Here is a 72,089-nt window from a genome sequence, read left to right as displayed (position 1 = left end):
CTCTCTTTTACATAAATATTCGTCTGTCTGCCTTCGTCTCTATCGGTTTCTGTCTTGGTATTTTTATCACAGTCTTTCTTCCTGTCTATTCTTTTGGTCTCCCCTGTGCTTTCCTGTCCTTTACTTTGTCTCTCTCCTATATCCTTGCACGTCTCTCTTAGCTGTGCTAATGAAAGGATGACTGATCTTGGTGTTGGCTAGGAGATCATCATTTGTCATTTATTTTTTTATGTTACCATGACAGATTTCAGTCCATGCTGAAATAGCACACGCATACTGTACAATATACTGCATCCATACATACGCTATATGCACAAACGGACTACACACACATACTGCTCCCACCTTGCTGTTGCCACTGACACACTGATGTTTGCTGGAGTCCCAGTGAGTAGGAGTCAAAACAAAACCTTGTAATTCAATCCCTGTTTCCACTGTGTACCTCACTCCCTCTCTCTCATTGTGGCAACAATCTCTCATAGTCAATCTCTCTCTCTCTTGAAGAGTGTTCATTCTATTTGTCTCTTTACTTGGCCCTGTGCCTTTTCCCACCCTTTCTTCTCCATCTCCTTCCAATTTTGTGTCCTTCCAGAGGCTACATTTTTCAACATTCCTTTCATTATTTGCATGAGTGAATGTTATGGCACACATGGATGAGTTGGGTACTTATTTAAATGTAATGTAATTATTTAAATATGTGTGTCCATTTTGCTGCAGGGAGTTATGCACACCACTTGTGCAAATGCATTTGTTGGTGCAAATATACACATTTCCAACTGCGTGCATCTGTGTCTTGGATATGTTGTTGTCCTATGTGCGCTGAATGACACCAGAACCAGTCAGTCTCCTCCATGCCTCATCGCTCTACATTGTTTTCCTGTTCTTTTGACTGACATGTCATCCTCTAAAGATGTTTGCATCGCCTAGGCACTCTAGATTGGACACGCTTGCGCGATCCCTTCCTGGGCTGTGTGTTTGAAGAAAGACAGGCAGTTTGGTTCTGGTTTATTTATAGTCTCCCACACTTGTTCACACTCTGGAGACTATGTTTTAATTAGACGTCTCACACTGGGATATCAGGGCCTCAGTAGTTACACATTATCTAGTATTTGTTTTAATGTTTTCGTAATGGTGAGGTGAGTCAAATCAGGATAAGTCAGATCTCTTCTAGAATGTTTGCCATTATAGGGAGACAGTCCAAATTCTGAAGTTTAATGTTTTTTGTTCATATTTGTTCTTAAACACAACCACAGCATGTACAACATGCACAAAAAAGTAAAATATTGACTATATATAGCTTCCGATTTGCAAGTAGGTCACTTAAAACTAACAAAAGAAAGGATATCTTGTTCATCAGCATCACTCACTTCAAGTTAAAATGTAAAATAATCCAGATCATGGTCCTAAAATGCTGAAAGGCACAACTGAGCTTTATTAAAGGTCTTGGCAAGTGTACTCAAATAGAACTTTATCCCAGTGATGAAAAAAATGAATTCCATGATAGTATTTTGTTAGGTTTTTAACCACTCTATCAGCATCCTTTGAGAGATGGATCTCCAGAGATTTCGGTATAATTATTGGACGGATTACCATGAAATTATGTACAGACATTCAGGGTCCCCAGGGGTTAAACTTCCTAATATGGTGATCCCCTGACTTTTCCTCTATTGCCCCCAAGAGGTTCATATTTGTGGTTTTGAGTGAAATGTCTAAACAACAATTGGATGGATTGCAGTGAAATCCGATACACACATTAATTTCCTTGTTAGGATTATAATCACTTTCATCATCTCTTCACTTTTCACCTGGTCAACATTTCAATTTGTTAAATACTTAAATTTATGACTAAATACCTGCAGAACGAATGACATTACCATCAGCCTCAGCTGTACTTTGTGTTTAGTGCCAATTAATAAACAGTAGCATGCTAAAGCAACACATTCTCACTCTCAATAACACAACAGCCTGCTCTTCTCCCAGTGTGACACAGTTGAAAACAACAAATCAAAGAATTCACCCATGCAGAATCATCTTTGCATAGTACAACATCTCCATTGCTTCTCTCCTGGCATCCCCCAGGTGTGCTGCATCAGTGGCTAACAATGAGTCAGACCCCACCATCTGTGCTGACCCTCCAATCTCTTAACACTCTAATTTACAGAAGAAAGAAAGTGCATACTTTTAAATTTAATACTGACACAGTGATTATGTATGTAAATGTTAAGCTAATAGCCGTTGGAGCTATCAACTAAAACAGTGAACCAACCTTTAAAAAAATGTTTCACTGTTTTTTTCACCGTTATTACCTTTTTCTCTGTTATAATCCAAAGCAAAATTCCTCGTATGTGTCCTCATACCTGGCAAATAAAGCTGATTCTGATTCTGATTCTGATTCTGAAGAATATGACAACATATCCTCATATAATAAACAACATTATAGATCAATTTCCAAAGACTTCTAAAAAGACATATACAACTGTTCTTTTTAATGCTGAATGGTGTCGGGAAATCATGTGACGGTGGTATTTAACGTAACAGGCACAGTTTTAAACACAATACTAAACATTGTGAAACTGGATTAGTTAAGTTTAGGCAACAAAAAAAACTTAGTTATGGTTAGGGCTAGTGGTAGAACATCAGGGATTGACTTAAAATGAGTCACATAAAACTACTAAAACAAGGACATAATGTGATGTCACGGACGTCATTGCGTCACAGACTAAAACTCGGTTAATTTCAAAATGACACTTGACCTTTGGTTTTACACGGGACACGAACCCTCTCCTGAGTGAAAGTCCTGTATTTGTTTGAATTTCGTGCTCTTATATTTTGTCACCTCACTTTTCTCGTTTGCCGTTGCGATAATTACTACAGCCACGAGAGTTCACCTCATATCAAGAAACCTAATTGAGGGTTGTTATAAGCTGTTTACGGTACGGTTGTTTTCTGGGTGAGGATGGCTGTACAGTATATAATGTGTGATCATTTTGAGGCACATGGTGAAAAAGAGCAGTACCCCTCCAACCTGAATAATTCTCTGGTCATATCTCTAAGTGACAACTGTGAAAAGCGCACACACACACACACACACACACACACACACACACACACACACACACACACACACACACACACACACACACACACACACACTCAGGGAGAGGTCTGTGATAAGGTACTGTAATCCATTTACTGGTGGGGGCTACTATCCTGCTATCATGCTGAATGATGGAAACCAGCTTTCATCTTTCAACTTTCTCTCCCCCTGTATATAACTCTCTCACACACACACACACACACACACACACATTATCATTTTCAAGGATTAATCAGCTTATGAATGTATGTAGGTGGTGAGAAGAAAACTCAACCCCACAAAGATAAGCAGTTGAATGTTTTTAGCTTGAGCCAGTAGGCAGGTGTAATGTAATTAAATCACAGGTTCCTTGGTTTGAGACATTCTGTTCAAATGTAATTCTGTGCATGATTCTGTAGAGGTTAACATTATTAAAGGACATTTTAAAATAAAGCAGATTACTGTAATGGTGTGCAGGCAGACAGGATACTTCTGAAAATGTGTCAGACGCGCACACACGGACACTCACGCACCTTCCACAGAAGAGGGGCTTCTGACATTTAGCGTATTGTTGGAAGTCTTTGAATTGTCTGTCTGTCTGTCTGTCTGTCTTAATGAGCTCCATAGAGATGTTCTGATCGTTTTTATTGAAATCTAGTGCATTTGGCACCATGCACATTTCTTCTTTTTTTGTGTTGTATGTGTGTATCTACGTCTGTAATTGTGTTTGTTTGTTTTTGTATCTGCATGTGTGTGTGTGTGTGTGTGTGTGTGTGTGTGTGTGTGTGTGTGTGTGTGTAAAAACATGCACGAATGCATGCATTGGCACTTTATTTGTTGCGTATTTATTTATATGATGTTTTGGACATGCAAGCCACAATGGAAATAAGTCTTTGGGCTTTATTGTGTCATCTCTGACTATTTATGTATTTTTAGTGTATGACGCAGAGTGCTGTTTCATATATGTTTTTTATATTTAAGTGGTCAAATCAATCAAGCCGATTGACTAATGTTCCAGTTATAGTCCAAGAGGATAATCAAATCAACAAACAAGGACCTTATTCTGAAAAACACAGAAAAGGCAGCCTGCAGCTTGATCTAATGGTAAGTCTTAGAAAATCCTTTAAATTAATCATTCAATCTGGTTTTATCACTCTGTGTGAATATGTGATTGGAAAAACCCAAATCAGCAAAAAAAAAGCAATGGTTGAATGGTCCACATGAACATTGACTGTCAGCACTGAGGGTGAACGTAAGGTAATGTCACGCACGGAAGGAGCAGGAGTCAGAGTGGAGTAAGTGCAGTGAGCTTTATTCACAAAGATCCAACAGAGAGTACTATGAACAGGCAGGATACCGGCAGGAGACGAGGTAATGCTCAGAGCAGCAGCAGACAACAGGATGCTAAACAACAGGTAAGTAAGTACTTGAAATAAACTAGGAATGCAAGAGCAAGTCAGAGTGTCGTGAACAAACGTAAGACTCGACAAAGAGTGAGTGTGTCTGTGCTGCTTATGAAGGTGGTCACTGATGAGATGCAGGTGGTGAACTGATGATCTGGCGTAATGCAGTGCAGGTGCGTGTGATCAGTAGTGAACGCCTGAGGCCTAGTCCACACGGACACGGGTATTTTTATAACCATGACTTTTTTTTACGCGGTTCGGCCTTCCGTCCACACGAAAACGCAGTTTCAGGGCCCTGTAACCGAACATTTTTGAAAACTCCGGCCAGGGTGAGCATTTTCAGGAACGCCGGTTACAGTGTTGACGTGTGGACAGTATAACCGGGTTTTTTGCCTTGTGACGTCAGAGTGTGCGCCGTTATCCGCTGTGTTTGACGTCATATTGTGCGCCGCTAACTGCTTTGTTGATGATTCTTTGCAATGGCGTGACAGTGTGTTTTTGCGTTTTCATGTGGACGGAGATTTATTTTAAACCGAGCATGTGTGGACGGGGTTTTTTTTTTTAAACGGAGGAAAAAAAACTCTGGTTATAAAAATACCCATGTCCGTGTGGACTAGGCCTGAGAGGAGTGAGTGCTGGGGAATGTGAATGGGAAACACAAACTGAAAGTCCATGAAAACCTTGAAAGTCCATGAAAACCAACAGAAAAGTCCATGTAAACCTGTCAGGTAAGACGTTATTTAGCCATTATGTAGAACTATCAGATACATCACAGCTGGCAGACAGTGTGCTAAAGATGTATTGAGTGGGAAATGACTCCTCATTACTCATTGGGTTCAGATTGGCACCCTTCCACATCCATGGAACAGGCATACTACGCACAGATAAGAGGCCCAAGGGGTCAGGGGCCACTATAAGCAAGATATTCTGTGTACAGTGACTGATATTAACATTTCATATTCCACAGTGACATGTCAAAAAGACCTTCTAGCAAACTGAAGGAACCTAAACATTCGCTTTGAAGTTGCTACAAGCAAGAAGCCGTTATGACACCTTTAAAGGGAGTGTTTATCCCTTCAGGTTTTCTGTTGAATGTTTATGACTAGTGCGCCGTACTGACAATATTGGTCCTCCAAGCCTGCATTGAGAAATAAAAAGGGGCCTTATTCTGAGAAACACAGAACAGGAAGCCTGCAGCTTGATCTCATGGTAATTCTTATATCTTTGAAGAAGCAGTGAATCTGGTTCCATCACTCTGTGTTAATATGCGATTAGGAAATTCCACATGAGCAAATATAAAGCAATGATTGAATCTGGTGCTTGAAAATTAACAAGCATTGTCAGAATGTAGTTAATAAATAAAGGGTACTTTAAGCAAATAATTAATTTGGAATATAATGCAAAACAATGTTATAATAATCTGTTCGCTAGGGCAGTTCACAGTGTTTGTTTAGGAACCCTGTGTTCTTTCAATGGGGCTATGTGCCATTGAACAAGTGATGGTCTTTCTCTAAAAAGACATCTTTGTACATGTCCCACTATGTTGAAGCTGCTGCTAAAAGGAACTGCTCAATATTCATGAATGTAGCCACATGGTTATACCACTGTGGCATCATGGGAGAAACAGAGAGAGACGTGACATTTTAACATGACGTGCAGGACGTGTCCTAAGCCATTAATCACAGTCTGTAGCATGGAAACCGGACTAATGAAATGGAACAACACATGCAAACATCCTAATAAGTAATGCCTTATGATTATTGGCCATTATCTGATTATTATGTGCATGTAAACATAGCCATTGTCTAGTTCCACTTCCTCTCATTTATTTTGCAATACATGCCATGTGTAATTAAATCTTTAAATTTGGCTTGAAATGAAGTCATGTGCCAGCTAACAATGATGCTCCAAATACACAGACAAGTGTGAGCCACAAGCAGAAACCACCACAGCTAAATGTTGACGTTCAGTTAGAAATGCTTTCTCTGATGACCGCTAGAAGCTGATTTAAAAACAAAAACAAAACAAATCTGAAACCCCCAAATTCCATCTAAAAGTAAACTAAGGAAAAAATGCTGTAAAATTGTGACATAACTCCACTTGTTGCCAGGACAGTTCTTAAATTTTGTATTAAAATAAGCTGAAATAAGAGATTTTGGAGTTCAATATTAAACAAAGTTATATTTTTTGCATTTACACATTTACTGAAAACAAGCTTAAATTTAGATATAACATGTTAATTAGTAAGCTTCAAATTGAATTGACAAATATGAGATGTTCTCATCTAACTACCATAAAGTGAATAAGCTTTTTTTCCCAAAATTTCAAACTACTTCTTAGATGAAAGAGACAGACTATTAGCATAATATAATAGTGTAATTAGCGTAGCTTATCACAAATACAAGTTGTCTCTGCTGTTTTGTCGACACCATGATGTGAGAAGTGCTGGGTGTGCATACACTGTTGTTCATCAAGAAATAGTTTCAGATCTAAACCAAAGAATTGTCATTGTTATATTTCTGATTGTGTACAGATTAAACAAACTAGATATAAAGTGTATTGAGCTTTAGAGTTGCCAGTAGGTCTATTTTTGAACTATGGACAGAGCCAGGCTAGCTGTTTCCCTCTGCTTCCAGTCTTTATGCTAAGCTAGGCTAATCACCCCACATGCATGAGAGTAGCATTAATATTCTCATCTGACTCTCAGCAAGACACTGAATATTTCCCAAAATGCTGAACTATTCCTTATTGGCTATTCACACTGACATTGTGGAAATAATCACACCAAAGGGCCCATTTGAAATGACTAAAAAGCCACATTTTTCATGTGACACAAGTAACCTAATATAAGAATATAAAATAAAGTCCCCCCACATATTTTGTATATGAATAGGCTTTCTTTATAGACACATTTAGTCAGTTTGCTGACTAGCTTTTATAGTTTAATCGTTAGTATTCTCCAGCTGATATGTTTGTAGCTACAATGACAAATGTCTCTGGACCACATCTGAAGGTGCTACACATTTCTAGTATGGGAGGAATAAGGAGAAGAGGATGGAGAAGACTTTGCATCAGTCGTTCTCACACTGACTCTCTTTTCCTCTCCACACCATTGCAACTGCCTTCACAACGCACACCTACACATTTTCACACACTTACTAAGGCATTGCATACTTTTGACATGTAGTAATCACACACGCACACACACTTTTAAGGGTGCCAGATGAAAGAACACCTACATCAATGGCAGGACTGTGGAAGTATGTGTGTCGTAGAGATAAAAGCATTATGCAACACATTCCAGCCTGCAACAACCCTTCATGTCAGCTATGGGACACACACACACACACACACACACACACACACACACACACACACACACACACACACACACACACACACACACACACACACACACTTATAGGTCACATCATATGGAAATGCACATAGAAGGTGCAGTAAGGGAAAACTAATGTGACAGGACTGACAGATTGAAAAAGGCCTGTGGGAGTTTCCTGACATGATGGGCAGAAATATAATTATTGACTTAGACTACATCAAGTGTGACTAATGGAGAATGTGGACTAAATATTAGCATGTTTGTTCACCATGCAAAACCAAAGGTACATAAACATGTAGCATAGCATAAATAAGCAGCGTGTGAGACTGACAGGTAGGCAGACATGAAACCAGGCAGGAAGTACAATAGATTATTACTGTTTTTATCAGGGAAAATCAATCACATGCAAAATTCATGATGGTACGCTGACATGCTTGTCAAACAAGTAAGATGCCACTATGTCCTGGCCTACATGTTGACTGACAGAGTTGCTTTTTAAACCTTTATTTCTTCTATTCAATGCAACACATTTGACCTTTTCCAGCAAGCAGTCTTGCACTGTTGCCCACTGACTGTACAGATATATTACAGGATACAAGCCCTAGAGCTTACAGTTGAAGCATCATTCTGTCAGAGCTGCATGCCATCTTCCTATGTCACATCAGCTAGCAGTAAATAGAGAGGATAATGAGAAGTAAATCTCCTGGGACAACATTAGGTCTTATCTGCAATGACAGTTTCTAGCACTCTGTGCTGAGCAACAAAATATTTGGAGTCATATTAGATCATTTGCTTTTTTTAGGCAGGGTGTGTTCTTGGTTCTGTTTCCTATGCAAATGTGAAAAATACATAAAATGTGAAAATAATTATGACAAGTAATTTGCAAAAACTGCAGCATTCTTTTATATTAACTTCATTCTGATAGCAACAAAGAGGTTCTTTGAAAATAGTGTTTTGTTGTTATTTGCTGACTTTCACATTTGCATTAATGAGTAAACAAAATCTAAAATAATCTAGTGCACAATTATAATTTCTTTTTAAATATGTTAAGTTTAAAGCTTATATAAATGCATGATATTCCTTTACACGTTTGTACGTTACATTCATAAATTATGTATAATGTGCAATGAAATTAGGAGGATCAAAAAGTAGACAAAATGTACAAAACAAGCAAAAGTTATGGGACATTTTGGAAATTCTTTTCGAGGGTACGCTGTGTGTTAAAAATGGAGAGTGAGCCAGGAAGTGATTAGCTTAGCTTAGCATAAAGACTTAAACCATACATAAACAGAATTGTAAAATGATAAGCTGATGTTTTACACACAGACTCCAGGAAGTCACTCCCACTGTTCGCCAAGGAACTCCAGCTCTCTGTTAGAGCAAATACACTTATTTCCCAAAATGAACTATTCTTTAAAAAAAAGATGAGTATGAGACAAAATGGATCGAAATGAGTCGGGCCTGCATTTGCCTCAAGGACAACTTCAGTCCACTTGGAGTTACAGTACGTCAAACAAATCCTCATCTGTGTGTGGGCTATTCAACTATCTTCATAGGGCAAAAAAGACTTGGTCTTTGAGGACTGAAGGAGGAAGAAATCTAGTTAACGGATTTTAAAAAGAAATTATGTTTACATCTGTTGACCTGGGAGGCATGAAGGACAGCCAACATCACTCTTGTGATTATAAAACCACATTTCATATTTGAATTGTTTAGCAGTGTGTGTGGGAATATTGTCAGCTAAGAGTATGCAAACATCTACCTGGTTCCCTACAATGGTTTAAAGTTATTTAGCCCTTATGCAGAACAATCAGATACATCACAGCTGGCAGACAGTGTGCTGAAGATGTGTCGAGTGGGAAAAAGATGACTCATCAGATCACATTTCCGTTTTTTATTGCTCATGGTTTGCATGCCTCACATCCTTGGATGGATTTTTTGAACGGGTCTACCAGGCACAGACCAGAGGCCCTGGGGGTCAAGGGGCCCTATCAGCAAGACTCTGTGTGAAGTGACGGTTATTCAAATTTCTCATTGCACAGTGAAATGCCAAAAAGTCCTTTTGGCCTAAACATTCACTTTGAAGTTGTCACAGGAAAGAAGCCATCATGATACCTTCAAAGGGAGTGTTTATCCCCTCAGGTTTTCTGCTGGTTGTTTAGGGCTAGTGCTTCGTACTGACATCATGCAATATGGTCCTCCAGGCCTGCGAGGAGAAATCAAGACCCGTCCTTTCATAATCTATGCTCACATCAAAATATGCATGCTTTTGCAAGAGGAAGATTTAAAAAGCCAGTGGTAGTATGAGCATTTGGGTTTCTGTATTCGAACTCCACAGGGGCTCAAAGAAATGGTGGGAAATTAAACCTCTCGCAACTGTAAGTATTGAAAGAATATATGCAGGAGGGCAAAAAAAAACATGATTTTGCATCTGCCATCTTAGGGGCATTAACAAGAATGAGTGACGTTTTCTTGACATTCAACAGCGAGGCATTTCTGTTTTTGTATTTTTACACAGGTTTTTAATAATCACAGTTGGGCTAGGAGGCCCTGGATTGTCTTGCAGTCTGCATTTTGTTTTTTATATTTCTCCAATTTCCTTAAGCACCAGTTAGAGAAACTGAGTAATTTTTTAGCGGTTAGCTTCGAGATTATCTTTATCTTTTTCTTATCCTTGTGGATTATTTCCAACTTGATCCTGCTTGTAAATGTGTTTTTCTGAATGTGTTCAATTGTTTTTGAGACTGCACTCTTTACACATTAAAGATGTTTTTTATTTTCCTCCAAGAAACCTAATAAATAATTTTACATCTATTTCTTTTCTCATAATGCTTCAACTCACTTATAAATGTGGTCACATCATAACTCCTTTGACTTTGACACGTACCTCTAATTGAAATTTAACTTTGGAGCCACATTTGGTGGTGAACTGTTTCTACATTACGATGTACAAATTGATTCTTCACGTGTCCAAATGCAACCAATACTTGATGTATTATTGTTGCTGAATTCATCATCAACTGGTTTAATGTTTTCAGAACATTCATTTTTCTAAAATACAACCACATAAATCAGTATATGATCCATGACAAGATTGTAAACATTACCAATATTTGTTTATTTTAATTAATGCTTGAGGAAAAGAAAGCCATCTGCCATGTTTTCTAGTTCTGGCAACTATCACGTTTTAATGACCTCAAAGGACACACAGCTTATCAAGTGGAAAAAATGAGCCTCCCTTTTCTTGTCATCCAAGGAATTTGAGGATAAATTCTTTAGCAGAGAGGAATATAGTCCTTCCGAGGAACAAAAACTACAAAAGCAGGCAAATCTCTAGTATTATTATCCCTGTGTATGACAGTGGTTTTTGAAGTCCAATCGTTCCTACAATGAAATCCTCCTCCCGTCTGTCTTCGGGAAGAAAAATCTATAAAACCACCTGCTAAGTCTGAGGAGCGGTGGCAACTAATTCCAAGCTTCCACCATCACACGCAAACACACAACCCAAAACAAGGCAACTTCGCTCAGAGCGCAGAGACTCCCATACAAACTGCCAAGGCTTCTAGCTGCAGGCTAACCAGCAGCTCAATGCCCTCCACCCCCCTCCACTATGATGATGAAGATGTGTGTGAGAGAAAGACAGAATGGAAAACAGACAGAGACATAGGGAGGGAAACGAAGATACAAAAAGAGTATCAGAGAGAAAGGGATGTGAAGAGAGAGAGTGCGAGGAAGTGTGTGTTATGTAAACCCCAGGTGGTGCTTGTTGTCCTGGATAGAAGTATCACCTGGGGGACGACTGCATCAGCTCAGGTCTCTCCACACCTCCCCTCTCTTCTCCCTTTTTTTCCACAAATGCACACACATTAGTCAAGAAGAAGAGAAATAAATAAGGCAAGGTTAAGGGAGAAGACGTGAGATTATTGAGGGGAAGGGAGGGTTGGGGGTGGAGGAAAGGCAAGAATGAAAAGACGATGGAGAGGAAATACATGCAGGAGGTAGAGATGAAGGACAAGGGAAGGAAAAGAGAGAAGTGAAATGCATTAAAAAAACATTTCAGAAATGTCAGCGTGCAGTTTGGAAAAAGCACAAACACTCCACCTTCATCTGGTTGTTGTTCAGTCACGTGTGCCCCGGGAGGGTATGATCTATTTTCACCTTGTGCTATGTTTTGTATTTTATCTGTTTACTGCTGGTTTCTCTGTACTGGTTCACAACAGTTCACAATGAGCACAATCACGGGAAGAGCCTTTCTGGATACATCTGCATATATCACACACACATTTCCACACCCACACAAACAGCTCCCCGAGGGGCTGTTGTCGATAACAGCCTGTACTCTACACCTGATGCATCTGTGGGGATAGTGGTCTTTATGCTGAAACAGCAGGAAAGAAAATCAGCAGAGTTTATTTTATGGTCCCTGTCCGACTGCTGACTTAGGATGGGCTTCACTGTTCCAAATCTTGACCTCTACGACTGCTGTGGAAATCCCAACGCTGACCCCAGATCAGCACTTAAGACTGTTAAAAGGGAAAAAAAACCTGTGGTCCAGATCCGGGCCAACACTGCCCTCTAATGGTTCAGGCGTGGAGGTGTATCTGGTTGAGATGACGTAAGGCCAGGCAGGTTAGTGTGTGGTGATACAGTAAACCTACACGGTGTAAATGGGTTTGGGGTTTACATACAAGTGTTCATTCATTCATTTATTTGACATTTTAGGTTTTGTTCCATGAAACAGCAGTGAATCCCACATAAGTAATTTAAAGGGTCAGTTCACCCCAAGTTAAAATGTTTTATGAACTGACCCTTTAAAAGTAGAACTGTTTTGCTTACTTTGGACACTGGCCATTAGTCATGCATTATGTATTGCTTAGGCATGGAAAAACAGACGTGTATGGGGGCTTTGGAGAATAGTTAAATGTCCCTTGTAATGGCAGCCACTACTTTGGGAGAGGTATAAAAAAAAAGGTCTGTATACAATTAGATACAAAGTTTAAAAGAGCATGTAGGACATTTAAAGCAAATAGATTTTCAATTTACCAACCAAAGTTAAAGCTATTGATGCTGAAGCAATAACATTTGGTCATCGCACAGGGAGGGAAAGATGTTACCACAGTGCCTGAAGGCAGCTCTGCTCAAGGCGGTCCTGCTCACTAACAATCCCCAGTAGGCAGAGAGCAGTGGAGCTGCAGCAAGATTAATCCATCCAGGGCTGCTCAGGAAACACCGGAGCCTAATGCAGCCATAAGTAAGATATCACTGACCTTATTACCGCTGTGGCCATCTGGAACTTGCAGTATGTCACATCTGTCATGAAACTTACATAAAAGTATTTTTACTTCAACACGCAAGTAAAAGCAACTATACAATCTTGTACTGTTGTAGCTGATGTAGCTTATACTGGATAGTTACTGAGTTACTGATACTGATCTGTGCCAGTATGCTATATTTTAGTCTACCAAAATGTGAACACATTATTTTCACCATAATTTTTAGCTTGGTATTTATGAATTGCTAAATGTTTTCTGTTTTTTTTTTTTTTTTTTTTTTTTTTTAGATAGGTACACAGCAGGGGCTGTTGTTTGTCCTCTGTGCAGAGTGTGAATCAAAAATGTCCACAGTGGGACATTAACTGCTAGGTGAAATCCCCTGTAATTCAAGGCAATGTGGTATATTTGCACCAAAGCAGCAATTATAGGCAGAAATAGAACGCACAGCGCTGCGTTTGATTGTATAGTGCAAAGACTATAACCTGAAATAATTTGTTATTACGGAATGTGAATCAGCTTTGCATAAGAGTCATTATTCTGTCATTCTGACACTTCATCCATCTTCAATTGAGTAACACTGTTGGTTGAGGACTGCTATACTGAAAACCAATAACAAAATAATCAAATATGAGATGTACACTTGTGAAAAATTGCAATGCAATTTATCTTCTGCAATCAATATATGTATTTTCATGAAAAAGTGCAGATATAGGGTACAGTATGTAAAATATGATTATATTGTATATTCACATCTCTTGACAAACCCATTTCATCTGAAGCAGCTGCCAGGTAGGGGACCACATCCGTAAGAGTTAACAAATTACATAGTTGCCCTTTGAGGACCCATCTGCTTTGTGTAGAAATAACATTTTCCACATCTGTTCTCACTGGTTGGCATTTGGGGTTCAGGGAACCACAGCAATCAGGACTGGATTAATAAAATGATTGGATGCCTGAGGTGAACTAAGGAACAGGATAGGATAAAATTATATCAGCAATATGGAAATGGGCTTTATTATCATCAAACTGTACTTGAACTGACCGACTGTAAGCTTTGCTGCAGCCTGTTTGCTGGGTAATCAGACAAGTAGTTCTGCATACTAAATAGACAGTCACAAGTTGTCCCTCAAGGTCTAGAAAGTTTTAGGCTTCCTCATTTCATCTTCCCTTCATGTCTGAGAGAGACTGTATGTTGTCTGGTGACCTTTGGAATACGAGACAAAACTCAAGGGTTGGTTCACCCAATTCACCGTTTATCACTTCATTTGGACCACTTTCTGTTGAAAAAATTGCCCCTGAGAACTGTTGACAGTGAGCTACATTGAATATCCAGGGCACAGGGCTCATTGTTTTTGGAATTATAATTTGCTCCTGAGTATTTGAAATCACAATTTTCATTGTTTTTGAGTAGCATTAACAAACATTTACCTCCATTACATTGTGGCTGCAGAGGTTTTTATAGAAATACATCAATGATGATTTTATGCCTCAAAAAATTCAACACTATCTATATGTGTTCAACTGGGTTTAATGACTTTAATTATGGCTGTATCTTGAATAAAATTGCCTAAAAAGCTACTTCAGTTTCAATAGTTAGAGTACTGCCTTTTCAGGGATATAATGAAGTGTGAGCACATAAAGATATTCAGAATTAAAGAAAGTTGGCTGGTTTTTGAAAGTTTCTGATGTCTGACAGAGTGGTAGCAGATGTTTAGTGCAGTTTACTGACATTGACAGCTACTGAAACCAAAAAAGCGTGTCTTGCCACCTGCTTTTCTCTCAACTCGATGTACAATGTAGCTGTGAATGATGAATGTGCTGTGTACCAATAAATATTGGTACCAAGTTTATTCATAATATCCTCTCTAAATAGAAGTCCACCAGCAATTTTAAGTTTCAGTTACAATCTTAAAACCTCAGAGGCAGTTTTAAGCTCATACTGACTCAGACTTTCGGATTCTTTATGCTGTTTAAAAAAGTTATTTCCAGTCTTCTTCAAATGTTGTAGGACAGCTTTGATTCATTGTCATCCCCAGGGGCATTTAAAACCTTATAGTAATGATTCTTTGTGGTATACATACACCAGTACTCTCAGTTGGACCCTCAAAAGTCTCATTGTAAAAGGCCAGGCCTCATTGACTGTCTTGAGTTTCTTCAGGAGCATTCGAGGGCAGTGGACACATGATAGGTCTGTGTCTTCATCCTCCACTTCATCTCTCTTATCATCTGACATACAGCCAGAGGGTAACAGCAACACACTGTGGTCCAGTCCTCACACACACTTCCCTGTGGATAAACATGCGGACAGGCACACACATACATGCAGAGACATACAGTATAGAAGCAGCACACGTGCACAACCATGAGGTTCATGAAACCATTAAACCATTAAAATTCACTCGCTCCACTTAAAGTGAACCTATGAGTGCATTTAGTAATGCTATTGAATTAGTTTTGGTGGAGACCTAAAACCATTTTGTAAAGTCCATCTTTTGGTTTGTCCAAGGACGTTCTTACAACAAATCTTCATTTGCTATGGACAAATATGTTTTTGCATTCAAGTACACACGCACTCACCCGAATCTTATACCGCTCCCTGATCCCAACACGCATGGCAAAAGTAGATCCTGGCAGCAGAGGCATGCACAGACACTCACCATACTGGTGAGCTAAACTCAGGTCCAAACAGCACGGCACCATAGCCCCGAGAACACCTGAAAACACAGGGTAAGCACAATGTGTGTGGGTGAGTGATGTGCGTTTGCTTGTGACAGCCAAAAATCCCTTTTAAATGTTTCTGTCAGATGCAAGACTAAATGAAGATGTGTTGGTTCTTCATTTTTAAGAGGTAAAATCATCATACAAAGGATAAGAGAGACAATACAGTTCTGAGTGCTGTGTGAGAACCCTGCGTTTATGAGAATACAGTTTATGCCTGTGTTTTCATGTTACATGTAGTCTTGTCTCTGCAGATGTCAAACAGGCCAGTGCTCCAGTCTCCTCCCGTCTGTGTGATGGTGGTAATGGTTGTCGTGGTGACGCCGAGGCCGGGCTGTGTGAGTACGGGGTCTGTCACTGCAGGGACATTGTTTGACCTCAAGTCATCTTTATTTCCAGTGGTGAAGCCCCCTACTTCCTCCTCTAGAAACGCTGATGCTGAGGCTTTGGTGTCTGACATCCTCGGTCTGAAATTAGATTTTGTCACGTATCTGTCTTTAGATAGTTGATAAATTCACCACGGATTGTCAAGCCTCCAACAGATACTCAACTGCAAGCTTAATATTAAAGCTATAGTGCGTAGTTTCTGTCTCCCCCATGAGGAATTCTAAGTAATGACAACAAAACTGTTGGCGCGTACACGTGATACAAGCCTTCCGTGACCGCGCACCGCCCCCACGCCCCCTTCACACAGTTGCCTGCAGCCAAGGAAGATTAAAAAAAAACATGATGGATTCTTCAGAAGAGGTAGTGATGGCCTAAAGGTTAAAGCCGACCAGATAAAATCAGGGTGAAAAAGCAGCCCTTGCCCTCCCTCATTACCACCACTGAGGTGCCTTTGAGCAAGGCCCTTAACCCCCAACTGATTGTACTTCCAGGAATGTGTAACTGTGTGAATGTGACAGGTTGACGTTGCAAATGAGAATTTGTTCTCAATCGGCTTACCTGGGTAAATAAAGGCAAAAATATCTTATCTTCACTTGAGTTTCTGCGCGGGAAAGTCACCGGACGCCACAATCTTCTGAACATAGCCATACTGAGAAATACAGAGAGAGTTGTGTGGAGCTGATAGTCTTAATTAGCTTTGGAGCAACTCATTTGGCAATGGCTTGAACCTAACCGATGTTCATTAACATCAAAAAGTTACCCACTAAAGCTTTAAAAGTCTCAAATTAGAAGATGAGTCTTCTTTTTTGCTTTTCTGTAAGCAGAAATTTGATTAATTTTATTTTCCTAAAGCAGCATGTTTTGTACTCAGCTGGCCTATGACATTTTAGCAGCACGCCACTACAATTACCCAGTTACAATTATCCCAAGCTTACCACTGATACAGCATTTATTCATGCATTCAAGTGATTGAGGCCTTCAGCAACACTTTAATTACCGCATATTTTAATGAAAGCTAAATCAAGTACACATTTAGCAGGAAGAATAGATTTAAGAAATGTTCCTGATAATCATGTATCCTAGAGACATAAAAGAAAAAACACAATAAGATAAGTTAGCTGTTTGATGTAATTCCATTGTGCTCAGTGGTGAGAACACTGTGTGCTGGTAGGGACCCAAAAAACTAAATACAAAACAAAGACTTACTGGTCTGTGACTGTTGTCTGCTCCATGAATAGAAGCTACTGGCACCCAGAGAGGGGTGAGGCAAGAGAGGAGAGGGTGAGCAGGGAGTCAGCAGGAATGAGGAGGTGGAAGGGGGTGCGGAGTGACACTTCCCCAGTGAGAGGGTGTGTGTTGGAGAAGATAAACCAGCAGTCGGATGGCTCGGCCAGAAGCTGTGTAACAGAGATAAGTCTTGTAGTTGTCTTCTGTCTGTGACTTCACTGCGCCCCCCCACCCCCGTGCTAATACAGCAAATGCAGAGAGGGCAGATACACATCAGGGTTCATGGACATGAATGTCTGGCATAAATTAATCAGATGTGAATGCATGCATACACAAACATACCAGCAGGTCAAAACAGGCTGAAATCTTGTTTAAAAAAAAAAAAAAAAAAAAAGAAAAAAAAGTCATTATATATTTACATGATTACTTGTAAAGCAGAACAGAGATAGTCTATCTAAAACTTAGATAAAACTCAGCACAGATGTGAGTAAAGATAAATGTAATTCACATGTATGTCAAAATTATATATACACTCAAAAACATTCAATCTATTTTAACATCAGTTTGTTTGACCTATGACATTCAAAGACATTCATTGTTTCTAGTCGTTTCTATTAAACTGATTACACTTACCTCTTAAGGCAGAAACACAGACTCAGACAGCGAAGCGCTGGGAAACGAAAGATGTGTTTTAGAACCCAAGAAATACCTGGTTCATGTTTAGAGGGGATTGCATGCATTTCCTGTGCTCTGACATTAACCTTTAAATTTAGACTCATTTATAGTGTGTGTGTAACAGAAAGCGAGAAGTGAGGGGAGCTTTACGCGGTGGAAGGACATGTAGTGAAACTATCGTGGGTTTGGGTGCTCAGGCTACTCACTTACATGCACATTGGTTCTTAACCCAAAATTAGGAGAAATATGTCTATATGAAAAGTAGATGATTTTTCACTGGCTTTAGCTCCTAAGGATCATTAATCATTGCAGAAAGTCATATCAAAAAGGATTACAGGTGTATGAGATCTTTGAAACAAAAATGAACGCTTCTCTGAAAATGTAGCTGATTTGCATTTGATTATTGCCAATTGTTTGACTAATAGTGATGCCTGAACGGAAAGTCGTTCTCCCAAAAGCCCTTTGAAGCAGAGAACCACAGACCAACTGGCAGAGCCAAACCGCTGTAACAGTTTGGCTCTGCCAATTGGTCAACTCAAGCTGAGATATGAATGCAAAGTCTATTTTGTGCTACAATTAAAACAATAGTCAAATTTATAGTCATGAACCATCATTTTTAAACACACAGGTAGTGCCATTTGTGCAGTATGCGATCAAACCATACTGAAACGTGATTCCTGGATTCACATACTTTAAAATTTAGCACCAACAAGCATCCTTTCCTCCCCCCCCCACCATGTACCATGTCAGTTTTCAATATCTGGTTTCAGCTTTTTCTTCAAGTTAAAGAAAAAGCTAAACATTTTGGGCAATAGATTATTTCCTGACCGGGACCAGTTGCCAGGCAACTTCGGTTTTGCCAAGGCAAAGATCCAATGGCTCTACCAAAACCATGACACAAGTCTTATTCTCGTGGTTACAGTCGTATTTATGTCCTTAGAAAAAATAAAACAGCAAGGAGAGGATAGCGAGAAACCATATACAAGATTGCTAAATCTTTCATAGGTTTTATTATTTCTCTGGAGAGCACAAGTCAGACAAGCACCATCCACTGCTAAAAAATAAGAAAGCTGTCTGACAGGCTTACAAAACATGAGGGAATGATATGCCTCACCTTTGATGTATAAAACAACACAGCAGACACATTACCATCTATATGAAAACAACAGGCATTTAGAGGATGCAGGGGCAGTCTCACAATGTTAGAACATAAAATAAGTAGTTGGCCAGTGACAAAATAGGACATGGTGGTGAATATTTGTTCGCAGCCAGAACAAAAACTTTATTGAAAAGCTTAATAATACAGATAGTTGATTTATTGCGCATGACATTATACAGGAAAAATGGCCCATAGAGAAAGTTACGAGCTTAAATTTAGACGTTGAAAAGACAACAGAATACATATTCGGTTATTCTCCGATATCAAACCCTTAAGAGAATGTTCACGATATTTTCAAAATTGTATTCTTAACACCATTAAAAGAACCTAATCTAAGTACCAAAGACCCAATAGTCCAATAGAATTTTGAGTTATGATTGAGTTATAAAGATCTGAACCATCTCTGTTCTGTGCAGATCAAACCCAGATCTGAATCAACTGTATGGTTTTGTGAAAAGGACATCCTTTAATGTCCAATTAGTTTAATATATTCCCTTAGGTTGCATTCAGCAGTGAAAAGGTGCAAAACAATGAGAACCTGTGTATCTGTCAAATTTAACACCATATGCAGTAGCAAATGGTGCAGTACAGAAAGATGAATTATAAAAAGAAATATATGCTTGAGTCAGTGTTATACGGCTTTGAGTCAAAATTACCCATGTTGTTGCAACATTTCATGATGCATTCGAACCTTTCACAAATAACTCACTGCTGAATGTGCCCACATGTGTCTGTGTGTGTGTGAGAGAGAGAGAGAGAGAGAAAATGTTACTCTAATTAACCAGATAAACCAGAGAGTCCCCAATGTCCACAGTGAGGCCGTTGTCTGCCACAGTGACCCTCTTCTCCTCAAGATTGATGTTGAACACAGATTTGTTGGAGATGGTCAGTTTGCCCTGTTCCTCATGTCCCAAGACCGGCACCCGGCGAGGCCCCAGCACAGGGTCCTCGTACCTCATCAACTTGACTCTGGACAGATCTGGTTGAGGGGAGGCCGGCAGGAGGAGAGGAGAGGAGACGAGGCACACCCTTATATAAACTTTGAATCAATGGTTCAGATACATTTTCATCTGTATATATGTACCTCCTCTTTAGATTATAACATTTATTTATGTATATTAAAAGGCCTATTTTGGGTTCCTAACCATTGTTTATGAATTTCTGCTGTATATCCTTTTATCTTACCAACCTTTAATGAGTCTGTTGACCTTGGCTAGCCTACGGATGATGCTGTCTCCGTTGTCCCCCTGTCGAATGTCAACCTTTGTAGAAAACAGGCCATTGAACGGCTGAGGGTTGACCAGGTTCACACACACTCCAGGCTGGGGAAGCAGATGCACGACACAAAACACACAATTTAATTTGATTTGAGTGCACAAACAAACATTTTGTTCATCAGGGACGCACAAACACTACTGCAGATGGGACGCACACGGTTAAAAAAGCACCTAGAGAAACAAATGCACAAAAACATGAACATATTATGAATGAGAAAAACAGAAAAAAAAATGTGTAAAAGCTGAAAAGCTAAATAGGTGACTGAAAAAAAGTGTACACCTGTCTTCTCACACAGCAGCCAACACACAGCCCAATACATTTACCTCTGATCTGAAAACACTGAATGGTTTCCCTGGGCAACAGTCTTCCTTCACTTTTTCGTCAGCCTCAGATGCAAACAAGACATCAATTTTTTCCAACTGTAGAGGATGTGATAAAGATCCATTATTAGCAGCTCAGACCAGATAGTGTGTATACAGGTGTGTTTGGTATGCACACTGGCAAATGCTGATGGTGTTAACCAGGCTCCTGCAGAGATCAGAGACGTAACATCTGGCTTTACGCTAATCTGTCACACATTCCAAATCAGGGATGGTTTTTCAGTTTGAGATTGCATAGAGTAACAAAGAACAAGTAAGAAAAGGTTTTGCCTGCAGTGTTTGTTTCTCCAAAAAAAAAAGATTTAAGGTGGAGTATCATTCAAATCAGTTGAAGCCCATTCAAAAGAAGCTTATCTTTAGCGATGATCTATCCGAAACATGGGAATTGGGAGTCAGGGTATAGTTTGATGCAGATTATGTACAGTTTTCTTTCGGTGGTTAAATCTGTATTAGTTTCACAAAAGCTAGCTTGGGTATTAGATTTTGACTAGGCTAAGCTTCTGTGCAGACACAAGTACTAAGGGCTTTCATGACTGACTACAGGGCTCAGGATTGTCTCAAATGACTTTCACAGAAGTGGCGAAACTCAGCTTTAAAGCGGAGGTGTTTTTGAGGAAACCAAAATGCTGCAACTGCATGTTACAGCTCAACAGTGTAAAGCCAAACAGATAGTAACCAAGTGAACCTGTTCTGTTTATTGCTCACATTTAAGAGGATACTGAATTATAATATACTACTAAAGCTGAAATGTTCGTTTTTGTTTTTTTACTGTTGGGAGTTTAATTTAGTGTAAGATCACTAGTTTTTTACTCTGGACTCACAAAAATGTAGACACATCAGGGGTTTTCTTTCTGGCTGGGACAGACACTTTTGTTTGTGGGGTCATCCTTAAAAGCCATTTAAGGATTTTAGGAGCGCTGGATCACAAAACATACCTCTAGAGAATTGGTTAAGTAGACCAGATTTTCCATCACAACTGTCCGCTCATCAAACTCCAGCTCCAGATCCAAGACTCTGGGCCCATTCTTCTCCAGGCTCTCCTACAGAACACAAAGCAGAACTCAAATAGTCAGAAGCAATCACACAATACAAGCATGAATGATGGACATGAACTGTACTGAGGAATAAACAGGAAGTTAACATGTTTGGATTTCATTTTTTAAATGAAAAAAACAAGCAGCAGAAGAATATGAGGAAAAGAAATATTTAAGTCACCTATCGAAGAAATAAGGTTTTAGTTTATTTTTCAGCATTATGAAGAAAGTTCATTGTAATGCTAATGCTGCCACCATGACATTATTGGAGGAAAAAAGCAGTTATTCCTTCCAAATTGTGAAAGGTGAGAATAAGAATTTTGGACAAAGACATATGGATGTGCAGCCAAGCTGTTGATGGGGGGGAAAAATAACTTGGCAAACAAACATAAGAACAAGCTGAGACAGCTTGTAAAAAGTGTGTTTTGTAGTCTTTCAATCAATAAAAGTATTCCAGACATTTCTTTGGAATTTTAATGTAACACTGTTGTTCAGTTTTGGCTACAGTTTGTCATTATTCACCACAAAGAAGAATAAAAAAAATAATACAAAAAACAGCTTTTGAAGATGCAGACTCCAATCTTTTAACAGAATAACCAGGGAAGACTTTGGACCAATCAGAAGCAGAGCTGTGCACAGAACAAAAGATAAGCTACGCAGAGCTTGTCCAGTTCTTAGGCGGTAAACAAACTCAACTTGAACAAACACAAAAAACACAGAAAGAACTATGAGGGCAAATATGTGTAGAATGGTGGCATTAATAAATTAAATATTTATATTATTTATTTTTAAATCTCATAAAAATGACAATTATGCATTGATTGATTGCCCATGTTAGAGGTATAGAAGGATGGCGAACGGTCAGGATGTGCCTTTACATTGATGCTACTACACTATCACCCTTACTTTCTCCAGATTTACCTTGATCATGGCTACAAAGGGCATGACTCTCTTCATGTATTTCTTCAGTTCAGGCAGGGCTCCCAACTCGCTTGCTATCACTTTGTTGTCTGGAAGGGCCCCGTTGTTGCTCTGGATAGAAATTAAGAAATAAAAAAAGACAGATAACTACGGTGGCCGACAGGTGCAAACGCCCTGCAACTTCAGAAAACACATGCAAATAGACAAAACACAAGCAAATTAAGAAAACAACTTCATTAATTTGACAACACATGTGCAGGATTCAGCAAACACGCTGCATATACACACACAACACAACCAAATATACAAACGCGCTGCAATTAAAAAAGAAAAGCAAAAAGAAAAGCAAACCCCGAAAAAAGAAGCGATGCAAAAAGAAAAACCACTTCATTAATTTGACAACACATGCGCAGCATTCAGCAAACACGATGCAAATACACACAACACAACCAAATACATAAACGCGATGCGAATAAAAAACAATGCAAAAAGAAAAGCACACAAACCCCGAAAACAAATGGAACAAAAAAACGCTGCATCCAGATTCCACAACGAAAGTTCCAGACCTCTAGAGGGAGCAGCTAATCAGCTGGATTTTCGACCCCTTTTCGGGCTTTTTATTAGAGTCGGGTATGGCTGCATAGTAAAAAGAGAACTCCTGTCTCATGCCCTTATTAATAATATAATATATTAGTAATATACAGTCTATGCTCCGGTCTCAGCCAGGAGGCTGGTGCCGTGCTCGAGCTTCGACATTTCAAAATAAAAGCTTGCGTTTGGTCGGCTCATCTTCCTTTGGTGTTTTGGATGTTTTTGAACTAAACAGTACGGCAATCATGCTAATGAATACAATAACTTTTTCAGCAGATGTCTTACTTACAACACAATGGAGCAAGCAAAGCAGTTTTGTCTTTATGTGCAGGCTGGATTTAGGCTATTCAGTTTGATAAATCCCACAGTACATTGGCTGGTTAACTAAACAGGGAGGGACTATTTTAAATAGTCTATTTTTTGTATTTCAAGAGCGTATTGCTCCACAATATGAACACAGATTGGTAACTTATTTTGTTGTATAATCACAATATTACACTTAACAGTGGAACAGCTGATTTTTTTGGGCTGGAGGGAGAGCATAACAGTCTATGAGAGAGAGAGAGAGCTAGAGAGAGAGAGAGAGAGAGAGAGAGAGAGAGAGAGAGACAGACGTTTAATCTCAGAACGGTGTGCAACGGTGAGATCATAGACTGTAAATATTTAGTCTATGTTTGAGATATGTTTTCTCTCGTTTGGTGGTTGTGTCTCGGCTCGGGTCACAGGTGAAAAGCTAAGAGAGACGTGTCTGTAAACTCTTGGTAATAAAAAACATTTAAAACTGTCTGCATCAGTGTTTAACGTTGACGTTTGTTTAAGCCACATTAAATAAGAGGGTTTAATTTCTAGGTCCGAAAGCGCATCACTGAAGTGTAGACCTCCCTCAAGTGTAATATTGTGATTATACATCAAAATAAGTGACCAATCTGTATTCATATTGTGGAGCAATTCGCTTTTGAAATACAAAAAACAGACTATTTATAATCCCTCCCTGTTTAGTTAACCAGCCAATTTACCGTGGGATTTATCAAACTGAATAAATCCAGCCTGCACATAAAAGTTATTGTATTCATTAGCATGATTGCCGTACTGTTTAGTTCAAAAACATCCAAAACACCAAAGGAAGACGAGCCGACCAAACGCAAGCTTTTATTTTGAAAAGTCGAAGCTCGAGCATGGCACCAGCCTCCCGGCGGAGACGGGAGCATAGACTGTATATTACTAATATATTATATTATTAATAAGGGCATGAGACAGGAGTTCTCTTTTTACTATGCAGCCGTACCCGACTCTAATAAAAAGGCAGAAAAGGGGTCGAAAATCCAGCTGATTAGCTGTTCCCTCTAGAGGTCTGGAACTTTCATTGTGGAATCTGGATGCAGCGTTTTTTTGTTGCATTTGTTTTCGGGGTTTGTGTGCTTTTTTTTTTGCATTGTTTTTTATTCGCATCGCGTTTATGTATTTGGTTGTGTTGTGTGTATTTGCATTGTGTTTGCTGAATGCTGCGCATGTGTTGTCAAATTAATGAAGTTGTTTTTCTTTTTGCATCGCTTCTTTTTTCGGAGTTTGCTTTTCTTTTTGCATAATTTTTTAATTGCAGCGCGTTTGTATATTTGGTTGTGTTGTGTGTATATGCAGCGCGTTTGCTGAATGCTGCACATGTGTTGTCAAATTAATGAAGTTGTTTTCTTAATTTGCTTGTGTTTTGTCTATTTGCATGTGTTTTCTGAAGTTACAGGGCGTTTGCCCCCCCGTTCGGCCACCGTAGATAACACACACAAACAAACAAGAACACAGTCTGAGATGTACTGGGTAACTGCACAGCATTAATGCACAGCACTTAAACAACCATTTAAGCCTTAAATTCATATAATATGCCAAGAATTCACCTGAACACACCTCCCTTTAAGACCAGCCCGCCCAGGGGCGCGCAGGTGCAGAAATTGACAACTGCGTCGGTCTTAAACTAGCGAAGACACTCGTGTCAGGCTGTGCGCTGCGCCAGTTGCAAGATAGGGAAGGTATTTCAGTCCATCACTACGCTATAGACCCCTGTGCTTTTGCATTATGTAAAAGACGACCGCTGTGTATGAATGTTTTGTATTAGTTGCTTACTTTGTAGTGCTTGCCGAGCAGGGATAAGGCACTGTGCTGCCATGGTGGGTAGCTCTTGGCAACGTAGATGGTGCAGTGAGAGGGCTTGGCTGGGGGCTTTGATTCAACCTTCTGTTGGAGGAAAATGGTATAAAAAAAAGAAGCATTTCAGACTCATCTAATATATCCATATAGTCAGGTACAAAAGACTTCTGTCTGACATTGATATCATTTACAAATTCCCCACACATGTACTTATCTGGTGTTTTTTGCAATGACCTCAGCGACCACTGTTTCATTGCGTGTGTCAAACAGCCTGCCATAATCAATACTAAACTATTATTATTTAGAAAATTTTTGATGAGCAACCGTTCTTACATGAACTGGCCAATGTAAGCTGGTACAGAGTTAGCCTGATCCCCACCGTCAACGATGTATGGTTGTTGTTCAGATATCATCTTACTGCTGTGATAAAAAATTATGTCCCCAATAAAAAACTGCGCATAAAAAAATCCGTCCACGGATTAAACGTGATCTAGCAGTTCTGCTTTAGCTAAAAAAATGCAGCCTGGTGCAAAGCACAGAAATCATGCTCTGCTATTGACAATCTTTCATTTTGCCAAATCAGGAACAAGGCCACACAAGCAGTGAGGTAGGCAAAACCGGGTACTTTAAAGAGCAGTTCACACTTCGTGATGCCAATCCTAAAGCATTTTGGAACACGGTAAGAAAACTCGAAGAAAAAAAAAAAAAAAAAAAAAAAAAAAAAAAACGTCCTGTACCACTGTCCCTGACGATATAGTGGACAATATAGTGGTTACCAACAAGAACTCTATGGCTGATGCTTTCAATCTCCCCTTAATAAATTCTGGCTTTGCTTTGGAGTCTTTAAATCCCACCGTTACAGCACCTGAAGCCCTTCCAGCCCTTGTGCACCTTCTCACGGTTTCTCTTTGGCCCATCCTTGCTGGGGAAGTTCTAAAGGAATTGATCGCTCTGGATCCCAATAAACAGCTAGGTCAGATGATATTGCTGCTTGCTTCATAAAATTAACAGACCTCTTTAATCTCTCCCTCAGTACAGCTAAAATTCCAGCTGCTTTGAAAGAAGCGATGGTGCTTCCTCTGTTTAAGGGCAGTGATCAGGCTGACCCAAACAATTACAGGCCATCTTGCCATGGGTGTCTAAGATACTGGAAAAACAACTACAACAAACAACTAATCAAACATCTTAATGTGAACGGTATAATCCCCGGGGCACAGTCTGGCATTCGTTCTGGGTATGGTTGTGTTACAGCTACTACAAAGGTACTCAATGACATTACATCTGCATTAGATGCCAAACATCACTGTGCTGTTTTATTCATTAACCTTGCCAAAGCTTTTAACTCTGTTGACCACTCATACAGACATTGGTGTCACTGATCAGTCACGGGTTTGGTTTTCCAATTATCTCTCTCACCAGGTGCAACGTGTAAGATTTGAATACCTTTTCTCCCATTCTCTCCCGGTCACCAGAGGTGCCCCCAAGGCTCCATACTTGGTCCTTCGCAATTCTCCATATACACTCACCTAAAAGATTATTAGGAACACCCTACTAAGACCATGTTTGACCCCCTTTCGCCTTAGGAACTGCCTTAATTCTTCGTGGCATTGATTCAACAAGGTGCTGGAAGCATTCTTTAGAAATGTTGGCCCATATTGATAGGATAGCATCTTGCAGTTGGAGATTTGTGGGATACACGTCCAGGGCACAAAGCTCCAGTTCCACCTAGAGATGATCAGATACCAATTTTTGCTTCCCGATACCGATTCCGATACCTGAACATGCGTATCGGCCGATACCAAGTACCGATCCGATACCAGTGTGTCATATATTTTATTATGTTTTAACAGCTGTATACTACTATCCCTGTATGGATGTGATATGATTTCTATCTTTGTTGTCGGTCTGGCTCAGGTTAAACTCTTTGTAAAACATGAACAAACAAAGAACTTTCTTTTATTCTCCAGTTTGACAGTCAGTTATAACGGAAAAAGAACATAAATAAACTACTTTAACGTAGATTTTCTTTAGGGCTTTATTACGTGGTATCGGATCGGTGCATAAACTCCAGTACTTCCCGATACCGATACCATCGTTTTAAGCAGTATCGGAGCCGATACCGATACTGGTATCGGTCCATCTCTAGTTCCACCACATCCCAAAGATGTTCTATTGGGTTGAGATCTGGTGACTATGGGGGCCATTTTTGTACAGTGAACTCATTGTCATGTTCAAGAAACCAATTTGAAATGATTCGAGCTTTGTGACATGGTGCATTATCCTGCTGGAAGTAGCCATCAGATGATGGGTACATGGTGGTCATAAAAGGATGGACATGGTCAAAAACAATGCTCAGGTAGGCTGTGGCATTTAAACAATGCCCAATTGGTACTAAGGGGCCTAAAGTGTGCGAAGAAAACATTCCCCACTCCATTACACCACCACCACCAGCCTGCCTAGTGGTAACAAGGCATGACGGATCCATGTTCTCATTCTGTTTACGCCAAATTCTGACTCTACGATCTGACTGTCTCAACAGAAATCGAGACTCATCAGACCAGGCAACATTTTTACAGTCTTCAACTGTCCAATTTTGGTGAGCTTGTGCAAACTGTAGCCTCATTTTCCTATTTTTAGTGGAGAGGAGTGATACCCGGTGGGGTCTTCTGCTGGTGTAGCCCATCCGCCTCAAGGTTGTGCGTGTTGTGGCTTCACAAATGCTTTGCTGCATACCTCGGTTGTAACGAGTGGTTATTTGAGTCAAAGTTGATCTTCTATCAGCTGGAATCAGTCGGCCCATTCTCCTCTGACCTCTAGCATCAACAAGGCATTTTTGCCCCCCAGGACTGCAGCATACTGGATGTTTTTCCTTTTTCAGACAATTCTTTGTCAACCCTAGAAATGGTTGTGCATGAAAATCCCATCAACTGAGCAGATTGGGAAATACTCAGACCAGCCCGTCTGGCACCAACAACCATACCACGCTCAAAGTTGCTTAGATCACCTTTCTTTCCCATTCTGACATTCAGTTTGGAGTTCAGGAGATTGTCTAGACCTGGACCACACCCCTAAATGCATTGAAGCAGCTGCCATGTGATTGGTTGATTAGATAATTGCATTAACGAGAAATCTTACAGGTGTTCCTAATAATCTTTAAGGTGAGTGTATATTATTAACATTCCTCAGGATTCTGGCAATTCACTCATTCACTTATATGCTGATGATACAATTCTTAATGCCACTGGTCCTTATTGTTCAAGTTAAACTTCAAGATAGAGTCTTTAAATTACAGTTGTCTTTTTCCCCAACTCAAACTCACTCTCAATACCTCCAAAACCAAAGTCATGTGGTTTTGCCGTAAGGGTACCACGCCTCGTTCCGCCCTTACCAATAACACCTGCAAGGAGTTTAGCCATGGAACAAGTCACTTCATATAAATACCTGGGCATCTGGCTGGAAACTACACTTTCATTCTCCATCCACATCTCAAAGCTGCAATCTAAGGTCAAGGCCAAACTCAGCTTCCTTTACAGAAACCGCTCCACCTTCACCACTTCACCAACTCACTCTCATTCAAATGACCATTCTTCCCATGTTAGATTATGGTGACAATATATAGAGGTTGCGCTTGCAATAGCACTCCATCAAAACAACACTTTCTACCACTCTACAGTATCCGATCACCACCTTACTTATGTCACCTACTGCAGCTAAAGTCCGTCACATTCAATACCCGGTCATCACTTTATATTCAATTAAGCATTCGCAAATCCAACTCTGCCTCTGGTCTCACATATTTTCAATCTGCTGCCGCTCGCCACTGGAATGCTCTGCAAAAGATTCCTAAACTGGACACACTCATTTCCATTTCATCTTTTAAAAACGCCATCTCATCCTTGTTCACCGACATATGCAGTTGTTTTTCCATATAATTTCCCAGCTAAACACATGTATAGGAAACTATTTTTTTTTATTTATTGCATTTTGCACCGTGGGTCCGAGAGGACTGAAATTTCATTTGTGCCGTACGTCATGCATGTATAGCACATCTGACAATAAAGCTGACGATGAAGCTCTCCCTTTCTTATTCACCCATGTACCTGTGCACTTATCTCATTATACGTGTTGAATGCTGTCCGTGTTATATTTTAAATTGTATTTTATGTCATTTCAAACTGTGTGTATGTCTAATGTTCTTTATTTCCTTGCCCGCCTTCCCTTCCCCTAAGTGGTTTTGTCACTTGTCAGGCTGCCATTGTAAATAAAAACCTGTTCTTAATGACTTGCCTGTAAAAATAAAGGTGAAATTAATAAACTTTGTTGTTTTTGCTTTTATTCTGTGCAGTGACAGCAATTATGTGTGCATGTGCGTGTATGTATGGTCTTCTACAATGAAGGCAATCCGTGAACTTATAAGATGTGACACCTGTCAAGACTACTCTATTCCTGCACTCTATGCACGCCTATTCAACCTTTACAATGCTGTTGCAGAACACTACGTTTTTTGGTGTCATTCACGTTACTGAGGGGTTCATTGTATTGTGTTGGTGAAGGAAGATTTTTACCCACAGGTCGCATAAAGCACATCACACCACCACCACCACTACTACTACTACTACTACTACTACTACTACTACTACTACTACTACTACTACTACTACTACTACTACTACTACTACTACTACTACTACTACTACTACTTAAAATCAATCACCACATGTATTTGATCATCAATTAATTCTAATAGGACATTCACAAAACCATACGCGTCTTGTAAATTAAAAAATAAAAAGTAAAATTATGGTAGCATGTCCTCTGATGGTGCCATCCAGACTCTTCCGTCTTTCCCGGTCTTCTTTTACCCCATCTTGCCTCCATGGCAACAAAACATTTAAAGCAAATCGTGGAGTGTGGAAGCCTGAGATATTGGCTGTCTCAAGTCTTGTCAATACTTTTTGCCTTTCTCCCAGTTGCCTACAGCCACTTATCGAAGTGCCAAACTGTTACCAAACAATACACTTACTAACCTACTGTTAACACAACACAGACTTAAGTCGTCAAGTGCATTTAAAGGGATAGACACGTCAATTGTATTCATATAGTCCAATATCACAAAATACTAATTCCTATAAAACTTAGAGCAGGATTCAAGTAGACCTCATTTTTTGTTCAAAACATAATCTTTCTGCATTGTCCTCAAATGGAAGGTATATGACAATCAGTAACAAGGTAACTCTTTATACTTTTTTTTTTTTTTTACAATTCCAAGCACATAAAATGTATAGATTTAGTAAAGTAAATACCTCCTTGATCTTTTTAATTCGCAAAGAACAAATAAATCTGGTAATCGTTTCTAAACAGCTAATATTATAGATTGTAAAGATTGTATACTGGATTCTGACATGATAAAATGCTATTCAACAATAACTCTACTTTAGGCATGCCTCGTGATATTTTCCCTCTTCTTATTGTGTTGTTTTTATAATTTTCTGCCTCATTGTGCTCCTCATCAAAGAACCATAAAACAGTTAAACAACACCTGAGGGAGAAAAGACTCAACTCTGCCTCAGATTCAATTACCAAACTTAATGCACTTTGAAATAAGTGTTAATGTTGGATTTAATAAAACAATAAAAAGAAAGCAATCAATTCTGAAATCAATATTCATTTTCAGAATTACTTTAAAATGCTATTACAGTAGTGAAGTGCAGTGGCAGTGAAGCATGTGAAACAACACAGACACATTTCTTACTTTGTTTTTGGGGGGCTGCATGTACGCTTTGAGTCTCAGTCGGAGGTCATGTGCGGTTTCCATCAGGTACTGAGAGGAACGAATCAGAATCTCGTCTACCGGACCCGCCACAGGCCATGATGCCTTCATCAGAGAACTGGTCTATAAGGAAAAGAGAGATAGGAAAGAAGTGATTGTGGATGAGTGAAGAGGAAAGACTTTGAAACAGTTTGAGGTCCACCGGAGCTTTAGAATCCAAACTACACAGCAAGGTCACACCACCTTCATAACAAAACAAGACACATGCCATATTTACTATGTGTCAGAATGCCAGACTGATGTGTGGAACACTGAGTGCCTCTTTACTGTAGCTCTTTAGCTAGCAGTGCCAAACACATTGAAAAAAAAAAAAAAACACTAGTTGTTAGGCTTTTGTTGTTGCTAAGCGACAACCGGAAAAAACATCTCCAGAGCAGCAGCACTCTTTCATATTCATAAATTTAAGTGTTAAAAATATTCTTGGCTCTCTGTGCAGTTGGGAGTGTGCAACAGTGAGTGAATTATTTTCATACTGATGAGAAAAAGAAGCCCATAGTGTGAAGATAGGCTCCTGGTGGACATGTACACCAACAGAGGGAATGTGTGTGTTAGTAGCCATTTCACACAAGTAAATGAGCACTGGGAAAAGCACTACTGCAGACCTACATGAAGTAGGTTATCTCAGCTTGTTGATCCCAGGTGTATTTATGAATGTAAATGAACACAGGAAGAATACATGTTTCTTTCACAGTATTTCTCTTTTACTCGCAAGATAAACACAATAGACAGAAGGAACTAGGGCGAAAGTCACATTTGAACTCACAGTCAGAAGGCACATGCAACTCAGAACATGAAACCCACGTTATGATGACAAATTTGTGTTTTCTTTTCAAAATCTTCTTATTGATAAATCCATATTTTCTTACCTTGCCAAGCAGACCCCAAGTGTATTCACAAAGGTGTGGGCAGATGGGGGCCAGCAGCAGAGTTTGTCTCTCTATGAACTGGAAGACAAGGTCTCTGTGCATGCCCTCAATAGCCAGCTCACGATACTTATCTTTGGCTGCCTGCATACATAGACAACAACAGTTTAAAAGGTCATCAACATATGTGATTTCTACATTATCCCAGACACCATCTTCAGGCCAGCGAATTCACCACCTCAGTCATGTTATGCTCCATCTACTGCAGTATTCATAATAATATCATCATAAAATGCTTATGGAGGATGAAAAGCATGCTTGTCTTGGAAGACATAAAAATGATTAAGTGTAAATTATAGTGTGGTTTTTATAATGGACATTTTACTTACCTGGAACTCAAAGAAGCCACTCTTCAGAGCCTCCTTGTACATCATCCTGTCATAGTGCTGCTCTGTCTTCAAGATGCCTGCGTTCATCTCGCTAGACAGACAGGACACAAAATCCTTGCAATCACTCTGCAAGCCAGTTTATCATGAACTTTTCAGCACTGAGAGTCTAAATGGAAGGGGAATAGGGCTGCACAATTTGGAGAAAAAGTTATATAGCAATTTACAATACTGTGATTACGATATAATGTTATCACGGGTCTACTTGCTTGATTATCAAGGAAATGCACCAAATACTAATATTTTGAAATGTGTATTTCTCAACTTGAACATACAAAGTTAAACGAAAAATACATACATAAATAAAATAAAATTTTTTTTTTAAATAACTTACTATTTTACTAAATTAAATAACAAAAAGCTATCTTTTCAAAATAGACATTTTTGCTTTGCTCAACAGTACACATAAAATGTATTGTTATTATTATTAAAATAATACATTTTTATGCCCTTATAAACAATGACATTTAAGATGGGTGTAATAAAATAACTAGTGATAACTATGTTAATTAAAATATAATTTGTACAACCTCTTAAAGTCTGCATGCTCTGAAATCCTCTACACTTCCGATACTCATGTGACACACACACACTACTGTCTAAACAGACTGACTGGTCATATCTTTTGTTGTTGTTGTTACGAGGGTTGCGCAATTCAGAGGGCAGATTAACGCGCATAGCACACCTTTTTGTTTATTCAAATCGCACAATTTTTGCAGTTATGTAATTGCACATAGTGACATCGTGATTGGGATTAGATAAATTGTTACACCCTAAAGCGTGATTTATGTTCCTGCAGAGGCTCCACGCAGAGCTTTCGCCGTAGCCTACGTTAAGTGGCCTGAAGTTTATACTTGTGCGTTGGTGTGTGCGTCAATCTCTTTATGAGAATAGCAAGGCCGGTGTGTGTGTGTGTGTGTGTGTGGAGTGTGTGGTAGAGCGAGTGAGAGAGTGACTGTGATTAGCTTCAGAGCGAGTAGCGACTCTAGCGGTATAGTGAGAGAAACAAAGTGTCTCCCCTGTGCTTTCTGACCAAGGTGGGAAATCTGTAGCAGGAAGTTAACCCTGTCCTTGATTTCATGTTTATGGAGAAGGAGAACCAGGAAATGAGTAGGGGGAAATGCAACACTACCAAGCCACAGCTGAAAGACGTGCGTCACTGCGACGTGTAGTTAAATTTTTTCGAGAGGTGCACGTCAGCCTACAGCGTAGGGTCCGGCTTAGGGGCCGTGTCTCCATGTACCTACGTACGTAGCCACAGCGTCGATTAAACACAGAAGCATAAATCACACTTAAGGGGAACCATACAAACTCTGAAGGACTGGCTTACTTCTACTCGTCTAGTTTTCTTGCCTTTGAGTGCCAACTGGCCACACAGAATATCCTATTTTTTACCTTAAAAAAAACTCAATTCACCTAAGGTCACAAAATACACTGTAATAGAACATCTTAATCAAATGAATCTCTCTCCACTTTACGACCTTGTACGTAAACCGATTTTTCTGACCAGTGCTAAACAGGGAACCAACATTTTATTTCTGCTCAATATAGACTAGAGTTGAAATGATTTGTAGACCCACTGAGTAGTTGATTAAAAAATAAAAACAATTTTAATAATAGATGAATCTCTTAATTGATATTTTGAATTCCAAACATTTGTATGTTTCAGTTTCACCAATGTGGGCAATTGCAGCATTTCCCCACCTCATTTCAATAGTAAATAAACAGCTTTGGGTTTTTCACTTCAAAGACTTAATAATTGATCGATTAATAATAAAAATAAAAACACTATTTCTGGCTCAAAATCCTCTATCAATTTAACTACAAATTCATGCTCCTCATATCTATTCCTACATCCACTGACAACACTCCGTTGTTCAAGGATGGGGAGTTATCACAAATAAAATTCAGCTTTGTATTCCCTGTCTCCCATGTACAGGGCCTTGTTTAATGTGGTATCCTAAATAATTTATGAGAGCTATACTGTATATCTTGGTACCAGCAATACCACCCTGTCTTAGATGAATTCCTGCATCTACCTGGCAAAGACCCGATCGTTGAAAGTGTCTGCAGGTCCTGTCCTCAGATTGTTCTGGTTGGCAATCATCTCCTTCACCCACTCCACCCAGGTGTAGAGGCGTAGGATGCCAGCGTCAGCCATAGTCTCTACAAAGTTGGCGTCCTCCACTGTGTCCCCAGCATCGGCGAGAGCCAGACGCATACCTGGGAGAGGAAATTTATAGGTGTGTTAAAACAGCAGGAAGACAGAACAGGTGTAATATAACACGTGGGAAGGTGATTTGTAGTTAATTTGTCAGAGCAAAAACATCCAAATATCAAACTATACCCTCAATCGGTAAACACTAAACCTAGCACTTCATTTCTCTTCTTCAAAATATTTAGACAACCAGGTCAAGTTCTGAGGCTTTGTGGAAATCTCCAGTCTAGAAAACTTTAAATACCCAGCAGACATTCCCCACAAGCTCTTAGACAGGAATTCAACTTTCCTTCATCTATCGGCTGTCATTTCATCCCACAGCAGGACAGCTTCTACAGATACACCAGACACATCTATGCATTATTCAGCTCGTTCAGAACATAAAGAAAACAGAGGGTAGATATAATAACCAACAACAAACAAAAAGGATGGATCGGCTAATCCTGAGGTATACTGAGGGCAGGAGGGATACAAGGGTTAACCTACCAGGTATAGATGAAAAAGATCAGAAAACAATAGTTGGAAAACACAGACAGAAAAACAAATAAACATGTATGTATGTATGTATGTATGTATGTATGTATGTATGTATGTATGTATGTATGTATGTATGTATGTATATATATATATATATATATATATATATATATATATACATACATACATATACTTAAATTCTCCAAAATGGATTATATATATTAATTATGCCTCACAGTACCCCCCGAACATATGGCTTTTGTTTTAAATTACACTTTCAGAAACACATTCTGGCACTGTACATCAAGTCATTCTTGGTCTCACTACTCCTTAGTGAAAATCTTCCTCTCAAGTTCCTATAAATATTTAATTTAGAGTCTATACTTTTCTTCTTTCCTCAGTATCTTGTTGCCCTGTGGAGAGACCAAAAGGCGGTAGTGCTTTTTTGGAAAGGCAATCATGCAAATCTGGCACAAGTGATAAGAACACTTCTATTGCAATGATATCATGAAGCTGCTGTACCTCAAATTAGTTGTTTCTGACAGAGAGATCATGGTGAATATACACTGCATTGCTGGTTACACTTTGATTTAAGCATACATTATTATACAGAAACTAATTACTTACAGAGCAGTATAAGTGATCCATCCAGTGTATACCCAATAGCTCATAGCACCCAATATCAACACCTCAGCTATCTTATGAAGATGGGGCGTTTTCTAATTATCTTCAGCACAGGATAAAGGATGTATAATTATTCCATTATGTATAATAAGTGTAATGGCCCATTTACTATGAAAAGACTTTGTAATCTGTTCGAAACATACACCTGATGAGTTTTGTCTCCCACGTTTAAATAAAACATGACCGAGATAAGAGCGAAAAGGATCAGAAACATAATGCAGAAGGGAGATAAATCAAGAAGAAATTGAGTGTACCGTCTGCTGAGAACTTGTCAATGGCTTGGCAGAGAGTGAGGAAGTTTCCAGTTGATTTGGACATCTGGTGAATAGAAAAAACAGATGTTAGCAGCCTGACTCTTTCAAGCATGCCCACCCACACAAGTTCATTATAAAGCTTAGTGAAATAAAACCATTGAATAGCAGACTGTGTTTTAAAAAAAAAAAAAAAAGGAAAAAAGAAAAACAAGTCAACAGCACAGAGTAATTAAAATTCTTAACAGCATCAAACACTTTATCTAATTACTGGCACATACAAAGAGAAGTGTTTAAATACAAAAGGTTTTCTGTCAAATATAACAAGGTTAATATTGTTATTTAATGTTCAAATAAACCAGACAAACGACCACATCAGATGGAACCAGACCTTTTCTCCTGAGATTATAACCTTACTATCAATATAAGAGATTCATTGAAATGTATTCAGAATAGTATTTGACACACCTTTTCAGAGTTAAGGAGCAGATGTCCGTTGGCTCGAACGGCTTGTGGCCACTTCCCACTGTAGACGAAAGAGAATGTTCTCATTAGTGTCGTCTTCATCATCATCATCATTATCAAGTAAACGCTAATATAAAATCAAATGTAACACTGTAAAACCTTTTAAATCCATTACTATTTCCACAGCAGAAAAAATTTAGGCTGGGGGATATGTTTAAAATCATTATCATCAATCACATATCAATTAATCACATTAATGGTTAATGCAATAACTTGATCTTAAATCACCTGGATGCTATGAATTAAAACACCTGCCTTTTAATCCTCATTCATTCGCTCCTACTCTTTGTACTGGTCAATAAAGCAGGCACACTCACTTGTCTTTGGGCCACATAGCCACATGGTTGTAGAGGAAGTAAGATAGGTGGTTGGGCACCAGGTCTTTGCCAGACACACGAACGTCCACAGGGTACCAGTACTCAAACTCCCTCCTCAGCCTCTGTAGACGCTCTTTAGGGATGTCTGTCTTGGGGAAGGGAGACGTCTTAAAGAAGATGAAGTCCCACACCTCTTTGGTCATTTGCTCCGGCCTGTGGGAAAAAAAAAAAAAAAGACAAGAATGGTCAAGGGTAGAACGATGGATGTATTGGGTTGAAGCAAGGTAAAGAGAAGTAATTAAATGCAGCATATGAGAGTGTGTTTCACTTCTCTTTGCCATTTTATCTTAGTCCTGGGGAAGAGATTTGAGGATACTTACTGTAAATGAATATTGAGCTATGAATTGATTTTTCTAAACTGTTTCTGAAATGCATCATTTGTCATTGAGTAGATGTTTAATTTATTTGTTTAATTTCCCAAGCAACAAATTGACTTTGTCTGAAAAGCAACACCTCTCATTTGAAATGATTACATTTTGTTTTTAAATTGGAGTCTTTTCTCCCTCAGGTGAACCACGTCTATGGTTGTTTGAAGGCAGAAAGACAAGGACGAGAGAAGGAGAGGAGACAGAGTGAATCAGTTAGGGTTTAATCCTTGTTTATTCTAGTGTGCGTGTGTGTATTGTGTCCATACTTAATGCCCAGTGGTGAGGCTCCCTGTCCGTTGAGCACACCTCCTTGGAGGAGGTGGGCTACAGTGTAGTAAGCCATGTAGATTGTGGAGTCCGATAGTGACTCAATCAGCCACTGCTCGTCCCAAGGCAGCCGTGTTCCTATAGTAACCAGGACACACACACACACACACACACACACACACACACACACACACACACACACACACACACACACACACACACACACACACACACACACACACACACACACACACACACACACACACACACACACACACACACACACACACACACACACACACACACACACACACACACACACACACACACACTAAGAAAGACAATTGTTGTCTCCTCTGAGCTGACAATCTTTTGTTGCAGTTGCCATCCTGTCAATCTGGTTACATTCTGGTGCCAAGAAAAACACTAAAGCAATGGAAGAAGTCCTTGGCTTCATTGTGTTATCCTTGGGGGGGGAAAAAGCGGAGATGTAAATCTTGTATTGTTCAATAAACTAAACTCAACCAAACCACAAGTGGCTAACCTGCTGCTTTGACAGACACCACTAACGTTTTTTTCTTTTTTCACTCACTGATTTTCCTCAAATTTAAATTTTTAGCTAACAAAATTACTGCAAGCCTGAGTAGTACCAGTAGCTCCATAAATATGAGATCTGATCAACATTAAATATGAAATGTTAATATGAATGAAAAATAAAAGCAACTACTCTAGCACACTTTTTTCCATTAATTTGAATTTAAGAGAATAAACAATATATCACACAAATAATTACACATATTTTTTAAATTATTATTAATAACTATAGGTGTATATACTTTGTGTGATCACTTATACTCTAAATACAAACTTAATTTGCATATTTACTTTTGAGTTTTCAGGGTATAACTATTTTAGTTAGTTTGTTAAGGAAACCAGTGAAAATATTAAAAGTATGTTTTACTTCCACAAGTGAGACAGAAGTGAAAGAAATTTGCACAACCTGCAGGTAGCATACCAGAATGTCTGGTATGCTGGTTGGTGAAACTTGTGCTTCATATTTCTGAAAATGTGTGGAGAGATTTCTACAGTAAAAGTCGACAACAGGCCTAGATTGTACTGCACTGGCCTGTACTGTATGCCAGCTGGCCCTCAATCTTCATCCATTCCTTTATAAACAGAAAGGCAGACTGTTGCTAGGTGCTTCATTATTAGTCCTCTGTCTCCATCTATAGACAAAAAAACATCAGCTATACTATACTAGTTTAAAAAACTTTAAGTCCTGTTCATCTTTGGCAGGGTGGTACATTTAATCTTAATACAAGAAACAATATTACCTTTAAAATACACAGCAATGATACAACAGAGTTCTATAGGTCACCTACATTACCAGATACTGCAGTCCTGACACTCATTCATACACACAAACCATAGAGGCAAATGCTCACCAAGTCCGTAGGTACGAGAGCAGGCGTGCTCCTGTAGCCAGGCCAAAGTTGCCTCAAAGTTCCTCCTGGTCTCTTCACAAAATCTGTGTAGTGTGGTGCAAAATAGAGATCATTAAATCACAGGAAGTGGATGGAGACTTTGTAATCAGATTTGTTTTCAGCATGATAGTAACAGACAATACATAAATTAAATGTATTTTCTACACTCCATTCTATATTGTCTAGACCTTCACAGTAGGCCCCAAAAGCACAGACAAATACTGCAGAAAGCAAAATATGACAGGGAAGGGAATTGGATACGTCAGAAGTCAGTGTCTTACGTTTCCAAAGACGTGAGGACTTCATTGGCCTGCTGTTTCCACTCTGCATCCCCATAGTCCAAATACCTGAAAGACACATAGCATTAGCATGCTGCTAATCTGCTAATCAAAGAAAGCCCAAAGGGCATGAGATATTTTACAATAGGGCTGCACAATATATTTTTTTTTTTTTTTTTTTTAAATCATCCTCACAATATCAACTGCCACAATATACACCTCGCAAAAGGCTGCAACATATCACAATAGACACTCAGAGAGTGAGTTAGTTTAAAAAAAATATCAGTAGAAAACTGCACTTTAAAATGTAACTGTTTTTGGTGGCGTTGTTTACACTTTATTATTAACATTTCAGCATATCACATATTTTCCTCATATCGTGCAGCCCTATACTACGCTTAAAAATACAGACCATCTCCAATCATCTTGGTCATAATTTATTAAAAGTTTCACAGCATGAGCCCATTTAACTAAAAACTATAAAAAACAAAAACAAATATTCACTTAAATTCCCCTAGTTTCTATCACACTACCATGCAGCTTCAGATCCACTTAAGGAAAATCATTTTCTGTTACAAATGAACACACTTTAGGCTTTATAGTATAAAGACTTTAGTGTTCACGTGGCACTCACCACTGGTCACAGAGAGCCACCACACACTCATCGGCTGAACGCGACATGACCTGCTTTTCTGGTTCCATGTAGATCATGGCGTCACCCTGTAATACATTGGTACAGTGCCAACATCATTACAGGTAAATAGTAAATACAGATCAAACATCTAACAAACATGGCATATAATGACCTCTGAAATACTCTGTAACAGTGCACAGACATAAGGAACACCAAACAATCCAAGATAAAGTCACAATTAAAAGTTGTTGTGCCAGATATACTTTATTTTTTTTGCATTAGAAACAAAGATTGTCTTACCCTATCAACCATCACCTTTTGGATGGGTTTTTTGACATCCTGGACCTTCTGCCCCTTGTAGCCGTCAACCAGCATGATCTGAAAGGAGTAAGGAATAATTTAGTCTAGCCTTAAAGTGTGGAGATATATCACACAAGCTGCAAACCAAAAGTTAAATCCACAAGGGGGGGTTGCATTTTGCTGACTTATGCAGTTGTTTTTAACTTATTAACCACTAAGTCGACTCACCCCTTCATAAAATCCCTTCAGGTAAACTTTCTCCTTGGCCTCAGCCAGCTTCTCCTTGTCATTCTGGCTCTGGATCTTCAACTCATCACACACCAGAGGAGCAGATAGGTTCCCGTAGCCTGGAATCTCTATGATGGGGACCTAACATGTGCACACACATATACATAACACACACATTAAGGCTCCATTAAGCAACTCAATATGTTCTCACGTGTCTTTTTTACTTGAATTGGTTGAGTCAATGCAACCTGACAAAAATCAAACTGATATTTGCTGATTAGCTTACCGGCTCAAAAGGCAACACCATTTTGTCCTCGATTCCATACTTCTCCCGTAGAGCCTTTAGAAAATACAAGCATTTAAAGCTACATTAACGAAACGCAAAAATTTACATGCATCTTTAAATGGTTCATCCTGAAGAACTAGGGGTTTGGTTTTGGCAACCTGAACTTAAGCAAATAATACAGCAGACTACTGTAATTCCATAAGACAATCTGTTTCATTGTTTCAAAATCAACATTGCAAAATCTTAATTTCCAAATTGCATTTGATGTTTCAGATGGGCTCTCTTGTCTGTGTTTCTCTGCAGTAGATTTCATTTGAGGTATAAAGGCTTACTGAATGGCGGGCAGCATAGTAGACATTTTTAAAAGGTTTGTAACGTCACCTGTTTTTTCTTGATGTCTCTGAGAGCAGCAATGTCATCGGGAGCATCAGAAGGGACACTGGTAACTACCCCCGTACCTGAGGAAACCGTGGACAAAGCAAGAGGCCAACACATAAAATGTATTTATGCACACCAGGTAGTAGGTTTCTCATGTAATGTACATTATACACATTCAGTGCTATTGCTCATTGCCCCCACATTTCATTAACTGCCGAGCAGCTACACTGTAGCAACTAACTGTGAAGAACAAATAAACATGATCTGGTAACTGATGAATGTCACAGGACCCAGCCACACTTGCTTATTGCTCGCCATAACCCTTAAAACCAGAATGGACACACTTCATACAAGAGATTTCGCAGATCAACTTAAGTCATCCGGAAATTCCAATTAACCCTTGTGTTGTCTTCCCGTCCACCATGAACTTGTTGTCCTTCTGGGTCAAAATTAAAAATGAACTTTCTTCTTTGTACTTTTTTAAACGTTTGTCACTTTTCTTTCTACGCTTTTTTTAAATTCATGGTCTATATACCTACTTGAAATGAAATTATACCTTTCTTTTTAGATAAAAAAAAAAAGGCAGAAATGATGTCATATTTTGACTAATAGTTAAGATCAGAGGATTTTGAGTAGATCACAGACTGGTTTATGTGAAAGTTTAGTCAGGATGCTGTTTTAAACCATTTAAACATGTTTTTTTCAAATACTATAAAATTGAGTCAAACAACCAAAATTTAATGGAAGTATTAATTTTACCTGCGAAGAATGTTGTCAGGGTTCCATACAACGTACATGCATCAATTTTATTTTGGGGCGATTTGGTTGTAAGAAACCCATATTTCTGATATCATTATTTTTTTTTTTAAACGGGTCAAATTTGACCTGAAGACAACACAAGGGTTAAGGCTTTTTACAAAGATTCATCAAGAGGCCACATGGGAGCAAACCCCTCAAGCACCACAGACCAGAAAACAGATAATAGTGACTTCTAAAAGAACAGAGGCACTCTGGGTGCAATTAGATCCATTTGATATGTTTACAAATGTTCTCCCTCAGGTCAAAAGCGTAGCCATTAATCCAGTCCTTTGAATCCAGTCCTTTGACATCATAGAACAGCACTTTGTAAATTCTATACAAAAATACTTTTCCGTAAATGTCTCCAAGAATATCTAAGACAAGGGGGAATAATATTCTGCGAGAGTAATACCTAAAGCAATAAGAGCAGGAATACATTAACCTTTTTTTTTTTTTTTTTTTTTTTTTTTTTTTTTTTTTTAAAAACACAGACAAATATAATGTCAGATGCATTTAACTGAAGTTGAAGTTGGCACATAAAAAAGAAAGTGCCCCCACTCAATATTGTGACTGCTGTAAGCAACGCTGGAAAAAAAAACCTACTGCGATGCTTTAAAGTGCTCATATTATGCTTTAGTGTTATACATCTTTTTTGTGCATGTTATAGGTTTACAAAGTGAAAAAGCCCAAAGTCCACCCCAAAGGGACTTACCATCTCCAACAGAAAACACTGTTCACAAACTGCTCCAAACAGCTCTCTTGTAGTCCAACATCTATGAACGCTCGTCACTTTGTAACTCACGTTATAATGCTCGCTTAGCTGCTAGCGTGACACGCCCTCATACTGTGCAACTGACTAGCTAGCATTGCATACCTAGTTACTGCGCATGTGCGACTCCCAACAAAGAATGAACAGAAGTAAGATGCCTCTGTAGCTAAAACGGAGAAGGTGAAAAGTTATATGCATGACAAAAATATGGTGTTTTTTGAAAATTAAACCATGTAAACCTATTCCGATATAACCCCTTAATACAATTATGAACCTGAAAATGAGCATAATATGAGCACTTTAAACAAATACGAGAGATTTCTGCCTTTAAAAAACACTAAAAAAAAACGAATAAATAAATCAACGCAACCACTCTGAATAAACGTATCTCTGCTTGTATTCCTAACTTCTTGACTTGTACCTTTGTCCTCCTTGATGGTGAGCATGGGCAGAGCATAGATGATCTTATAGGAGGTTAGAGGAGCACTCAGGGCACAGCCAAGGATATCCTAGAAAGACAGAGTGAAACAGAGCCTGATTTGATTTACACTGTAAATACATAAGCCTGATCCTGTTTGGAAAATCTGACTTACTAATTTCTGGGTAAAAGAAAAAGGTAAAGCAGAAGTAATACATTTAAAGTAATCCATTTTGCAGGTTGTTTGCAGCGTAGCCATGAAACCTATCCCCTCCAATTGCCTTTATACTGCTGATTGATTTACCTCTCATATTTAAAGTCTTGAAAGCTTAAATGAACTAGAATTTATTTGCAGCTGAAAGCAAGAATCACACAAAGTTAGTACCTGGCCCAGTATTTCCATGACCACTGACACCACTCCATTATCTTTGGTGAAGCCCTGGTACGACATATTCCTGGCAGATCTACTGGTGCAGATGAAGATGTCTCCGCTGGTTGTCTCAAAGGCAACATACTTCATGTCGGGCCTCACCCAGCAGTTGGTCTGACCGAACATGGTCTCTGGTCTCAGAGTGGCAGCCACCAGAAAGATGTTTTTGCCTTTCATGGCACTGTGGAGAGGATAGCATTATCACTTACTTCTGTCTCAAATTAAGAGTTAATAGTACTGTGTTTATCAAGATGAGAATTACACTTAAGTGCATGTAAAACTTCTGTGGTGTAGAGTCCTTCCTATAAAGTACTGTTGACAGGACAGTGTTCAGTGTAATTTGTTACCTGCTATAAAAGACTTTCGACTTGAATTTTGCTGTGTATGGTTCAACTATTTTCATCTTGATGAGAGTATACTCCTGGGGTCCAACTCCCTGCAGGTAAAGAAAAATGCTAGTTGGGAGAAAAGTAACAAAATACAGCTCTCAAACCACTTCAATTCAAAGTAAGAGACTATTTTAAAAGGTTGGTTGTTAAAAAAAATTTGGTTGTTTTTCCCCTTTCTGTGCCAACATCAGTAACACATCACACACACACATTGTATTTTTCACAACTAATACACTATGTCATTGAGCCAAGTTTACCTCTCCTGTCTGCCTGTCATGGTCCATGCATGGTTGTCCATCCTTGGGGGAGTAGATGGTATACCTACAGAGAAGGAATATATTACTGAAAGAACATGCAATGCCAAATGCAAATTAAACTGAGACTAAAGGACAAACTTTAATATCAGTTATCTACTAATGTCTTAATTTTAAATATTCCTTTGCTTTTACCCCATGGAAAGAAATGACATTGGTACAGGACATTGTTTCAGGCAAGACAGTTCAACTGATCCAGAGCCAGCAACAAAAGATAAAGTGTAAATGACACTATCATATTACATAATGTGGGGCACTTCCTACTTTCCTCTATGTTTCTACAAGGACATTGCCATTAGAGATGCCCCAACGTTTTTAGCCACCGATACAGATCGTCGATCATCAATTTGCAATATCTGCTGATAGGGGGCCTATACTGATTGTGTTTGTGTTGTGTTGTGTAGTTATATCAGCTGATATACACTAGCTGTATTAAAGTATGGGCCAGTTTGCCCATGTTTGTATTGCATTGGGATCTTCACCAAGTGGCAGTGTAACCGGCTATATAATGGTGTGGGACTCTATAGTAGGCCTATGAATAAGAATCACGTCAGTCAGTGTTGTTTTTCACCACAAATTAGCACATATATGCGGGGTTTTGAACAGAAAAACAGGCGTTTACTTTTCCTGCTACAGCTTAGAGTGCACAAAACTGCAAACTCTGCTGTAATGTTATTATTCATCCATGAGCATCATGCAGCGACGACAGTTAAGTGTAGGCACCAAAACGACTCGTTATAGTTGCTTGTGTTACCATCTACCACTTTTTCAGCCTTTTTTTTTTTCCACTCTCCGCTGTGAGCTTAAACTCACCATGCTCCGCTGGGTGACGACTCCCTCCAAATTAAATTAGTTGTGTTAAAATCTCACACACTTTGTAGAAGTTCCACACCGCTGACATGTTTTAGCCACAGCTGTTAGAGGGCTTACGTTATGTCTATATGAATCTGGAGGTACAATACCTAACGATATTGTTTGTAGTAGCATGTACTGCACCTGAGCAACCACGTGCAGTTCCTGGCCAATAAGGTGGGTGGGTGGCAGCCGCTGGAGGACTTCACTTCACATGAAGATGCAGTCACAGACACGCGGTTGTTGCTCTCAGCAGAGTGTTTAATTATATGTGTGTAGTAGTTAATCGGCGGCTAGAAGAGATTTAATGCCGAGCGCCTGATCACTTGTTTTTAGTAAATATCTACCCATATTGACCAGCGGTCAATCAATCGGGGCATCCCTAATTGCTACAGTTACAGTTATATGGAAACCTCTAAATCATCTCACCTTTTGCCAAACTTGATCTTTTTTCTCTCCTTCAGTGTGATGAACTGCCACCTAACGAAGGAGTCATAAAAAGGGTTCACATCGGTGGTGATAAATGAACGCCTCCAGTCCACCTGTGAAATGATAACAGGATACCAAGATTTAGGCACAATCGACTAAAATTAATAACCTGATTTAATTATACTCAGGGCAAATACATTCTAGTAAATTGTAGGTATCAAACAAAAAGGTGACTCTAGTGTGTGTACCTCTTAACACATGTTCAGATCATTTAGCCCCATAACATTGCAAAAAGGCTCAATAGTAAATTGTACTTAATTCTTAAAAAAAACAAATCAAAGCATAGATTTACTTGTCATATTTTCATAGCATAAAGGGCCATAGGTACATAAACAAACAAAAAAAGACAGTTGCTTGGTAGAGTTACAACTAGTCACCTTGACTCCCATCAGTTTGAGATCTTTGACAGCCAGAGGAGGGAAGTACTCCAGCCAGTGTTCAGCATTGGCAAACTTGGAAATCTCCTGGTCATTCAGGCCCAAAGACCTCATAATGTCCCACTGAAAAGTGGCAGATCCGGATTTGGCCATTGCTTTACTCTAACAAAAGAATTAAAAAAAATTGATGAAAATAATGTAAATTGACACACCCTTTGGGAATGCTACATGAATAATGAGTCATAGTTGTTACTGACAAAAACATTTACTAAATTCTGTATTTTTCCTGACCTTCTTGCCCTTTGCTTTGTCCTTGATGATAATTTCGTCAGATATTTTTGGCTGCTCCTTCTCCTCTTCCTCCTCATCTGGAAACTGTGGAGGGTTTCCATACAGCTCCATCTCTCTCTTCAGCTTGTCTGAACAGGCCTGGTGGATACAATATGGATATATGAATACCAGAAAAAAGGAAAAGGCAGTGTGTGTGAGGGGGTTGAAGACAGGGATTAATTACGATTGAGTAAAATATCAGTAAAAAGCAGTAAATGGTGTTAAATTAATACCACTTGTCGTTTTTTGTTTCCTTTAATTGTGCAGGGAAGTTAAGACAATAATGTAGTTGGTTACTACTTGCATATTGTGTTTGCTGAATGAAATGATTATATAATGCAATGCTTATAATTATCATACCTAAAATTAACTCAAACTCTGTATGTCATTGCAACTACACACAGACGGACTGAAAAACAACAACAACACTAACTTTGATCGGCATTCCTGTGCAGTGCAGCCCAAATGGGAAGAGGCATTTCTTCCCTTTCAGAGACTGGTAACCAACAGCAAACTACAATAAAAAAAAGTTGAACAGCAGCGAGTCAGAGACAAATGATCATACGTTGAATATTTGCATCTTCAGTCATAGGGGCAGACTGAAAACAATTCTCAGTGTTCTTCTCAGTCTGATTTGTAAGCAAACTTACCTCACACTTTGACAAGCTGAAAGTGTGACCGAGGTGCAATCGGCCATTCATGTAAGGGTAGGGGAAGGTCACAAAGAACTTGTTTTTGCTGGAAGGGAAAAAAACGGTAGATCAAAATATGTATTTGACACCAAAAGGATTTCGTTTGTGGTATCTTTTTCCGAGCAAAGTGCTGTGAGTTGGGAAATAACATGAGGAAACCATTAGTTTCAAAGGCTCATCCTTGGTATGTTAACAGCACCACAAGACTTAAGCTCAGAGCTTCACCCACACTTGCATGGCAAGCTTTTTTCTTTATTTTCTCCATGGCAACAGACATTACATACCTACTACCTGTTAAGAACACTAGGTGCTCATAGTTGCATCAGAAAGAGATCAGTTGATTGAAGTACACCTGCAAAAACAGCTCTGACATTCTTGAGTACAGAAATCTATGTGAATTGCTATCTTTATAGATGGCCTTACAACTGCTTATTGAACTATACCTGTGTCAATAGTGGGAAAGAGTAACTCTTTGGGAATAGAACACATGGTCCTTCCTCGTGATAGCAGATACTTACTTTGTGCTTTCCCCAACTGTTGTCGGTGCATCTTGTTCAAATGCCTTTTCCTTCTCCCATTTCTCCTGGATCTCTATCTCAATCTTTCTCAAAAAGTCCAACTTTGCTGTTCCCTTCCGCTCCTGGAATACAATGACGAGCAAGATGATAGTTAATTAGAGAAAAACCTAGTACTAGCTGCAAGTGAACTGAATAGATAATATTTCATAAGAAAAAAAACACACTTTAAGGATACTGTTAACTTTAGAGCACTGAGAATATAATAAAAAAAAACTGTTCAACACGTGTTTAAAAAGAAAACAGATGTAATCTCTGGTCCAGCTAAATCAGATTTTTTTTCAATTCTATTTCTGCAGTTGGCTCGACAACTAACGTTAGCTTATGTTAGCTAACTTAGCTAATAGCTACAGTAAGTTAATGAGACATAACGTACTGCCTATAAACCAGCATTAACCATTAAAAACTGTAGATAAATAGAGCATTGGACCTACCGTCATTTTTAACCCAAGTTACGAGCAAGTAGCAATAACTATGCTATTATTTAGACAGAAGAAACAGTAGAAATAGTTTCCAGTTTGACAAGAGAAACCCACGCCACCGGTGCCTGGCTGATGACACCCACAATTAGCTTCTCGCATGGTTTTCTGGGAAATGCAGTCCGAAGAACTTTTTAGGAGTATTTTGTTAGATATCTAACGTTAGTGAACTAAGACTTTTATTCATGTAGTATTATTTGGTTAATCGTACATATCTTAATACACAACCGTAGAGCCGCTGACATGAATTTAAGGAATTGCTATTGAATAATTACACGATATATAACGCCCGTCGTCAGTGGCCTGCGTTACGACAACTCAACTTGTATTGCCATGCCGTAAACACTTTTGTCCGACCTGCCAGTGAAGAGAGACAGAAGGCCTTAAAGCTTATTAAATTTATAGACGATGAAAGCAGGGCTGTCGAAACGCACTTTCATTTTATAGACAGTATTATAGTCTTTCTCACGATGATCATAGAGAATGTTGAAGCCTTGAAGTCATGGCTGGCAAAACTCCTGGAGCCAATGTGAGTGTTGAATTGAAATTACATTTAGCTTGCATGCTACGTAACGTTAGCTACGTTAGCCAGCTAGCCAGTGGGTTAGCCAGGCATCAATGGAGGGCTAGAATCTGCTGGCAAATTCTTGCACGAGTTAGCAAACCACCGTTGCCGCTAGCTGGCTTTGCATAGTAAGGAGAGACTGCAGGACTTGTCATTAAACCTAACGCTAAAGAAATAAAAAATGTGCACTTTGCTCATTTCTTTTAGTTTGACATTACCGTTAGTTAGCTAAGCTAGCCCACGATAATGTGACTTTATAACAGATCTGTAGCAAGCTATCAATCTGCAACAGACAACTTAGATGGTACTACTTGAGTTTAAATAAGTGTTGGATATGTTGAACTGTATCCAGCGTTGCGTTACTGAGTTACAAATACATTTGTATAAATACACAAGAATGGTTTGCTCTTTGAGTTACCATAGTTACACACACACTTTCGACCTCTCTTTCTGCCTCAAAATTAAAAGCAAAATAATTAAATTGCTCTGTAGCTAATTACAAGAGGACACATGTTATCGCACATGTTTTTACATATTTAACAAAGTGATAAAAGAGGAGTTGATGCACAGAGTAGATGGTGTTATGCACACTGGGGCTTTGTGTGCCTGTAATGTTGTTGTAATAGCCCCACCACTTGCTGGCTGACAGGACTTTTTAGCATGCAAAGGTTTTATACAATATAACATACAGTAGGAATTCTGTCTTTTATCTGGTTTAAGTTAAGGTTTAATTTAAAAAATGTCTGCATGCATGGGCACCACTGGACGGCACACCTCACTGACATAGTTTATTGCAGTTGGAGTTCAGTTTTCTTTCTTGCTTTTGACTCCCATGTTTAAGTCATTAAGTAGTTTGACAAAAACGTAATTGCTTTTCCATATTGTATTGTTAAATAAAGGGTAGCTGATATTGGGAATGTATATGTGTACCTACAGATGTGATGCTGACCCCTCTGCTTTAGCCAACTATGTGGTGGCTCTTGTAAAGAAGGACAAACCGGAGAAAGAGCTGAAAGCACTTTGTGCTGATCAGCTTGATGTTTTCCTACAAAAAGGTATGAATGCCACACAAAGCTTCTCTGCCAGTGTTATTGATTGCAACATGCAGTTTTGATATTGACCCTAGCTCTTGCTGGTCAAGAAAGTTTTGCAGGTTTTCCTCCAGCAGAGACTTCCATAACTAAGCTAAAAAGCTGAAATTATTTAAGTTTCATTATATACTTATAGATGCAATCAGCTATACATTACTGTATCACCATCTACTCCTTCAGGATCCCCAATATGGTCACCAGAGGTCCATCATTTGAAAGTACTTTTCCCCCTCTGTCTCCAGCCTGTATCACATTAATCATTAACTTGTTTAGCTTGAGTTGAGTTGTGCTTTCTTTCCTTTTAATGGATACAATTATTCCACGTTACTAAATGGTTTCACTTTACTTTTAATTGCACAGTACAGTCACAGATGATTGGGTTGGTGATGAATACACGTCTCGGCAGAATTCATGGTTTAAAACTACAGTTCAGTTCTGTGCCCTTCCAACAGCATCTTAGTTTTTCCTTCAAAACAGCTGCTGATTGAAGTTAAAATTCCCTTGTACTAACCATTCATATGCAAAAGTTCTGTACATCGCAAGACCATAAATGAAGATGCAAAGTTTAAAGCTTGTCAGAACTCAACTATTGCAGCTCGTAGTCATACCCAAAGATAAAATAAATCGTTCAGATTACATCTTTTTATGTAGTTTTATTATTTTGTGAATTGCATTTTCTCCTTTACGTCCTTTTTATTACATTTTTAATTTTTCCCCCATTTTGTTACATGTCTTATCAAGCAGCAGTTTATTGTCTTTGCTTTTTCTGTGTTAATTATTTTGGATTTATTAGACTTTGGATATATTTAGTGCAGCCAGGAGGAGAGAAATATTTAGTGTGATTCAGGAGAAATGTCAGTACATTTCATGCCTGATGGCCAATTTAAAGGGAGTATGCAAAATGACACATAATTACGATAAAAGATTATATAAGATATTCACATGATTCATGTTGTCTTTGCAGAGACAACAGGATTTGTGGATAAACTCTTTGAATGTCTGACAACTAAGAACTACCTGGGAAATCCTGCTGCCAAGGAAGTCCCTAAAGAAGAGGTCAAACCACCTGCAGTCAAATCTGATGTTGTGGAGGTAAAAAGAAATAGTGACACATTTATTGGCTGCAATACGACTCTGAAAATATATAGCTTGACAGTGAAAAATCTGTATTGTCACATATGGGGCTTTGGATCAAATCATTTAATAAATATGTCATTGTGTATTACAGGACACTGCATATAAATCTTCTGTTTAAAAAAAAAATAAAATAGAGAAGCGTTTAAGTCAAGTAACAGTTTTTTTTTTTTTTTTCTCTTCTCAAGGCTGAAACTCCAGAGGAGGAGAGAGAAAACAGGCGGAGGAGAAGTCCTTTGAGGACCTTCAATGAATCCAGGTATGGCTTTGGGTTCGGGGATAAGTTTCTGCTCAGCTTAATGATGAAGCATATATGCAGATAATATTGTGACGTGTGAGACATATAGCACCTTCATTCAAGTCCCAGTCAGGCTGAATGTGCAATAAATAGGGTCTTGATTACTTACTGCTGATAAAAACCTGTAATTTTGTAGCGGTCTTAACATGTGGATGTATACAGTATAATTGCATGGTTAGTTTCCCACGAGTCCTGTATTTAGCTTGATGAAGGCCCTGGTGTCTAGTAGCCTGTCCCTTGTCAATAACAGATCGGACAATACAAGAACTGGTATACTAACATTCAAAACAACAGTTGGTGTTTTAATGTGCTTTGACGCTTGATTTACATTCTGCGGCATTAAATCGGTTGCTCTGACTTTATGACAGAAATAATGTCATTTGTCTATAATTTATTCATTCTGATCAATTTATTTTCCTGTGCTTTCACCGTGTACAGTAAATGAAACGCAACACTTCCTGTGGATTTTGAACACCAACAGCCTTTTAGGAAAGGAAAGGGATTATGCCCCAAGAAATGCTGTAATAGTTTTAATGTAAAATCCATAAAGAAACCTGTTAAGGTTTCATAAACAGCAACAGTGAATTAACAGTGCTTTGGAGCAGATCGGATAGAAAGGAGGATACACTTAGATTAGGATTATATTTGGATTACTAACATACACTGTTAGTGAAATAAAAGCCTCTTTCCATTAACAACTCAAAGCCTGTTTCTTTCTCCAGTACTGTTGAATAAAGGCCACTACAACTGATTTTGAGTATTTTGATATGATCATTATGACCTTCATTTACCATAGCTGGTTTAAGATTCAATCCTGCTACAACCCTCTTAAATACAGTATGTCTGTTGGACATTTGCATTTAAAACAGGCATAAAGATAAATATTGGAAACAAATTCCATTTAACTCATGAACCACTGCTGTGGCAATTTTGCAATTCCACTTTGACAAACGAGGAATGAGACACAAATCTCTTACAGTATTTACAGTATACGCTCCGAGCATGGTACACAAAACAAAGGTTTGTTTGAAATGTGCACACCCAAGAGAAGCCGATCCCCGCCTTTTATACCTTGGAATGGTCCCAGTTCTTGGTTGGCACTCCCAGGGGGTCATGCTTGAACCATGTATGGCTTTACAGGAGATGAAGCTGCTTCCCTTGGTGGCTGTCTAGTATGGTCTAGTCTCAATTTACAGTTACTGCTGGCAACTTGTTACATGCTTAACACAAACACTTTTTCATATTTGTAGCACCCTGGGGAGCAATCAGGCAAAGGTTCATGGTACAGATTCAGAATGATCAACAAAGTAGAAATAATTATTACGATTATTACACATGCTATACAGATGTTTTGGACATCTGCAATAAGGAGTATGTGTAATAAACGTATTCAAACATGATTATTTGTATAATTTCCCTGACAAGATAGTTATTGAAATATATTCCCTCTAACTCATAAACCACACAGGAGCCGTGATGACAGGAGGCGAGATGAGCGTAAGCGCCGCGACTTTGATCGGCACGGGAAAAGCGCCAATGACTCGCACCGCGAGCGGGAGCGTCGCAGGGTCAGCCCCCGTGGGAGGAGCTACAGCCGAAGTCGCAGCCGAAGCAGGAGTGGCAGCCGAGGAAAGAGCAGGGACCGCGAGCACAGAGGAGGCAGAGGTGAGAAAAGTTCCCCCACAGCCAATAACAACAGCACAGGGGACCAGACCCAAGAGTGTAGTAGTTGCTGAAGCTCCTGTCGGCACAGTCGAACTGTGCATTAGCGATGCAGAGTGTGAAGTGCACAGAGGCGCTTAAGATTTTTTGACCGTAGACCGAACAGAGTTGTGGATGCAGCGGTTTGTATTATATTCTGTTGGATTGTTGGTCAGTGTTGTTGGGAGTTCTTATCGATGAGGAACAATGTGGACAGCTTTGCAGTCGCATCAGTGGGGATTTAACAACACGGCCTGGAATTGGCCTTATCAGCCGCAAGGTTACGGTAATCTACACTTCTGTTTGACATGAAGAAAGAAGTATCTGTTTTATAAAAGCTTAAAATTAACAGGGTATACATTTCTGCTATGGTCCACTACTCTACTGTAATACTTATTTGTGTTTTGTTAAAATACCTCCTATTTGTGCTTGTCTTCAACAGACTTCAAGTCTAAGTTTGAGCTGGAAAGGAAGGACACAGACTGCTACAACTCTTCCAACACATCCGGCTCCCAGCAGCAGCAGCACCCGTCGCCTCTCCTTCCCCTGCCCACACCTCCGCACCCCTTTTCTTCCTCGTCGTCCGCTGGAGTCTCAGGACCAGGAGGTGTTCCCGTAGTAACACCGGCTCACCTGCCCGATAGCACTACAGACAGCTGGTCTGGCTACTATGGCACCCAGAGGCAAGATGTTGTCGGCAAGCCTTTTAGCAACAAGACTGTTTCGCTCAAACAGCGCTGCAGGGATTATGATGGTAGGAACAAAGTGAATCATCTTTTCCTCCTTGCCCTTTTATTTATGCGTTCTAACAATTCTTCTGTTTTTTGTTTTTTGTTCTATCTCAAGAGCATATTAATGTTGAACTATTTCTGCAGAAAGTTAGGTTGTCATTGTAAGGTTTGCGGTCTAATCTTTAACATTATATTCCCATTAAGGGTTATTGGTTGCCTTTTATTTTATTTTGTCTCCTCACTAATGACCACTGTTTAGCACTTGCTCTTTTCTCCCCAGTGAAATGTAGGAAAGCAAGCAGGCTCACCAGAGACACAAGGGTTTAAAGTTAACCACTGTCCCTGAAGCACACTGCTATCTGTCACAGTGCTCAAACACAGCCACTAGGGACCCAGTTTCTTAATGAGACTGTGGGGTAAATGCATGCACTGTATGTTTTAGCTGCTTTGATCTCGGATAAGTTTTCATCTTGTTTATTTATCCTCATTGCTCTTTATATTTGTTCATATTTTCCTTTCAGTAATATTTTTGTGAATGAATTTGACTTCCAGGGGCCCAAACCCCTGAGAAGGATTACAGTAGGTTACAAATAGATACTTTTTAAGTATCTGAGGAAAAAGTACAGAGAAGATGTGTAGGTCTTGCTTAGAGTTTTTTTTTTTTTTACGGTGTCCTAAACGTCTCAAATACCTACATTCTGTATGAAAAAGCTATATTTTGACGTCTGTTTCTCCCTCACACAGAAAAGGGATTTTGTGTCCGTGGTGACCTATGTCCATTCGACCACGGCAACGACCCTCTCATTGTTGATGATGTCAATCTACCGAACATGATTCCGTTCCCTCCCCGCCTGTTATGCCCCCCGCTGGCCTGCCCATGCCCCCGATCACTGAGCCACCCCCTCCCCTCAGGATGCCTGCGATGCCACCCTATGGCCAGCCACCACCACCGGGCGTCTTCCCCATGACTGGTAAGTAGTACCTGCAACACTGGTGCATAAATGGAAACTTCTCGAAGTTCCAATTGATGTGAGCAGTAACATTTCTCGTGGCTAGTACAATTGTGAAAGCGACCGGTGACTTGATTTTTACAAACCACTGCAGATAGACATTTTTCCTCCATCTCTGGTAATGTACTCCCTTATCAATTTCTTAAAGTGGATATAAGTGACTACTCTTTTTCTTGCTTCCACCAACAATTAGGTAAATATTTTGATTATATGTTGATTATAACTGCTGGGAGTGTTGCACAGGTCAGAAATCTCTTCTAAGAGTGTAGTCCTTAATTTTAAGTGACACTGTATCCATTACTGTGTCTATAGCTGATTCAGAACTTCTGACAAACATTTTTTTTTTAGATACACAGGCATAATTTCACTATCTTGGTTGTTTTTATGACCCTTGTTTTAGTTGTTTATTTATTGTGTTTAGAAGTTGTTGTTTTTTTTATACTGGAAATCCAGCTTTTTTGTATACAGTGCTTATCAGTATTATTTCTAGAGACTACATTATGTGTGGAAACACACTGAACATAGACCCCACTCTGCCGCAGAGAGGGTTTTATTTACCTGGTAGAAGAAAAGGCCGTTCATTAGGTTGCTCTTCTTTCTACATACCGTCCTGTCTAATTGTGGCTTATTCCTACCGTTGCCTTGAATATGCTGGTTCATGAAATTATGTTCTTACTGTGACGTTTGTCTTCTGATTTTGCTATAAATCTGATGCAAATTATATAGTTTTAGCGTAACGTGGAAGCATTGCATTGAACAGTTATCACTTTCTGGAACTTTCACTGTCATATTAAAGCAACCTGTCTGGCATGAAACACATTTTTAGTAGCACAAATCAAAGACTCACTGTCATACTTGTGATATACCTGAGACATTAGCATGGGCTTGTGTCTCCCTCAGGACCCCCACTGATAGTAACCAGTGGGATTGATACCCCTAACCACCAAACGGCAATCACTTCTTCTCCTCCTATTGGACCGCCTGGTGTGGGGCTGCCGCCTACTCTTCCTCCTCCACCTCCTCCCTCCTCGTCCTCATCTGTATCTCTTCGTCCCCAATATGTCCAGTCTGAATGTAAGCAGCGATGCTTTTCCTATTCAGATTGGGAAATTATGGTCTTTATTTCGTGCTCTATTTCCTGCTGTCCTGTTTTTGTTTAATTATAGTAGACAGGGGTGTAGCGGTACACAAAAGTCTTGGCTCGGTTCATACCCTGGTTTAGGAGTCACAGTTTGGTGAAAGTTTGGTGTCAATAACGGACTAAATCCTCTTGCTTGGAACTGATTGGGACATTTTGCCCACTAGCAACTTCGGCAAACTATTTATTTATTTATTTATATAAAAATAAGGAACATTTCAAACCCTTCTGTATTACACCGTGCGAACACTAAACAAACACTTTGCCAAAAGGCAACAGGTCACAATAGGCTATAAAACTAAAACGCATCTCTTATGCTATGAAATTAAAAATACCAAAGTAAATTGAATGATGCAAAATAAAATGCGTGCATTGGGAGGAGTTTTTCAATTAGTTTTGCCTTTGCTATATTTAAACATTCAAAGCACCCAAACATTTATCATCCCGCTGATTGACACATCTGGGTGATATCGACAAATGTGCGTTGGCATGTTGGATGTGTTTACATTCACATACTCTACAATGCCGAAACACTGTCCTTATCTTATACACAACTCTCTCCGTCGCTGTTGTAGCTGACCAGGAACCTGCAGGCTGTCCTTCCAGTTTCGGCATTTCATTTGAACTCGCCTTAGTGTGACCGACTTGCACGCCAGTCTGCTTGTGCCATCTTCAGCTCAGCATTTGTTGCTAACAACGTCAACCAAAAAATTCTGAACAGAACTCACGCCTGTGAACTTTGGTTCCACAATACGTACACCAATCTACATACTGTTTATTCTGCGTGCACCGGACTGTGACCCCTGGACCGTGACGGTTCGGTACGAATATGCAAACCGTTGCACCCCTGGTTGAAATTACTACAAAGTTAAGGTTGAACTATACGGACTAAGCAAGTGAGCATTAGGTTGCTTTTTGTGGACTACCCTGTCTTTATTTTCTCCTTCAAAAGTTGTTTTATGCTTGACGTTGTAGTGGATGCAGTGTGTGATGCACATGCATTTCTTCAGACTGCAGTAACTGCTGTTGACCAGAGGGTAGCACTGTTTATTAACCTAAGACAAAGTAGCTATTAGCAATTAACATGAATTCTGCCACATTTTATTGTGTTAAGTGTAATTCAGCTTATGGATTATTCCAGCTAAACAGAAAAGCTAATGCGTAGTTCAAATGGAGTGGGTCTATTTTTAGTTATTTACAAACACCTTAATGCAACTCAGAATCATGCCAAAATCACGTCTGTCATTAAAGGTCCCATTTTGTTAAATTTTGCCTTTTGTATTACATTAAACTGTGGCTCAGGATTAGAATTGTCACCTTATGATGTTTCATCTTGGATATATTTTTTCCATTACAATTACTGTACTTTCATTTATTTTCATTTGTATATATCTTTCTCATTATTACATATTTATTTGAATTACTATTTAGAGCTGTATTTAACAGACTGTCAGAGGTTGCTTCTGTTACTCAGTTGCACACATTTAAACTCATCACTTCTTTACAAGATTGGTGTGTGCTAGATAGGTCACTGAATGCCAGGCAGTACTTACTTATTAACGCCAGACTGCTGGATTTCATAGTGTAATTTCAGTTTCTTTGTTCATTTTCTTTCATTTGAATTTTTTCACTTTATGGCTATTAAGATTTTTCATATTCCCTGCTGTGTGTGTGTGTGTGTGTGTGTGTGTGTGTGTGTGTGTGTGTGTGTGTGTGTGTGTGTGTGTGTGTGTGTGTGTGTGTGTGTGTGTGTGTGTGTGTGTGTGTGTGTGTGTGTGTGTGTGTGTGTGTGTGTGTGTGTGTGTGTGTGTGTGTGTGTGTGTGTGTGTGTGTGTGTGTGTGTGTGTGTGTGTGTGTGTGTGTGTGTGTGTGTGCACACATTAGATAACTATGATCCAGAGGGCTATAACCCAGAGTCGCCAGGCCTGACTGCAGCAGGTCGTAACCCGTACCGTCAGTTCATTCCCCGGGTGCAGACGCAGCGCTCCAACCTTATCGGCCTCACCTCCAACGAAGGACAAGGCTCGAGAGGTAGCAAATATTCACCTTCATAGTAGTCACACTCTTCCCTAAACTAATCCTGGGCAATGGGCACGGTTGGATCGATGGATGCTGATGGACACCTTTATGATGGATATAGCTAAATGCAAAAGTGCTGAGTGTTAATTAGTTGTGTGTGTGTGTGTTTCAGCTGCCAACATAGTGATCCAGACAGAGCCTGCCACTGCAGCCAGCACTCCTGGAAGCAACGTGTCCCGTTTCAACACAGAGCAGGACAGCAGGAAGAGAACCATGGTACCCAGTACAGCTGAGGGACCAGCAGCTAAAAAACCTTGGATTGAGAAGTAAGCATTTTAAAGACACGCACGTTTTTAAGGGTTTTACTGATGTTTCACAGATGTTAAAATTTGAAATAGAGAAATGTCCTGCCGTTGATCAAACAAATCCTTTCCTGCTACTGCAATGGGAGCCTTGTTTTAAGCCAAGGTGACTCATAGGTCAGGAGCCTATCTTTAGTGTCAGTTGTGGGAAGCAGGTGCACACAAACATCCCTGTGACTACTAGGATGCTTCCATTGGCTCTACTTGTAATCCAAATTGAGTGTCAGCCCGGTTAAACTTGTTCCTCATTTTCAAGTATAACTGTTATATGGTTTGTAGGAACTTCAATTAGGGCTGGGTATCGTTCAAAATCTTTCGATCCGGTGCCAATTTCGATACCTCAGTTTCGATACCAGTTCCTAACGATACTTTTTTCGATACCATATGTTTTAAAATCCATCTCAGCATCAACAAAAATACATTAAACGCAAAGCTTTTATTTTCCAACTTAATTGTGAATCAAAATAGTAAAAATTCTGGTAACACTGCTCACTCAGAGTAACATTAATAAAGTTGCCTTGCCTTACAAGCTCAGCCTGTCAGTCAGTCAGCAGGGCAAAGAAACCACCGTTGTGCCTGCTTGCCTAGAGCTTAGAGGAAGTGTAATGTCAACAGCGACCGCTTTCTGCTCGCCATTAATATCAGTATGCAGAGAGGACAGATAAGCTTGCGCTTAAGCGATCAGACGCTTTTGGAACCGAAATTTGGCACCGAAAGATTAATAATTTTTTGATACTCATAGAATCGGACATTTTTTTTTGGTACCATGAAAGTATTGACGTTCGGTGCCCAGCCCTAACTTCGATATGAAGGTGGAAACTCAAACCTCAGGTCGTCAATCTGGGTTCGATTTCACCGCCTAAAATGTTGATTGGCTTGTCTGCTTTTCCCATTATTTTTCTTTAAAACAAATACTGTGGTGAACTTCAGGTATCAACATCACAGTCGTCTTCTTGTTTTAGGCCAAGCTTTAACAACCAACATAAGAACACTTTTCCCAAGAGGTATCACTATGTGAACACCAAGTTGGAGGTGCGCAAGATCCCACGTGAGCTCAACAACATCACCAAGCTCAATGAGCACTTCAGCAAATTTGGAACCATTGTCAATATCCAGGTAAAATGTATAACTTGCTGCTTTGCACTGAGCAGTCTTGCAAAGGGCTACAGTTCTCATTGTTTAAGGGTTTGGTCAACAATAGTAGCAGAAGAAGTAGTAGGCTGTAGTTTGCCAAAAAGTCTAGTGAAAATTATTCAAATTTTGCATTTTTTTAAGATGCATGACAGACAGACAGTGCAGGATTCACAGAAGTTGCAGGACAAAATGTAACAGGCTGTCACATTTACTATATGTGGCTCACATACACCTTTAGACTCAAGAAGAAGAAAAACAAAACTTAACATGACTTTGTAATGAATATGTTGAATTTTGGACAAAAATGAATAGCTCAATGTTTAGCTGCGAGTTCATGAAGTTCAGAGCTACAGAATAATTAGTTTAATCTAATACACATGCCTACTCTGCACGCTCTAAACTCAATCCAGGTGGTGTTTGGCGGAGACCCAGAGGCGGCGTTAATCCAGTACACAAAGAACGAAGAGGCCAGGCGGGCCATATCCAGCATTGAGGCGGTCCTCAACAACCGCTTCATCCGTGTGTACTGGCACCGCGAGCCCGGCACCAACAACACAGGGCTTCAGCAGCTGGAGCAGAGCTCAGGGAGCCAGGTGGCCGGGTCAGTGCCCAGCCAGGGACTGCAGCCCAGCAACATGCATAAGGTTAGAACTGAAACCAATAGAAGTCCTTCATCTTTTCGTGATGATCTCTTAAGCCCAGGTCAGACCAAAGATTCACGACGAGACGAGTTGAAACTTGCAAATACTTGCAACATGCCGGTCTGCAACGTTCTGAAACCTGCCAGTTTACACCAATGTGACGAGACGGTGTATCATCTCCATAGCAACCACTCTTTGTACTTATGTTCTAACTTCAGACTTTTTGTTTTTTGTAGCTTATATATCGTGCATGTGGGTCCCAATACTCTGTCATTTCAACCAGTTGACGGTTTGTAATAGGGCTGCTCAATTATGGAAAAAAATATAATCACGATTATTTCGGTCAATATTGAAATCACGATAATTTGACTTTAACAATTACTCAACTTCTGGAAAGATGTTGCAGTTATTGAACTTGAAAAACAGTGGAAAAAGTTAAATAAATCAACAGTAAAAAAAACACATACAGTACAACTGTGAAATTTGCCTTAATACTTTTCCTATTTAAAGTGCCCATATTATGAAAAAATCACTTTTTCTGGGATTTGGGATGTTATTTTGTGTCTCTGGTGCTTCCACACGCATACAAACTTGGAAAAAAATCCATGCTGTTTTGAGTGAGATACGGTTTCTGAATGTGTCCTGCCTTCAGTCTCCGGGTGAGTTGTTCAGAATCGGCAGGGCTTTCTACGTCACTGGCCGAAATGAGGTGGCTAACCGTAGCATGCTATAGAAAATAAAGTTGACTTGCAAAACGTAATGAGCTAAATAATTGTTTTTTTCGATTATTCTGTTTTTGTGATCATTGGGAGCCAAAATCATAATCACAATTAAATTCCTATTAATTGCACAGCCCTAGTTTGTAACATAGAAATAAAATGGATTACGGATAATTTTGATTCCATAGTTTGTAACTGACTTTACAAGCCGACCTTGCTATTGGCTGTTGAAGCAGGTGGTGTCCCTTACATTCTGAAACCAGCCACTGGCGACTTGACAAGCTTGAGTCGAGCTGAGATGGGACGGTTCAGACTGCTGCAACTTTTCTTTGCAACATTTTCTTTGTTCTAAAAAACGTTTTTGTCTCGTTGTGAATCTTTTGGTCTGAGCTGGGCTTTAGTTTAACCACTCCTTCATCAGATTGACTTTTTTTCTCCCTTTTTTTTTTTTTTTTTTTTTTGATCTGCAGGGTATCAAGCAGCACAGTCCAGCCGCCTACGTGTTGAACAAGACTGTTCCCAAGCATCACCTGCAAGCATTGCCTGGGGTCACAGCTACAACCAAGCCGGGCAGCCTGAACACAAACCCAGATGCTGTCACTGTACGTTTTATTCTAGATGCAGGTGTCCGATGATGCCAGACCCGGGTGAAATGGCAATTTCAAATGAATGATTTGTTTCAACAAGCTTGGAATACCACACTTAATATCAATCTGTGCAGTTGTACTTAGGCACAGTAGTGTTTGAGCTAAATGCTCATGTCAGCATGTTAACATGCTGATGTTTAAGCAGGTATAATGTTAACTATGTTAACTACCTTAGTTTAGCGTATTGGCATGCTCGGTATAATATTATCGGGACAGTCAGTGCGTCCAGTCAACAGTGTAGGTGGAATGTTCCCAACACACAAATATTAGGATTAACAAACCTAGCCCTGCGGTGTGTGCCAAACAGGAACACAGTTACCGCCAGTTCACTTCTGTGAAGCTAGAGGTCTCAGAGACATAAAGATTACAGTCCAATGACACTGGTCAGCTGGTCTCACACGTCCTAATAACATATAAGAATAGGAGTAATGCAGGAGAATAAATAATTAGTTGGCACTTAATGCATTCTTGCTCATGTCTATTGCAGCTGTACACAAGCTCATTGTGGTTCTCTCTCTCTCTCTCTCTCTCTCTCTCTCTCTCTCTCTCTCTCTCTCTCTCTCTCTCTCTCTCTCTCTCTCTCTCTCTCTCTCTCTCTCTCTCTCTGTGGCACTTAGGTGGTGCCTGCATTGACAAACACCCAGAAGGGCCCCTATACTTCCACAGCCCTAAAGTCCTCCTCAAAGAGCTTTGGAAAAACGGGAAAAGCACTAGAAGCACAGGAAGTCCTCAAGAAGAAACAGGCATGTGGCTTAATTTTATAATACATATTTTGACTGGATACGAGAATAGCAGAGCTGGGATTAACCATTTGTTTCCCTCAAGGGCCACCATTGAGAAATTGTTGTCTTTTTTTCATTTAGGAGGCATTAAAACTCCAGCAGGACATGAGAAAGCAGAAGCAAGAGATGTTAAAGACACAGATTGAGTGTCAGAAGGTAAGACTCTCCTCAACATCCACTCCGTTTAGCCCCCCTCCCCCGATTTATTTTCCTGTCTATTACACCTTCTTCTCTCTCACTGCTCATCCTTCTTCCTCCAGGCCTTGATAAACCGCCTTGAGAAGAACCGAGGGATGAAACCTGAGGAACGAGCCAACATCATGAAGACCCTGAAGGAGCTGACGGAGAAGATCGAACAGCTGCAGAATGAAATGAACCCTGCCTCCCAGGTATCCAGTGCCAAACCCAACCACGGCCAGTCCAAGACCAAGACTGATGTAAGTTTGGGCCATTTTGGTCAGGAACATGATGGAGTGCATCATCTCCTTTAGGCCGCATTCAGACTAGAGCAGGCAGTCCGGCGAAAACGCCAGTACTCCCATTCATTTTGAATGGGGATAGTGCGTTAGGAGGGTGCCAAAAAGACAAATTCAACTTTTGGAGAAAAGCAACCCAACGTCACGCTGCAGTGGCCAATCATGTAACCAGCGTCAGACTTGTCAGTCCATTTTGGGGCGTTGTAAGAGTACCATACAGTAAACGGTACTCTATCGCTGCCACAAGAAAGTTTTTAAATAACTACCAAGCACAGGACACAGCACATCTCTTTTCTTTTTCTCTCTGAGAAATTAAGCTGCTTTCAAGTGCGGATGGAAATGTCACGATTATAAAAACGGAAAACAATAATTGTGAACTATAAAGTCTACAGAACACAACAGGGTGTCACACAAATTTGGCCATTTGGTGACACTCCCACACTGCCCCACATGCCTGCTGCGGATCGCTGGAGTCGCCGGATGCTCTCTGAGCGCGGCCTTACACAGAGATGGCCATGTGGAGTTCTGTCCATCCACTGTAGATCTGTTTTGAAACTGACTTACTAAATACAAAAAAAGAAATTAAAAACTGAAGCGTTTTCTCATTTTACATGATATGTGACCACCAGGCCCAGAAGGAATTGCTGGATGCTGAGCTGGACTTTCACAAGAAGATGACCTCTGGAGAGGATACAACAGACCTCAAGAGAAAACTGGGACAGTTGCAGGTGGAGGTAATGCACACACGCCCACACACACGTACACAGTACATAACCACAGGCCAACAATCTGAAAAGATAGCTAGCAGTGCACAAAGAGATGACCGTGGCCGCATCTTGCATCAGCAGCATTTTTCTTGAGCGCTGAATTTGAGGATGTGATACCAAGAAATGCCTTAGAGGAAGTCAGCAAATAATGATATAGTATTTACATATATTACTCAACACTGCCCGATTTATGTAAAGATACAGGTAGAAAAACGTGCACATCCAAATAACTTTTTCACAGGGCTGGATGAAAAGCACAAGTAGTATTTCATCAATAAAATTAATAAAGCAACATTTTGATCCTGAGAGAGGAATAAATAATACAAACAAAATCCTCAGTTTTAAGTTGTATGTTTGTATTCCCACAATCGAGTTTATCTTCTATCAATTCTAGAGGGGACACCTGTAGGAATGTTCACTCACATCTGGGCCAGAACGAATTAGTGAACTGTAGAAGCTTTACCTGAAGATAATGTGTGTTAATGCTGTAAGCACTGATGCAAATTGGCACATCAATGGCTGATTTTATAAACCTATAAAAACACATTGACACTAATGTAATAGTTGAGTTAAAGATTCAATAGGAGTGAAAGCACTTCAGCTTTAGACTTTAATGTATTACAGTATATAAAATGTACAGGTCATTATATTTGCAGTTGATCAGGGTTCAGTACTGAGAATTGTGATATTTGAAGGGAGTTCACAGGTGATGTATCATAAATACAATGGGACTAAATGGGCCTCTATAGACTTTAATGCATTATACAACACAAACTATATATGTTATGATAATGACCTTATGTATAGTTAGTCAGTGTGTAACACTGAGCATTCTAAAAGATAAACGGAGGTAGTATTGTATACAATGGCTGAGATACAATCAATGTCTAAGAGATTGGTTTAAAACGTAATAACTAAAGAAATATATCTAAACAATAGCAAAAGTCACAGGTTGCACAATGTACGAATTAACCATTTTGGTAGCATTAAAACTAAGAGGAAATGCAAATCAAGTGTCTTTTAAAAAAAAAAAAAAAAAAAAAAAAAAAAAATCATGCTCTCAGGCATATCTTGATTAGGCAGGTATCTATATATGATTGATAATTGAGTTACGTAGCTAATATAAAAAAAGGGCACAGAATGTTAATAAGAAGTATGCAAGACAATATGCTATTGTGTATATGTCACACAACCTAAAAGTACATGAATCGGAGTCTTTTTTTTTTTTTTTTTTTTTTTTTTTTTTTTTTTTTTTTTTTTAGGCATCATTAAATGAAATAGTTTTGGGTTTTTTAATCCATGAAAAAAAAAAATTGAAGCTGCATCCATGGCTGTTAGTCAGCTAAGACTTTGCCCACTTCTCTTTTGCCATCTAAACTAGCAGCACACACAGACACACACTCAGTTGGCTGTGTCAAAAGATCAGCCTAAAAAGAACATAGCTGTTGTTAGCAACACCCTGCCTAGCATGTTTTTTTTTTCCCCTTCTACCCCTGTGCTTCCTAAATTAGTTTGTTATTAAAAATGCATATTCATCCAAACCCAACCCTTCTTCTGCACATTAAACTGCAGCCACTCAAGCAATCCCAGAGGAACAGCCGCTAACGAAGCCAAATCAGACACAGGTCCAACACTGATGGAGTGCCGTCTCATTAAAGTTTGAGCCGCTGGTCCTTGTAACAAAATCGCGGGATGACAATTAGAGGGAGAAGTGAGCGAGGGACAAATGGATAGGAGAGTGGTTGTGAGGTTATAGAGTGGTTAGGAAGCCAGGAGATGTCACTTTAAAAATGGAGGAGTGACAACTGATGGTAAAGGGTAGAGAGTGACCGAGGGAGGAAGGACCAGAGTCGAGTGTAAAGAATGTTTAAGAGACCCATGATAAATTCAAACACTGTAGTTTCCTTTGTTTTCACATTGAAAAGCACAACAGCACAGCATCAAGACGCACAATCTGGTTTTCCACATCTGTTGGTAATGATTATTTTAACACAGCCAGGTGGTGCCCATATATTCTTGCCTGTGTATATTGAAAAAAAGCAGCAGCTACTCTGTTGTTTTATAACATTAAACCTACTGAACTGGTTTTTTGTTTTGTTTTGTTTTGTTTTGTAGGCGACTCGGTTGGGTCTGATCCAGCCCCCAGTGGGTCGAGGTCGGGGCCGAGGTAAGATGGCGCTGGAGCACGGTTCAGTGCACGTGGGCCGCGGCCGGGGCCGCAGCCGGGAGATGATGGCGCGAAGCGGTACCGTGAACCGCATGGTGGTCGACCACAGACCCAGAGCCTTGGCTATTTTGGGGGTCACTCAAGAGGAAAAGGACGAGCTAAAGCCGCACTTTGTGGTGAGGACTGTGTTACACTTTTATTTATTATATATATATATATATATAGTTAGTTACAGGTTCAGGGGTCACACTGATAACTGTTAAATTGATTATTGAACAATTATACTGCTGTTAATCCTGATCTTTTTTTTTTTTTTTTTTCTTAGAAATTTGGTGAGGTCGAGGATGTCCGTGACCAAGACGCCAACAGCGTCGTCATGACCTTTAAGACACGAAGCGAAGCAGAGAATGTAAGTCGCATGACTCTGAATCAGACCGGTCTGTCTTTGCCTCTTTCTTTCTTCTTTTCTCCCTCGAATCACCCAAAATGAAATGATAGTCAAATGCAAAAGGTGTAACTTGCAACTCCTGTTTTGTTTTCTAGGCAGCTAACCAAGGAGCTAAGTTCAAGGGCCGTGTGCTGCAGATTTCCTGGTACAAGCCCAAAACGCCCTCTGTCACAACAGAGCCAGAGGAGGAAGAGGCTAAAGATGAGGACAATGCGGTATGACACATCACACACGAACGGCTAAAATACAGCCACCCAGAAACCAGGAGAGGAAGTCCATGTACAGTACAACTTGAAATTCAAAGTGGGGAAACTTTTGGAAGTTTTAGTTCTGTTCACAGATTTAACTCGTACATTTCTTTCCAGTGCTTCTAAATGTTTCACTGCTGCTCCCAATGGAAAATCAGGGCAAGCCTCTCAGTACTAAGAGCATCTTAGCCCTTTGAGTAAAACTGCATTACTGTCAGGTGAAATCCTCATTCTGTGTTTTCATGTTTTGGGATGTTTCAGCTGTCCCTTTTCACAGGGACGTTTGTTTCGGCACTGTTACGGCTCTGTGACTATCCTCGCTGCTGGCTTAAAGGCGCAGCAACTCTGTCCCCCTCGTCCCTCTGTCCTCCTCTTTCCTCTTTGTAACTTTCACACAGACTGCGAGGCAGCTTAAAGGCGCATCAGTCCCGCCTTTGAGCAGGCTAATGTAAAGAAAAATTACATAATCTCGTCAGTTTGTGTGTTCAAAGCTAAACAATGATTTGTTTTGTTTTCCATCCACACAGAAGGAAGCTAGCTCATATTTGCCCGGTGAAGAGGAAGAAGAGGAGGAGGACGACGATGAAGATGACGAATACGAGAGCCGATCTTGGAGACGATGAAGGCATTGTGATTCATCATGATCTGCTCTCCAGCAGAATCAGTCGCTACTTTTTCCCGACAAGCAGATGAAATCAATACAACCAAACTCATTTTTTTCTTCTTTTCCAGTATTGTCGAACTAAGTAATTTTAGACTCTAATCAAAGTAAAAACGTCGTTACTTTACTGTACATCAAAAGAAGTTTAGAGGGCCGACAGTTTTTTTTTTTTATCCCTCAACTGAACAATTATTTAAAACCTCTCACTTTTGCTGAGAAAGATACATGTTAAGTTGTTCTTATAGATAGAATAACATAAGTTTCAGTGTGCATACCAGATGATTAATATCAGTAATGCACAAAAGTTGTGTCAACTGTGAATAGGTATTTTTATACATACTGTATTTAAGCCTTTTTCTCACCAGTTTTTTGAAAAATCTTGTCCTCAGTTCAGGGACAGCCATTCCCTCACCAATAGAACATTCTCTGTTGCTACCAGAGAGAGATTTATTTATTTTTCCAAGCCCAAAATGTTAAAAGGATCCAATCATCCAAATATTTTTGACAGTGAATCACTGTGCTGGCATGACTAGTATGCTAGTTTGTGCATGTTGTATTCTAACTAAACAGAGCCACCTTTACCCAGCACCAAAAGATGCTGATACTGATACTTTGTGTCTGTACCATATTAGAGCCAGTGCAGGAACAAAAAGGATACCAGTGCAATAGAAAAATCTAAACTTGTTTACAAATTGCCATGTCCATGCACGTCAGATACAGTCTGATAGCAAATCTTCAAATTCCCCTGCCCCCCCCTTTGTGTTTTGTTGCTCACTAAATGTCCGATGCTACTCTGTGTAAATATAAACACCCACATGGGTGTTTATATTTTACATATTCGAAGAGTGTGTAACATTTTTCACTTGTTTTATTCTGTCTCCTGGTCATCCAACAGGCCTGGTGTTTGAATGTAATACTGAACAGTTGATTTTAAAATATATATATATATATATATATATATATATATATATATATATATATATATATATATATATATATATATATATATATATATATATATATATATATATATATATATATATATTTTTTTCTTTGCCTTACACAATCAGCGGATGGCTGAATTTTTACAAGATTTGTGATTTACTTTTTGTAAATTTTGTAAATGCTTGAAAGAGAAATTACTGTTGTACTTTTTTTTTTTTTTGTCATTTTCAACAGTCAGATAAAAAAAAGGTCAAGCAAGAGTGCTTAGCATCTCTGCTTATTCGCAAGAATATTTCATTTGTCTTAAACCAGTCTGTTATTTTACTAAATTTGTCATCTAAGTAGCACATTTCTTTCTTTCTTTTTAACTTTCTGAGCTGTGGAAAACACTCGACTGGCAGTGGGAGTCATGCAACTCACTATATTATTTGTGAATTAGTGCACCTTTGTCTGTGTCTCAAAACAGTGCTCTAAACCCACTGTACAAGTGCAACCACAATGTGCACCTTTCATAACAAAAAGTTTTATTTTGCAAATAATGTATTTTAGAATCCTCAGGGTGGGAGGAATGAAAGTCATTGAAGTTCACATGGAAATGTGCTTAAAGGAACACGCCGACTTATTGGGACTTTAGCTTATTCGCTGTATCCCCCAGAGTTAGATAAGTCCATAAATACCCTTCTCATCTCTGTGCGTGTCGTAACTCCGTTTGACGCCCCCAGCGCTAGCTAAACCTAGCACAGATCCTGGAGGTAACCGGTTCTAACTAGCCTACTGCTCCGAATAAGTGACAAAAATACCGTCAACACTTTCCTATTTACATGTTTTGATTTGTATAGTTAGAGGGTATAGAAATAACAAGGTTACTATGCTTTTACTATCTAGTAATTGTTGACTCTATTACTCCAACTCTGAGCGAACTCTCTGCTCCTCACCACAGGGCTTGAGGTGCTGCAAGCAAATCACTCCTCCCAAGTAGCAGAAGTAGCAGTGCTTCGCCTTTCTGAGAATATAGTTCCCAGTTTGTATACGGTTAGAAGACGGCTGTGTCTCATAAGACCTTATTTGTACACCCTGTGACTATACAAATCACAACATGTAAATGAAACATGTTGGCGTTATTTTGTCACTTATTGGGAGCAGTAGGCTAGATGGAGCCGGTTACCTCCAGGATTTGTGGAGATGAGAAGGGTATGTATGCGCTTACCTAACTCTGGGGGTTACTATGAATAAGCTAAAATCCTAATAAGTCGGTGTGTTCCTTTTAATGCAAGAAATACATGTTTGACAGTTTAGCAAGTTTTCAATTCTGTTGCTTCCCTGAAACGAAATGTTTACATGCATTCTTATCATAACTCAACTAAACTGATCATATCAAATAACACAACCAGTCAGATTGAAGAACCAAAACAAAGGGGGGAGGGAGGGAGAGAGAGAGAGATAGTAACTTATTAGTTGCTTGTAGCAGTCTCACTACTCTACACTAGCATGCAGGTAGAGATCTACGCGGCAATACAGTCAGTAACAGAATTCAGATCTGACACCACATGTAAAGGGATGCTGAACCGTTTGAAACACATTACATGTTTTCCTCCCAACTACAATGTCCGTAGCACTCTTGTTTGGATTGCATATCTCACTGTTGACCGATAACTCAGAAGTCTCCTGCCAGTGGTCCATTTAAAACATTTGAGTTCTGTGGTGTTCAAAATTAGGTTTAGGTGTGTGCGATGGAAAGCTGAAGCGTCTCTCTTCGGCACTTACTACTTTAATATTATTTGCTCATATGATATTTTTTATATGAGGTCACTGGCCGTTGTATAGGACAAACCTGTACTGGCAGGGTTCTTGCTTGAGTGAGGATTCAGAGAAGGTCTCCCACTTTTTGTACTATATTCTCTATGCTACTATCACAATGGTGTAAAAAAAATGTTTATTCAATAATAGTTTTGGATTTGTTACTGTTTATATTTGCAGGATGTGGATGTATTTTCTTCATGTATTTGTTTGTAAAAAAATTGATTTCTAATTTACTAGCATGTTTGCTTTTGCCAATAAAGATGGAGGAATGGGGTGCTTGAAAGACGGTAAAAAAAAAAAGGAAGAGAAAAGAAAAAAAAATACAATTTCAATTGGATCTGGCAAAGAGAAGGAAAAAAAAAAAACATTTTGAGAGAAAAAGAAAAACATTGACCAAAAAAGAAGTTGGCATTGGCAAGGGAAAAAAAAAATGCAGGCAAAAGCATTCCAGAAAATATTACCTTAAACTCTTGTGTGGTCTCCTTCATTTTGCATGTTATCTGCTAGAAATCATAGACATCAATTTGCTGACATAAAGTAATAACACATTACACAACAACCCACTGAGTCTGAGACAAGGTATCTTTAAATATAAAAAGTAATGCCCCCACCTCATTCACAATTTTCATATAATTGGACACCTAGGAGTGCATTATTGCATTTATACCATGGCCAATTACCACGGACAAAAAGTGAAGATGTTCAGCTGTGTCAGTGCTGAAATATTAAGACTAGTGCTGGCCTAGTCTATATCCAAGACATCCACTTCCGGGATTGCTCCGATTCGGCCGGATTTCACTCTTTTCGGCCGGATGTCAGTTACCTTCTGCTTTCTTTGTTTGAATTTTATACTCCAGTGGACTATGGTTAACTGCTCCTCAGATCACTGCATGGTAAATCCATACAGCTAGCTAGACTATCTGTCCAATCAGAGTTTTCGGTTGCATGACCTTTGAACGTAGACATGTTCAACCAAAACAAGTTCCTTCCTGAGGAGGAGGCCTCCGTCCGGCGCTTAGCACTGCCCAAGAAGATTGTGATTGGTTTAAAGACATGCCAATAAACCAGGGCACGTTTTTCTCCCATCTCAGAATGCTGAGTGGACTAGCCCGACCCTCCTTCGCAGTGCTGTGGAGGAAGGTCTCGTAATGTGAAACTAGTGCTGACCTGGACAGTGTTACTTTGTGGTGATTTTATCAGATTCTTGCTAGCCAATCAGAAATGAAGCCATGGTACAATAAAATAAAATGTACAACAATCAATCCAAGGCTTTAAAACTTCCTCAAATTACAGTCATACAATTGATGAAATAAGGTGCTACTGTTACTATTGTTACTATTATGTTATTGCTACTATAATATAATTATATCAGTGGTGGTGTATTCAGATCATTTACTCAAGGAAAAGTAACAATACTACCGTGCAAAAATACTCAAGTAGAAGTCCTGCTTCAAACTCTTAAGTTAAAGTACAAAAGTATTAGCATCAAATATATACTTAAAGTATCAAAAGTAAAAGTACTCATTATGTAGAATGGCCCATATATTACATTATTTGATCATAATTATTGATGCATTAATGGGTTCATCATTTCAATGTTGCAGCTGGTAAAGGTGTAGCTAATTGTAGGCTATTTACATAGGCTACTGATGGCTAGCTTAACCTATAATAATAATACATGATCATTCATAAGTTGATTTATATTTTTTTAATAATCTAAATTTGAAAAAAGTATCTAGTGTCTAAAGCTGTCAAATGAATGTAGTGGAGTAAAAAGTACAATATTTGCCTCCAAAGTGTGGTTAAGTAAAAGTAGAAAGTAGCATAAAATGGAAATACTCAAGTAAAGTAGGCTACAAGTACCTCAACATTGTTCTAGTTGTAGGCCTACTTCAGTAAATGTAGTTAGTTACATTCCAACACTGAATTCTATGTAGGGCTAGGGCACAAATATAAGACTAGGCGGCGGCCTATCTATCTGGGTAGTCAACGTAATTCAATACGTTCCATTGTGTCCATCTTATTAAGGAGAAGAAGCCAATCCTTGCTCACACGCTCACTTTGACACCCACGCGCCCAAACAAATTCACCACGTCACAGTAGACTACAGGCTGACCTCTGACGTGCATTTTAATTACAGCAGCCAGAGACTACGCCATATTAAAACTTCCCTGAATAATGCACGAGCGTTTCTTACT

The 72,089-nt window shown here is 39.4% G+C and overlaps 3 protein-coding genes across 3 annotated transcripts; 1 reads left to right on the top strand and 2 right to left on the bottom strand.

Moving 5' to 3' along the window:
- Window positions 1-14,471: 14,471 nt before the first annotated feature.
- On the bottom strand, window positions 14,472-17,488 carry plac8l1 (PLAC8 like 1). Its single transcript, XM_028596291.1, has 4 exons — window positions 17,404-17,488; window positions 16,045-16,277; window positions 15,670-15,806; window positions 14,472-15,378 (listed from the first exon to the last, which is right to left on the bottom strand). Exons 1-4 carry the CDS (start codon window positions 17,427-17,429, stop codon window positions 15,247-15,249), a joined length of 528 nt encoding a protein of 175 aa, XP_028452092.1. The 5' UTR covers window positions 17,430-17,488; the 3' UTR covers window positions 14,472-15,246.
- Window positions 17,489-19,090: 1,602 nt separating this feature from the next.
- Window positions 19,091-48,760, bottom strand: lars1b (leucyl-tRNA synthetase 1b). Its single transcript, XM_028594824.1, has 32 exons — window positions 48,363-48,760; window positions 47,872-47,993; window positions 47,312-47,399; window positions 47,095-47,175; window positions 46,623-46,760; window positions 46,332-46,493; window positions 45,895-46,007; window positions 44,557-44,620; window positions 44,258-44,346; window positions 43,866-44,091; window positions 43,484-43,571; window positions 41,499-41,575; window positions 41,118-41,171; window positions 40,832-40,972; window positions 40,604-40,681; window positions 40,304-40,389; window positions 39,673-39,738; window positions 39,353-39,435; window positions 37,907-38,045; window positions 37,213-37,425; window positions 36,839-36,896; window positions 36,374-36,437; window positions 34,780-34,963; window positions 32,684-32,774; window positions 32,298-32,438; window positions 31,354-31,494; window positions 25,578-25,688; window positions 22,872-22,982; window positions 21,852-21,956; window positions 20,860-20,955; window positions 20,448-20,580; window positions 19,091-20,237 (listed from the first exon to the last, which is right to left on the bottom strand). The coding sequence occupies exons 1-32, from the start codon at window positions 48,366-48,368 to the stop codon at window positions 20,032-20,034; spliced, it is 3,555 nt and encodes a 1,184-aa protein (XP_028450625.1). The 5' UTR covers window positions 48,369-48,760; the 3' UTR covers window positions 19,091-20,031.
- On the top strand, window positions 48,729-68,064 carry rbm27 (RNA binding motif protein 27). Its single transcript, XM_028594825.1, is given in 22 exon segments — window positions 48,729-48,936; window positions 49,909-50,027; window positions 51,028-51,155; window positions 51,386-51,456; window positions 52,964-53,160; window positions 53,639-53,950; window positions 54,672-54,797; window positions 54,800-54,898; window positions 55,838-56,011; window positions 57,960-58,106; window positions 58,267-58,420; window positions 59,419-59,572; window positions 60,001-60,234; window positions 61,421-61,552; window positions 62,215-62,340; window positions 62,461-62,535; window positions 62,640-62,816; window positions 63,485-63,589; window positions 65,738-65,965; window positions 66,115-66,198; window positions 66,333-66,452; window positions 67,013-68,064. Coding segments are annotated over 22 exon segments (3,117 nt in total). The 5' UTR covers window positions 48,729-48,877; the 3' UTR covers window positions 67,109-68,064.
- Window positions 68,065-72,089: the final 4,025 nt, after the last annotated feature.

Source organism: Perca flavescens, chromosome 13, assembly GCF_004354835.1.
Source record: "Perca flavescens isolate YP-PL-M2 chromosome 13, PFLA_1.0, whole genome shotgun sequence".
Classification (NCBI taxonomy): Eukaryota; Metazoa; Chordata; class Actinopteri; order Perciformes; family Percidae; genus Perca; species Perca flavescens.
The sequence above is the reverse complement of the archived record's forward strand: the minus strand, read 5'-3'. Positions and strand labels throughout refer to the sequence as shown.

Excerpts from the sequence above, each read along its gene's own strand:
- plac8l1 (XM_028596291.1), bottom strand. The coding sequence starts at position 17,429 with ATGGAGCAGACAACAGTCACAGACCA. Across the intron at positions 15,807-16,044 it reads CTGCAGAGACAAGACTACAT|GTGTTCTCGGGGCTATGGTG; the intron begins GTAACATGAAAA and ends CTGTGTTTTCAG. Across the intron at positions 15,379-15,669 it reads GGGAGCGGTATAAGATTCGG|GGAAGTGTGTGTGAGGACTG; the intron begins GTGAGTGCGTGT and ends GTTTATCCACAG.
- lars1b (XM_028594824.1), bottom strand. Across the intron at positions 41,172-41,498 it reads GAGACATCAAGAAAAAACAG|GCTCTACGGGAGAAGTATGG; the intron begins GTGACGTTACAA and ends TATTTTCTAAAG. Across the intron at positions 39,739-40,303 it reads GTGGCTCTCTGTGACCAGTG|GTATTTGGACTATGGGGATG; the intron begins GTGAGTGCCACG and ends TGTGTCTTTCAG.